Raw genomic sequence first — 72,089 nt, 5'->3', positions numbered from 1 at the left:
TCATCCCAGCAAGACAGGCAAATCATTGAGTTCAAGGACAGTAAGGTTCAGGACAGCCAAGGTTAGGAAGGAAAAGGGTCTATGTTGAGAATACAAACCGACAAAACAACAACTAGGAAAAAGAAGTGACAGTGTAACTTGGGGTAGGGTACCAACAAGAGAAAGCTTTCTGTTACCACTTACAAACACCAGTAGCCTTGCACACTTCTGCCCAGGTCCCTGCCTTCCTTTCTAGGAATTTTAAGGATGCCAGGGGGTGGGGGAATCCAGATTAACTTTTTAAAAACAAAGACTTGGTCTTTGATGTCTATAGGAAGCCCTTCTCAGTGCCTTTAACTACCACTGAACTTTCAGGGCTGTGACTCAACTGTAACAAGGAACAGGGCTAAGAACCTGCAGCCTTTGAAAACAACTATTTTTTTAAAGTGGGGGACACAAATCAGCAGTAGAACCCCTCAGGTTCAGCCATAATACTTGTTAGGGAAAGAGACTCAATGTCCGGAGCTGAGGTCTCATGGGTGAACTGCTTCAAGCTCTGAGTATCATTGAAAGAAATAAAAGATATCATGTGGTTGCTTAATTTATTTATTTTATTATTTCTATTTTTTGTTTTCTTTTGTTTTGTTTTAGAAAAGGCCTCAGTCTGTAGCTATGGCTGACCTAGGACAGACTACATGTGTTAATTAGGGTTTCACAGCTGAGAAACAGACCATACCTATGTAAGACTTAGAAAACCCAACAGTCAGTGGTGGCTCGAGCTCTTAATGAGAGCACTATGGAGGCAGAGGCAGTCAGTTTCTGAGTTCGAGGCCAGCCTGGTTAAAGACAGGGATAGGCAGGGCTAGGCAAGGCAGGGCTGGGCTAGGCTAGGCTAGGCAAGGGGCTGGGCTAGTCAAGGCAAGGGACTAGGCTCAGGCTACTCAAGGGGATAGGCAAGACAGACAGACAGAGAGAAGGACAGACAAGGATGGCAGGCCTGCCTGGTTTTTCTTTCTTTCTTATCCCTTTTAAAAAATGTTTGTTTATTTATTTATTTATTTATTTATTTATTTATTTATTAGATATACGTACACTGTAGCTGTCTTCAGACACTCCAGAAGAGGGTGTCAGATTCTGGAGAATCTATATCCCTCTTATGGTCTGCATATGATGTACATAAACACAGCCTCACATATACTACTAAAAATTTAAAAAAGGGTGGGGCCACTCTAAAAGCTCAACAATTAACAGCATTGTCTCCTCTTCCAGAGTACCTGGGATCAACTACCAGCAACTATATGGTGGCCCATCTCCAGTTCCAGGGGATCAGACAGACAGACATACAGACAGTGATAAGGATGGCAGGCCTGCCTGGTCTTTCTTTCTTTCTTATCCTTTTTAAAAAAAATGTTTGTTTATTTATTTATTTATTTATTTATGTATTTATTAGATATAAGTACACTGTAGCTGTCTTCAGACACTCCAGAAGAGGGTGTCAGATTGTGGAGAATCTAAATCCCTCTTATGGTCTTCATATGATGTACATAAACAAGGCCTCACATATACTTCTAAAAATTTAAAGATGTGTGGGGACAGTGAGAGGGCTCAACAATTAACAGCATTGTCTCCTCTACCAGAGAACCTGGGATAAACTACCAGCACCTTATGGTGGCCCATCTCCAGTTCCAGTGGATCAGACAGACAGACAGACAGAGAGACAGAGATAAGGATGGAAGGCCTGCCTGGTCTTTCTTTATTTCTTATACTTTTTAAAAAATGTTTATTTATTTATTTATTTATTTATTTATTTATTTATTTATTAGATATAAGTACACTGTAGCCGTCTTCAGACACTCCAGAAGAGGGTGTCAGATTCTGGAGAATCTAAATCCCTCTTATGATTTGAATATGATGTACATAAACACAGCCTCACATATACTTCTAAAAATTAAAAATGGGTGGGGCCACTGAAAGGGCTCAACAATTAACAGCATTGTCTCCTCTTCCAGAGAACGTGGGATCAACTACCAGCACCTACAAGGTGGCCCATCTCCAGTTCCAGGGGATCAGACAGACAGGCAGACAGAGATAAGGATGGCAGGCCTGCCTGGTCTTACTTTCTTTCTTATCCTTTTTTAAAAATATTTATTTATTTATTTATTTATTTATTTATTTATTTATTTATTTATTCATGTATTTCTTAGATATAAGTACACTGTAGCTTTCTTTAGACACTCCAGAGGAGGGTATCAGATTCTGGAGAATGTAAATCCCTCTTATGGTCTGCATATGATGTACATAAACACAGCCTCACATATACTGAGCTGAGGTGTCACAGGCCAACTTCTGGAATTTCTGAGTACCACCTAGATAGAGAAAAGCTATGCTGTGGTTGCTTAATTTATGTATTTTATTATTTCTATTTGTTGTTTTGTTTTATTTTATTTGTTTTTAGAGAAGTCCTCAGTCTGTAGCTCTGGCTGACCCAGGACTGCCTACTTGTGTTAATTAGGGTTTCACAGCTGAGAACAGACACCAAGAGCAAGGTAAGGCTTAGAAAACCCTACATTCAGTGGTGGCTCAAGCTCTTAATGAGAGCACTCTGTAGGCAGAGGCAGTCAGTTTCTGAGTTTGAGGCCACCCTGGTGAAAGACAGGGCTAGGGTAGGGGCTAGGGTGAGGAAAGAAAGAAAGGAAAGTTTATAATAAAAAGTTTTTATAAAAGTTTTATAAAAAGTGTTAAAGTTTTTAAAAATTAAAAAAAAAAATACCAGATCACCATCACACAGCATTGGCTGTCTTCAGGTGTATCCTTTCAGCCTCCAAAACAAAAAACAATGGCTGGCTGTCTTCAGGTGTATCCTATTCTCGAGTCTTATTTCCAACCTTAGAACTGGGCTGAGCTGCCTCATTATGTAATTGCAAACCTTCCTTGGTTTGTCTTTTCCATTTCTAAGACTAACAGGCCTTTTTCTATTTATTGAATATGCTCATGACTGTCCTTTAGATATAGTAAATATAACTGTTGCTTATAAAACTTGTTTTCTAGGAATTTTTAAAGGGCAATGGCAGAGTTTATTTATAAAAAAATATTTTGCATTTATTTATTTGTGTGAGTGATGAAGCTCAGGTCTTCAAACTCGTCAGGAGGTATGATTACCTCCCCTCTCTCTCAACCCCTCTCTCTCCTCTCTCAATGATTGTGTAAGAATGTTTTGCATGTGTATGCTGTGCCCACAGACTCCAGAACAGAGTATTAGATCCCCTGGAACTGGAGATGGGCCACCATATATAATATTGGTAATTGAGCCCAGGTTCTTTGGAAGAGGAGACAATGCTCTTAATTGTTGAGCCCTCTCTGTAGCCACATCTTTCTTTTTCTTTTTTTTTTTTTTGAGTATATGTGAGGCTGTGTTTATATACATCATATGCAGACAATAAGAATGATTTAGATTCTTCAGAATCTGACACCCTCTTCTGGACTGTCTGAAGATAGCTACAGCATACTTAAATATAATAAATAAATAAATCTTTAAAAAGAAAAGGAAAAGTAAAAAAGAAAGATCAGGCCTGCCATATGCATGTTCATAGAGGAAAATGGAAGAGACCCCAATCTAACCTCAGCAGGGTGCTTCCTTCTGGATGGTAGCTCACAGTTTCATCCCAGCAAGACAGGCAAATCACTGAGTTCAAGGACAGTAAGGTTCAGGACAGCCAAGGTTAGGAAGGAAAAGGGTCTATGTTGAGAATACAAACCGACAAAACAACAACTAGGAAAAAGAAGTGACAGTGTAACTTGGGGTAGGGTACCAACAAGAGAAAGCTTTCTGTTACCACTTACAAACACCAGTAGCCTTGCACCCTTCTGCCCAGGTCCCTGCCTTCCTTTCTAGGAATTCTAAGGATGCCAGGGTGTGGGGGAATCCAGATTAACTTTTTAAAAACAAAGACTTGGTCTTTGATGTCTATAGGAAGCCCTTCTCAGTGCCTTTAACTACCACTGAACTTTCAGGGCTGTGACTCAACTGTAACAAGGAACAGGGCTAAGAACCTGCAGCCTTTGAAAACAACTATTTTTTTAAAGTGGGGGACACAAATCAGCAGTTGAACCCCTCAGGTTCAGCCATAATACTTGTTAGGGAAAGAGCCTCAATGTCCGGAGCTGAGGTCTCATGGGTGAACTGCTTCAAGCTCTGAGTATCATTGAAAGAAATAAAAGATATCATGTGGTTGCTTAATTTATTTATTTTATTATTTCTATTTTTTGTTTTCTTTTGTTTTGTTTTAGAAAAGGCCTCAGTCTGTAGCTATGGCTGACCTAGGACAGACTACACGTGTTAATTAGGGTTTCACAGCTGAGAAACAGACCATACCTATGTAAGACTTAGAAAACCCAACAGTCAGTGGTGGCTTGAGCTCTTGATGAGAGCACTCTGGAGGCAGAGGCAGTCAGTTTCTGAGTTCGAGGCCAGCCTGGTTAAAGACAGGGATAGGCAGGGCTAGGCAAGGCAGGGCTGGGCTAGGCTAGGCTAGGCAAGGGGCTGGGCTAGTCAAGGCAAGGGACTAGGCTAGGCTACTCAAGGGGCTAGGCAAGACAGACAGACAGAGAGAAAGACAGACAAAGATGGCAGGCCTGCCTGGTTTTTCTTTCTTTCTTATCCCTTTTAAAAAATGTTTGTTTATTTATTTATTTATTTATTGATTTATTTATTAGATATACTTACACTGTAGCTGTCTTCAGACACTCCAGAAGAGGGTGTCAGATTCTGGAGAATCTATATCCCTCTTATGGTCTGCATATGATGTACATACACACAGCCTCACATTTGCATCTAAAAATTTAAAGATGTGTGGGTCCAATGAAAGGGATCAACAATTAACAGCATTGTCTCCTCTTATAGAGAACCTGGGATCAACTACCAGCAACTATATGGTGTCCCATCTCCAGTTCCAGGGGATCAGACAGACAGACAGACATACAGACAGATAGAGTTAAGGATGGCAGGCCTACCTTGTCTTTCCTTCTTTCTTATCCTTTTAAAAAAATGTTTATTAATTTAAGTATGTACTTATTAGATATAAGTACACTGTAGCTGTCTTCAAACACTCCCGAAGAGGGTGTCAGAATCTGGAGAATCTATATCCCTCTTATGGTCTGCATATGATGTATATGAACACAGCCTCACATATACTTCTAAAAATTTAAAGATGGGTGGGGCCACTGAAAGGGCTCAACAATTAACAGCACTGACTCCTCTTACAGAGAACCTGGGATCAACTACCAGCAATTATATGGTGGCCCATCTCCAGTTCCAGGGGATCAGACAGACAGAAAGACAGACAAGGATGGCAGGCCTGCCTGGTCTCTCTTTCTTTATTATCCTTTTTTAAAAATGTTTATTTGTTTATTTATGAATTTATTAGATATAAGTACACTGTAGCTGTCTTCAGACACTCCAAAAGAGGGTGTCAGATTCTGGAGAATCTAAATCCCTCTTATGGTCTGCATATTCGGTACATAAACACAGCCTTGCATATACTTCTAAAAATTTAAAGATGGGTGGGGCCACTGAAAGGGCTCAACAATTAACAGCATTGTCTCCTCTTCCAGAGAACCTTGGATAAACTACCAGCAACTATATGGTGGCCCATCTCCAGTTCCAGGGTATCAGACAGAGAGACAGACAGACAGAGATAAGGATGGAGGCCTGCCTGGTCTTTCTTTCTTTTTTATACTTTTAAAAAATGTTTATTTATTTATTTATTTATTTATTTATTTATTTATTTATTAGATATAAGTACATTGTAGCTGTCTTCAGACTCTCCAGAAAAGGGTGTCAGATTCTGGAGAATCTATATCCCTCTTATGGTCTGCATATGATGTACATAAACACAGCCTCACATATACTTCTAAAAATTTAAAGATGGTTGGGGCCACTGAAAGGGCTCAACAATTAACAGCATTGTCTTCTCTTCCAGAGGACCAGGGATCAACTACCAGCAACTATATTGTGGCCCATCTCCAGTTCCAGGCGATCAGACAGACATATATACACACAGACAGACAAGGATTGCAGGCCTGCCTGGTTTATCTTTCTTTCTTATACATTTTAAAAATGTTTATTTATTTATATATATATATTTATTAGATATAAGTACACTGTAGCTGTCGTCAGACACTTCAGAAGAGGGTGTCATATTCTGGAGAATCTAAATCCCTCTTATGGTCTGCATATGATGTACATAAATACAGCCTCACATATATTTCTAAAAATTTAAAGAAGGGTGGGGCCACTCTAAAAGCTCAACAATTAACAGCATTGTCTCCTCTTCCAGAGTACCTGGGATCAACTACCAGCAACTATATGGTGGCCCTTCTCCAGTTCCAGGGTATCAGACAGACAGACATACAGACAGTGATAAGGATGGCAGGCCTGCCTGGTCTTTCTTTCTTTCTTATTCTTTTTTAAAAAATGTTTATATATTTATTTATGTATTTATTAGATATATGTACACTGCAGCTGCTTTCAGACACCCCAGAAGAGGGTGTCAGATTCTGGAGAATCTAAATCCCTCTTATGGTCTGCATATGATGTACATAAACACAGCCTCACATATACTTCTAAAAATTTAAAGAAGGTTGGGGCCACTCTAAAAGCTCAACAATTAACAGCATTGTCTCCTCTTTCAGAGAACCTGGGATAAACTACCAGCACCTTATGGTGGCCCATCTCCAGTTCCAGAGGATCAGACAGACAGACAGACAGAGAGACAGAGATATGGATGGCAGGCCTGCCTGGTCTTTCTTTATTTCTTATACTTTTTTAAAAATGTTTATTTATTTATTTATTTATTTATTTATTTATTTATTTATGTATTTATTAGATATAAGTACATTGTAGCCGTCTTCAGACACTCCAGAAGAGGGTGTCAGATTCTAGAGAATCTAAATCCCTCTTATGGTCTGAATATGATGTACATAAACACAGCCTCACATATACCTCTAAATATTTAAAAATAGGTGGGGCCACTGAAAGGACTCAACAATTAACAGCATTGTCTCCTCTTCCAGAGAACCTGGGATCAACTACCAGCACCTAAAAGGTGGCCCATCACCAGTTCCAGGGGATCAGACAGACAGACAGACAGACAGAGATAAGGAGGGCAGACCTGCCTGGTTTTTCTTTCTTTCTTATCCTTTTAAAATAATGTTTATTTATTTATTTATTTATTTATTTATTTATTTATGTATTTATTAGATATAAGTACACTGTAGTTGTCTTCAGACACTCCAGAAGTGGGTGTCAGATTCTGGAGAATCTAAATCCCTCTTATGGTCTGCATATGATGTACATAAACACAGCCTAACATATACTTCTAAAAATTTAAAGATAGGTGGAGCCACTGAAAGGGCTCAACAATTAACAGCATTGTCTCTTCTTCCAGAGAACCTGGGATCAACTACCAGCACCTAAAAGGTGGCCCATCTCCAGTTCCAGGAGATCAGACAGACAGACAGACTGACAGAGGTAAGGATGGAGGCCTGCCTGGTCTTTCTTTCTTTCTTATACTTTTAAAAAAATGTTTATTTATTTATTTATTCATTAATTAATTAATTAATTAATTTATTTATTTATTTATTTATGTATTTATTAGATATAAGTACACTGTAGCTGTCTTCAGACTCTCCAGAAGAGGGTGTCAGATTCTGGAGAATCTATATCCCTCTTATGGTCTGCATATGATGTACATAAACACAGCCTCACATATACTTCTAAAAATTTAAAGATGGTTGGGGCCACTGAAAGGGCTCAACAATTAACAGCTTTGTCTCCTCTTCCAGAGGACCTGGGATCAACTACCAGCAACTATATTGTGGCCCATCTCCACTTCCAGGCGATCAGACAGACAGACATACAGACAGACAGACAAGGATTGCAGGCCTGCCTGGTTTTTCTTTCTTCTTATACATTTTAAAAATGTTTATTTATTTATATATATATTTATTAGATATAAGTACACTGTAGCTGTCTTCAGACACTTCAGAAGAGGGTGTCAGATACTAGAGAATCTAAATCCCTCTTATGATCTGAATATGATGTACATAAACACAGCCTCACATATACTTCTAAAAATTTAAAGAAGGGTGGGGCCACTCTAAAAGCTCAACAATTAACAGCATTGTCTCCTCTTCCAGAGTACCTGGGATCAACTACCAGCAACTATATGGTGGTTCATCTCCAGTTCCAGAGGATCAGACAGACAGACATACAGACAGTGATAAGGATGGCAGGCCTGCCTGGTCTTTCTTTCTTTCTTATCCTTTTTAAAAAAAATGTTTATTTATATATTTAATTATGTATTTATTAGATATAAGTACACTGTAGCTGTCTTCAGACACTCCAGAAGAGGGTGTCAGATTCTGGAGAATCTAAATCCCTCTTATGGTCTGTATATGATGTACATAAACAAAGCCTCACATATACTTCTAAAAATTTAAAGATGTGTGGGGCCACTGAGAGGGCTCAACAATTAACAGCATTGTCTCCTCTTTCAGAGAACCTGGGATAAACTACCAGCACCTTATGGTGGCCCATCTCCAGTTCCAGAGGATCAGACAGACAGACAGACAGAGAGACAGAGATATGGATGGCAGGCCTGCCTGGTCTTTCTTTATTTCTTATACTTTTTAAAAAATGTTTATTTATTTATTTATTTATTTATTTATTTATTTATTTATTTATGTATTTATTAGATATAAGTACATTGTAGCCGTCTTCAGACACTCCAGAAGAGGGTGTCAGATACTAGAGAATCTAAATCCCTCTTATGATCTGAATATGATGTACATAAACACAGCCTCACATATACCTCTAAATATTTAAAAATAGGTAGGGCCACTGAAAGGACTCAACAATTAACAGCATTGTCTCCTCTTCCAGAGAACCTGGGATCAACTACCAGCACCTAAAAGGTGGCCCATCACCAGTTCCAGGGGATCAGACAGACAGACAGACAGACAGAGATAAGGAGGGCAGACCTGCCTGGTTTTTCTGTCTTTCTTATCCTTTTAAAATAATGTTTATTTATTCATTTATTTATTTATTTATTTATTTATTTATTTACTTATGTATTTATTAGATATAAGTACACTGTAGTTGTCTTCAGACACTCCAGAAGTGGGTGTCACATTCTGGAGAATCTAAATCCCTCTTATGGTCTGCATATGATGTACGTAAACACAGCCTAACATATACTTCTAAAAATTTAGGATAGTTGGAGCCACTGAAAGGGCTCAACAATTAACAGCATTGTCTCTTCTTCCAGAGAACCTGGGATCAACTACCAGCACCTAAAAGGTGGCCCATCTCCAGTTCCAGGGGATCAGAAAGACAGACAGACTGACAGAGGTAAGGATGGAGGCCTGCCTGGTCTTTCTTTCTTTCTTATACTTTTAAAAAAATGTTTATTTATTTATTTATTTATTTATTTATTTATTTATGTATTTATTAGATATAAGTACACTGTAGCTGTCTTCAGACACTCTAGAAGAGGGTGTCATCTTCTGGAGAATCTAAATCGCTCTTATGGTCTGCATATGATGTACATAAACACAGCCTCACATATACTTCTAAATATTTAAAGATGGGTGGGCCCACTGAAAGGGCTCAACAATTAACACCATTGTCTCCTCTTCCAGAGAACGTGGGATCAGCTACCAGCAACTATGTGGTGGCCCATCTCAAGTTGCAGGGGATCAGACAGACAGACAGACAGACAGAGATAAGGATGGCAGGCCTGCCTGATTTTTCTTACTTTCTTATCCTTTTTAAAATTGTTTATTTATTTATTTATTTATTCATTTATTTATTTATTTATTTATTTATTTATTTATTTATTTATTTATTAGCTATAAGTACACTGTAGCTGTCTTCAGACTCTCCAGAAGAGGGTGTCAGATTCTGGAGAATCTATATCCCTCTTATGGTCTGCATATGATGTACATAAACACAGCCTCACATATACTTCTAAAAATTTAAAGAGGGTTGGGGCCACTGAAAGAGCTCAACAATTAACAGCATTGTCTCCTCTTCCAGAGGACCTGGGATCAACTACCAGCAACAATATTGTGGCCCATCTCCAGTTCCAGGCGATCAGACAGACAGACATACAGACAGACAGACAAGGATTGCAGGCCTGCCTGGTTTTTCTTTCTTCTTATACATTTTAAAAATGTTTATTTATTTATATATATATATTTATTAGATATAAGTACACTGTAGCTGTCTACAGACACTTCAGAAGAGGGTGTCATATTCTGGAGAATCTAAATCCCTCTTATGGACTGCATATGATGTACATAAACACAGCCTCACATATACTTCTAAAAATTTAAAGAAGGGTGGGGCCACTCTAAAAGCTCAACAATTAACAGCATTGTCTCCTCTTCCAGAGGACCTGGGATCAACTACCAGCAACAATATTGTGGCCCATCTCCAGTTCCAGGCGATCAGACAGACAGACATACAGACAGACAGACAAGGATTGCAGGCCTGCCTGGTTTTTCTTTCTTCTTATACATTTTAAAAATGTTTATTTATTTATATATATATATTTATTAGATATAAGTACACTGTAGCTGTCTACAGACACTTCAGAAGAGGGTGTCATATTCTGGAGAATCTAAATCCCTCTTATGGACTGCATATGATGTACATAAACACAGCCTCACATATACTTCTAAAAATTTAAAGAAGGGTGGGGCCACTCTAAAAGCTCAACAATTAACAGCATTGTCTCCTCTTCCAGAGTACCTGGGATCAACTACCAGCAACTATATGGTGGTTCATCTCCAGTTCCAGAGGATCAGACAGACAGACATACAGACAGTGATAAGGATGGCAGGCCTTCCTGGTCTTTCTTTCTTTCTTATCCTTTTTAAAAAAATGTTTATTTATATATTTAATTATGTATTTATTAGATATAAGTACACTGTAGCTGTCTTCAGACACTCCAGAAGAGGGTGTCAGATTCTGGAGAATCTAAATCCCTCTTATGGTCTGTATATGATGTACATAAACAAAGCCTCACATATACTTCTAAAAATTTAAAGATGTGTGGGGCCACTGAGAGGGCTCAACAATTAACAGCATTGTCTCCTCTTTCAGAGAACCTGGGATAAACTACCAGCACCTTATGGTGGCCCATCTCCAGTTCCAGTGGAATAGACAGACAGACAGACAGACAGAGAGACAGAGATAAGGATGGCAGGCCTGCCTGGTCTTTCTTTATTTCTTATACTTTTTAAAAATTGTTTATTTATTTATTTATTTATTTATTTATTTATTTATTTATTATTAGATATAAGTACACTGTAGCTGTTCAGACACTCCAGAAGAGGGTGTCAGATTCTGGAGAATCTAAATCCCTCTTATGGTCTGCATATGATGTACATAAACACAGCCTCACATATACTTCTAAAAATTTAAAGATGGGTGGGCCCACTGAAAAGGCTCAAAAATTAACACCATTGTATCCTCTTCCAGAGAACATTGGATCAACTACCAGCAACCATGTGGTGGCCCATCTCAAGTTGCAGGGGATCAGACAGACAGACAGACAGACAGAGATAGGGATGGCAGGCCTGCCTGATTTTTCTTTCTTTCTTATCCTTTTTAAAATTGTTTATTTATTTATTAATTAATTAATTAATTAATTTATTTATTTATTTATTTATTTATTTATTTATTTATTAGATATAAGTACACTGTAGCTGTCTTCAGACTCTCCAGAAGATGGTGTCAGATTCTGGATAATCTATATCCCTCTTATGGTCTGCATATGATGTACATAAACACAGCCTCACATATACTTCTAAAAATTTAAAGATGGTTGGGGCCACTGAAAGGGCTCAACAATTAACAGCATTGTCTCCTCTTCCAGAGGACCTGGGATCAACTACCAGCACCTATATTGTGGCCCATCTCCAGTTCCAGGGGATCAGACAGACATACATACAGACAGACAGACAAGGATTGCAGGCCTGCCAGGTTTTTCTTTCTTCTTATACATTTTAAAAATGTTTATTTATTTATATATATATTTATTAGATATAAGTACACTGTAGCTGTCTTCAGACACTTCAGAAGAGGGTGTCATATTCTGGAGAATCTAAATCCCTCTTATGGACTGCATATGATGTACATAAACACAGCCTCACATATACTTCTAAAAATTTAAAGAAGGGTGGGGCCACTCTAAAAGCTCAACAATTAACAGCATTGTCTCCTCTTCCAGAGTACCTGGGATCAACTACCAGCACCTAAAAGGTGGCCCATCTCCAGTTCCAGGGGATCAGACAGACAGACAGACAGACAGTGATAAGGATGGCAGGCCTGCCTGGACTATCTTTCTTTCTTATCCTTTTTTAAAAAAATGTTTGTTTATTTATTTATTTATTTATTTATTATTAGATATAAGTACACTGTAGCTGTTCAGACACTCCAGAAGAGGGTGTCACATTCTGGAGAATCTAAATCCCTCTTATGGTCTGCATATGATGTACATAAACACAGCCTCACATACACTTCTAAAAATTAAAGAAAGGTGGGGCCACTCTAAAAGCTCAACAATTAACAGCATTGTCTCCTCTTCCAGAGTACCTGGGATCAACTACCAGCAACTATATGGTGTCCCATCTCCAGTTCCAGGGGATCAGACAGACAGACATACAGACAGTGATAAGGATGGCAGGCCTGCCTGGTCTTTCTTTCTTTCTTTCTTATCCTTTTTAAAAAAATGTTTATTTATTTATTTATTTATGTATTTATTAGATATAAGTACACTGTAGCTGTCTTCAGAAACTCCAGAAGAGGGTGTCAGATTCTGGAGAATCTAAATCCCTCTTATGGTCTGCATATGATGTACATAAACAGAGCCTCACATATACTTCTAAAAATTTAAAGATGTGTGGGGCCACTGAGAGGGCTCAACAATTAACAGCATAGTCTCCTCTTTCAGAGAACATGGGATCAACTACCAGCACCTTATGGTGGCCCATCTCCAGGTCCAGTGGATCAGACAGACAGACAGACAGACAGAGAGACAGAGATAAGGATGGCAGGCCTGCCTGGTCTTTCTTTATTTCTTATACTTTTTAAAAATTGTTTATTTATTTATTTATTTATTTATTTATTTATTTATTTATGTATTTATTAGATATAAGTACACTGTAGCTGTCTTCAGACACTCTAGAAGAGGGTGTCATCTTCTGGAGAATCTAAATCGCTCTTATGGTCTGCATATGATGTACATAAACACAGCCTCACATATACTTCTAAATATTTAAAGATGGGTGGGCCCACTGAAAGGGCTCAACAATTAACACCATTGTCTCCTCTTCCAGAGAACGTGGGATCAGCTACCAGCAACTATGTGGTGGCCCATCTCAAGTTGCAGGGGATCAGACAGACAGACAGACAGACAGAGATAAGGATGGCAGGCCTGCCTGATTTTTCTTTCTTTCTTATCCTTTTTAAAATTGTTTATTTATTTATTTATTTATTCATTAATTTATTTATTTATTTATTTATTTATTTATTTATTTATTAGATATAAGTACACTGTAGCTGTCTTCAGACTCTCCAGAAGAGGGTGTCAGATTCTGGAGAATCTATATCCCTCTTATGGTCTGCATATGATGTACATAAACACAGCCTCACATATACTTCTAAAAATTTAAAGATGGTTGGGGCCACTGAAAGAGCTCAACAATTAACAGCATTGTCTCCTCTTCCAGAGGACCTGGGATCAACTACCAGCAACTATATTGTGGCCCATCTCCAGTTCCAGGCGATCAGACAGACAGACATACAGACAGACAGACAAGGATTGCAGGCCTGCCTGGTTTTTCTTTCTTCTTATACATTTTAAAAATGTTTATTTATTTATATATATATATTTATTAGATATAAGTACACTGTAGCTGTCTTCAGACACTTCAGAAGAGGGTGTCATATTCTGGAGAATCTAAATCCCTCTTATGGACTGCATATGATGTACATAAACACAGCCTCACATATACTTCTAAAAATTTAAAGAAGGGTGGGGCCACTCTAAAAGCTCAACAATTAACAGCATTGTCTCCTCTTCCAGAGTACCTGGGATCAACTACCAGCAACTATATGGTGGTTCATCTCCAGTTCCAGAGGATCAGACAGACAGACATACAGACAGTGATAAGGATGGCAGGCCTGCCTGGTCTTTCTTTCTTTCTTATCCTTTTTAAAAAAATGTTTATTTATATATTTAATTATGTATTTATTAGATATAAGTACACTGTAGCTGTCTTCAGACACTCCAGAAGAGGGTGTCAGATTCTGGAGAATCTAAATCCCTCTTATGGTCTGTATATGATGTACATAAACAAAGCCTCACATATACTTCTAAAAATTTAAAGATGTGTGGGGCCACTGAGAGGGCTCAACAATTAACAGCATTGTCTCCTCTTTCAGAGAACCTGGGATAAACTACCAGCACCTTATGGTGGCCCATCTCCAGGTCCAGTGGATCAGACAGACAGACAGACAGACAGACAGAGAGACAGAGATAAGGATGGCAGGCCTGCCTGGTCTTTCTTTATTTCTTATACTTTTTAAAAATTGTTTATTTATTTATTTATTTATTTATTTATTTATGTATTCATTAGATATAAGTACACTGTAGCCGTCTTCAGACACTCCAGAAGAGGGTGTCAGATTCTAGAGAATCTAAATCCCTCTTATGGTCTGAATATGATGTACATAAACACAGCCTCACATATACGTCTAAAAATTATAAATAGGTGGGGCCACTGAAAGGACTCAACAATTAACAGCATTGTCTCCTCTTCCAGAGAACCTGGGATCAACTACCAGCACCTAAAAGGTGGCCCATCTCCAGTTCCAGGGGATCAGACAGACAGACAGACAGACAGTGATAAGGATGGCAGGCCTGCCTGGTCTTTCTTTCTTTCTTATCCTTTTTTAAAAAAAATGTTTATTTATTTATTTATTTATTTATTTATTTATTTATTTATTTATTTATTATTAGATATAAGTACACTGTAGCTGTTCAGACACTCCAGAAGAGGGTGTCAGATTCTGGAGAATCTAAATCTCTCTTATGGTCTGCATATGATGTACATAAACACAGCCTCACATATACTTCTAAATATTTAAAGATGGGTGGGCCCACTGAAAAGGCTCAAAAATTAACACCATTGTATCCTCTTCCAGAGAACATTGGATCAACTACCAGCAACCATGTGGTGGCCCATCTCAAGTTGCAGGGGATCAGACAGACAGACAGACAGACAGAGATAAGGATGGCAGGCCTGCCTGATTTTTCTTTCTTTCTTATCCTTTTTAAAATTGTTTATTTATTTATTTATTTATTTATTTATTTATTTATTTATTTATTAGATATAAGTACACTGTAGCTGTCTTCAGACTCTCCAGAAGATGGTGTAAGATTCTGGATAATCTATATCCCTCTTATGGTCTGTATATGATGTACATAAACACAGCCTCACATATACTTCTAAAAATTTAAAGATGGTTGGGGCCACTGAAAGGGCTCAACAATTAACAGCATTGTCTCCTCTTCCAGAGGACCTGGGATCAACTACCAGCACCTATATTGTGGCCCATCTCCAGTTCCAGGGGATCAGACAGACATACATACAGACAGACAGACAAGGATTGCAGGCCTGCCAGGTTTTTCTTTCTTCTTATACATTTTAAAAATGTTTATTTATTTATATATATATTTATTAGATATAAGTACACTGTAGCTGTCTTCAGACACTTCAGAAGAGGGTGTCATATTCTGGAGAATCTAAATCCCTCTTATGGACTGCATATGATGTACATAAACACAGCCTCACATATACTTCTAAAAATTTAAAGAAGGGTGGGGCCACTCTAAAAGCTCAACAATTAACAGCATTGTCTCCTCTTCCAGAGTACCTGGGATCAACTACCAGCACCTAAAAGGTGGCCCATCTCCAGTTCCAGGGGATCAGACAGACAGACAGACAGACAGTGATAAGGATGGCAGGCCTGCCTGGTCTATCTTTCTTTCTTATCCTTTTTTAAAAAAATGTTTGTTTATTTATTTATTTATTTATTTATTTATTTATTTATTTATTTATTATTAGATATAAGTACACTGTAGCTGTTCAGACACTCCAGAAGAGGGTGTCACATTCTGGAGAATCTAAATCCCTCTTATGGTCTGCATATGATGTACATAAACACAGCCTCACATATACTTCTAAAAATTAAAGAAAGGTGGGGCCACTCTAAAAGCTCAACAATTAACAGCATTGTCTCCTCTTCCAGAGTACCTGGGATCAACTACCAGCAACTATATGGTGTCCCATCTCCAGTTCCAGGGGATCAGACAGACAGACATACAGACAGTGATAAGGATGGCAGGCCTGCCTGGTCTTTCTTTCTTTCTTATCCTTTTTAAAAAAATGTTTATTTATTTATTTATTTATGTATTTATTAGATATAAGTACACTCTAGCTGTCTTCAGAAACTCCAGAAGAGGGTGTCAGATTCTGGAGAATCTAAATCCCTCTTATGGTCTGCATATGATGTACATAAACAGAGCCTCACATATACTTCTAAAAATTTAAAGATGTGTGGGGCCACTGAGAGGGCTCAACAATTAACAGCATAGTCTCCTCTTTCAGAGAACCTGGGATCAACTACCAGCACCTTATGGTGGCCCATCTCCAGGTCCAGTGGATCAGACAGACAGACAAACAGACAGAGAGACAGAGATAAGGATGGCAGGCCTGCCTGGTCTTTCTTTATTTCTTATACTTTTTAAAAATTGTTTATTTATTTATTTATTTATTTATTTATTTATTTATTTATTTATTTATTTATTAGATATAAGTACACTGTAGCCGTCTTCAGACACTCCAGAAGAGGGTGTCAGATTCTAGAGAATCTAAATCCCTCTTATGGTCTGAATATGATGTACATAAACACAGCCTCACATATACGTCTAAAAATTATAAATAGGTGGGGCCACTGAAAGGACTCAAAAATTAACAGCATTGTCTCCTCTTCCAGAGAACCTGGGATCAACTACCAGCACCTAAAAGGTGGCCCATCTACACTTCCAGGGGATCAGACAGAAAGACAGACAGACAGTGATAAGGATGGCAGGCCTGCCTGGTCTTTCTTTCTTTCTTATCCTTTTTTTAAAAAAAATGTTCGTTTATTTATTTATTTATTTATTTATTTATTTATGTATTTATTTATTTATTAGATATAAGTACACTGTAGCTGTTCAGACACTCCAGAAGAGGGTGTCAGATTCTGGAGAATCTAAATCCCTCTTATGGTCTGCATATGATGTACATAAACACAGCCTCACATATACTTCTAAAAAATTAAAGAAGGGTGGGGCCACTCTAAAAGCTCAACAATTAACAGCATTGTCTCCTCTTCCAGAGAACCTGGGATCAACTACCAGCACCTAAAAGGTGGCCCATCTCCAGTTCCAGAGGATCAGACAGACAGACAGACAGACAGTGATAAGGATGGCAGGCCTGCCTGGTCTTTCTTATTTTCTTATCCTTTTTTAAAAAAATGTTTATTTATTTATTTATTTATTATTAGATATAAGTACACTGTAGCTGTTCAGACACTCCAGAAGAGGGTGTCAGATTCTGGAGAATCTAAATCCCTCTTATGGTCTGCATATGATGTACATAAACACAGCCTCACATATACTTCTAAAAATTTAAAGATGGGTGGGCCCACTGAAAGGGCTCAACAATTAACACCATTGTCTCCTCTTCCAGAGAACGTGGGATCAACTACCAGCAACTATGTGGTGGCCCATCTCAAGTTGCAGGGGATCAGACAGACAGACAGACAGACAGAGATAAGGATGGCAGGCCTGCCTGATTTTTCTTTCTTTCTTATCATTTTAAAATTGTTTATTTATTTATTTATTTATTTATTCATTAATTAATTAATTTATTTATGTATTTATTAGATATAAGTACACTGTAGCTGTCTTCAGACTCTCCAGAAGAGGGTGTCAGGTTCTGGATAATCTATATCCCTCTTATGGTCTGCATATGATGTACATAAACACAGCCTCACATATACTTCTAAAAATTTAAAGATGGTTGGGGCACTGAAAGGGCTCAACAATTAACAGCATTGTCTCCTCTTCCAGAGGACCTGGGATCATCTACCAGACCCTATATTGTGGCCCATCTCCAGTTCCAGGGGATCAGACAGACATACATACAGACAGACAGACAAGGATTGCAGGCCTGCCTGGTTTTTCTTTCTTCTTATACATTTTAAAAATGTTTATTTATTTATATATATATTTATTAGATATAAGTACACTGTAGCTGTCTTCAGACACTTCAGAAGAGGGGTCATATTCTGGAGAATCTAAATCCCTCTTATTTACTGCATATGATGTACATAAACACAGCCTCACATATACTTCTAAAAATTTAAAGAAGGGTGGGGCCACTCTAAAAGCTCAACAATTAACAGCATTGTCTCCTCTTCCAGAGTACCTGGGATCAACTACCAGCAACTATATGGTGGTCCATCTCCAGTTCCAAGGGATCAGACAGACAGACATACAGACAGTGATAAGGATGGCAGGCCTGCCTAGTCTTTCTTTCTTTTTTATCCTTTTTAAAAAAATGTTTATTTATTTATTTATTTATGTATTTATTAGATATTAGTACACTGTAGCTGTCTTCAGACACTCCAGAAGAGGGTGTCAGATTCTGGAGAATCTAAATCCTCTTATGGTCTGCATATGATGTACATAAACAGAGCCTCACATATACTTCTAAAAATTTAAAGATGTGTGGGGCCACTGAGAGGGCTCAACAATTAACAGCATTGTCTCCTCTTTCAGAGAACCTGGGATAAACTACCAGCACCTTATGGTGGCCCATCTCCAGTTCCAGTGGATCAGACAGACAGACAGACAGACAGAGAGACAGAGATAAGGATGGCAGGTCTGCCTGGTCTTTCTTTATTTCTTATACTTTTAAAAAAATGTTTATTTATTTATGTATTTATTTATGTATTTATTAGATATAAGTACATTGTAGCCGTCTTCAGACACTCCAGAAGAGGGTGTCAGATTCTAGAGAATCTAAATCCCTCTTATGGTCTGAATATGATGTACATAAACACAGCCTCACATATACGTCTAAAAATTATAAATAGGTGGGGCCACTGAAAGGACTCAACAATTAACAGCATTGTCTCCTCTTCCAGAGAACCTGGGATCAACTACCAGCACCTAAAAGGTGGCCCATCTACAGTTCCAGGGGATCAGACAGACAGACAGACAGACAGTGATAAGGATGGCAGGCCTGCCTGGTCTTTCTTTCTTTCTTATCCTTTTTTTAAAAAAATGTTTATTTATTTATTTATTTATTTATTTATTTATTTATTTATTTATTTATTTATTATTAGATATAAGTACACTGTAGCTGTTCAGACACTCCAGAAGAGGGTGTCAGATTCTGGAGAATCTAAATCCCTCTTATGGTCTGCATATGATGTACATAAACACAGCCTCACATATAATTCTAAAAATTTAAAGAAGGGTTGGAGCACTCTAAAAGCTCAACAATTAACAGCATTGTCTCCTCTTCCAGAGTACTTGGGATCAGCTACCAGCAACTATATGGTGGCCCATCTCCAGTTCCAGGGGATCAGACAGACAGACATACAGACAGTGATAAGGATGGCAGGCCTGCCTGGTCATTCTTTCTTTCTTATCCTTTTCAAAAAAATGTTTATTTATATATTTATTTATGTATTTATTAGATATAAGTACACTGTAGCTGTCTTCAGACACCCCAGAAGAGGGTGTCAGATTCTGGAGAATCTAAATCCCTCTTATGGTCTGCATATGATGTACATAAATACAGCCTCACATATACTTCTAAAAATTTAAAGATGTGTGGGGCCAATGAGAGGGCTCAACAAGTAACAGCATTGTCTCCTCTTTCAGAAACCTGGGATAAACTACCAGCACCTTATGGTGGCCCATCTCCAGTTCCAGTGGATCAGACAGACAGACAGACAGACAGAGAGACAGAGATAAGGATGGCAGGCCTGCCTGGTCTTTATTTCTTATACTTTTTAAAAAATGTTTATTTATTTATTTATTTATTTATTTATTTATTTATTAGACATAAGTACACTGTAGCCGTCTTCAGACACTCCAGAAGAGGGTGTCAGATTCTAGAGAATCTAAATCCCTCTTATGGTCTGAATATGATGTACATAAACACAGCCTCACATATACTTCTAAAAATTATAAATATGTGGGGCCACTGAAAGCACTCAACAATTAACAGCATTGTCTCCTCTTCCAGAGAACCTGGGATCAACTACCAGCACCTAAAAGGTGGCCCATCTCCAGTTCCAGGGGATCAGACAGACAGAGAGACAGACAGTGATAAGGATGGCAGGCCTGCCTGGTCTTTCTTTCTTATCCTTTTTTTAAAAAAATGTTTATTTATTTATTTATTTATTTATTTATTTATTTATTTATTTATTATTAAATATAAGTACAATGTAGCTGTTCAGAAACTCCAGAAGAGGGTGTCATATTCTGGAGAATCTAAATCCCACTTATGGTATGCATATGATGTACATAAACACAGCCTCACATATACTTCTAAAAATTTAAAGATATGTGGAGCCACTGAAAGGGCTCAACAATTAACAGCATTGTCTCCTCTTCCAGAGAACCTAGGATCAACTAACAGCAACTATATGGTGGCCCATCTCCAGTTCCAAGGGATCAGACAGACTGATAGACAGATAGACTGACAGAAATAAGGATGGCAGGCCTGCCTGGTCTTTCTTTCTTTCTCATCCTTTTTAAAAAATGTTTATTTATTTATTTATATGTTTATTAGATATAAGTACACTGTAGCCGTCTTCAGACACTCCAGAAGAAGGTGTCATATTCTGGAGAATCAAAATCCCTCTTATGGTCTGCATATGATGTACATAAACACAGGCTCACGTTTACTTCTTAAAATTTAAAGGTGGGGGGGGGGCACTGAATGGGCTCAGCAATTAACAGCATTGTCTCCTCTTTTAGAGAACCTTGGATCAACTACCTGCAACTATATGGTGGCCCATCTCCACTCCCAGGGGATCAGACAGACAGACAGACAGACAAGGATAAGTATGGCAGGCCTGCCTGGTCTTTCTTTCTTTCTTATCCTTTTTAAAAAAATTGTATTTATTTATGTATTTATTAGATATAAGTACACTGTAGCTGTCTTCAGACACCCCAGAAGAGGGTGTCAGATTCTGATGAATCTAAATCCCTCTTCTGGTCTGCATATGATGTACATAAACACAGCCTCACATACACTTCTAAAAATTTAAAGATGGTTACGGCCACTGATAGGGCTCAACAATTAACAGCATTGTCTCCTCTTCCAGAGAACCTGGGATCAACTACCAGCAACTATATGGTAGCCCATCTCCAGTTCCAGGGGATCAGACAGACAGACAGACAGACAGACAGAAATAAGGATGGCAGGCCTGCCTGGTCTTACTTTCTTTCTATCCTTTTTAAAAAATGTTTATTTATTTATTTATTTATTTATTTATTTATTTATTTATTTATTTATTATATATAAGTACACTGTAGCTGTCTTCAGAAACTCCAGTAGAGGGTGTCAGATACTGGAGAATCTAAATCCTCTTATAATCTGAATATGATGTACTTAAACACAGCTCACATATACTTCTAAATATTTAAAGAAGTGTGGGGCCACTGAAAGGTTTCTACAATTAAGAGCATTGTCTCCTCTTCCAGAGAACCTTGGATCAACTACCAGCAACTATATGGTGGCCCATCTCCAGTTCCAGGGGATCAGACAGACAGACAGACAGAGATAAGGATGGCAGGCCTGCCTGGTCTTACTTTCTTTCTTATCCTTTTTAAAAAATGTTTATTTATTTATTTATTTATTGCATATAAGTACACTGTAGCTGTCTTCAGACACTCCAGTAGAGGGTGTCAGATTCTGGAGAATCTAAATCCTCTTATAATCTGAATATGATGTACATAAACACAGCCTCACATATACTTCTAAATATTTAAAGAAGTGTGGGGCCACTGAAAGGGCTCAACAATTAAGAGCATTGTCTCCTCTTCCAGAGAACCTTGGATCAACTACCAGCAACTATATGGTGGCCCATCTCCAGTTCCCGGGGATCAGATAGACAGACAGACAGACAGGCAGAGATATGGATGGCAGCACTGCCTGGTCTTTCTTTCTTTCTTATCCTTTTTAAAAAATGTTTATTTATTTATTTATTTATTTATTTATTTATTTATTTATGTATTTAGTAGATATATGTACACTGTAGCTGTTCAGACACTACAGAAGAGGGTGTCAGATTCTGGAGAATCTAAATCCCTCTTATGGTCTGCATATGATGTACATAAACACAGCCTCACATATACTTCTAAAAATTTAAAGAAGGGTGGGGCCACTCTAAAAGCTCAACAATTAACAGCATTGTCTCCTCTTCCAGAGTACCTGGGATCAACTACCAGCAACTATATGGTGGCCCATCTCCAGTTCCAGGGGATCAGACAGACAGACAGACAGACAAGGATAAGGATGGCAGGCCAGCCTGGTCTTTCTTTCTTTCTTATCCTTTTTAAAAAAATGTTTATTTATTTATTTATATTTTTATTAGATATAAGTACACTGTAGCCGTCTTCAGACACTCCAGAAGAAGGTGTCAGATTCTGGAGAATCTAAATCCCTCTTATGGTCTGCATATGATGTACATAAACACAGCTTCACATTTACTTCTTAAAATATAAAGGTGGGGGTGGCCACTGAAAGGGCTCAGCAATTAACAGCATTGTCTCCTCTTACAGAGAACCTGTGATCAACTACCTGCAACTATATGGTGGCCCTTTTCCACTCCCAGGGGATCAGACAGACAGACAGACAGACAAGGATAAGGATGGCAGGCCAGCCTGGTCTTTCTTTCTTTCTTTCTTATCCTTTTTAAAAAATATTTATTTATTTATTTATTTATTTATTTATTTATTTATTTATTTATTTATTTATGTATTTATTAGATACAAGTACACTGTAGCTGTTCAGACACTCCAGAAGAGGGTGTCAGATTCTGGAGAATCTAAATCCCTCTTATGGTCTGCATATGATGTACATAAACACAGCCTCACATATACTTCTAAAAATTTAAAGACGGGTGGGGCCACTCTAAAAGCTCAACAATTAACAGCATTGTCTCCTCTTCCAGAGTACCTGGGATCAACTACCAGCAACTATATGGTGGCCCAGCTCCAGTTCCAGGGGATCAGACAGACAGACATACAGACAGTGATAAGGATGGCAGGCCTGCCTGGTCTTTCTTTCTTTCTTATCCTTTTTAAAAAATGTTTATTTATATATTTATTTATGTATTTATTAGATATAAGTACACTGTAGCTGTCTTCTGACACTTCAGAAGATGGTGTCAGATTCTGGAGAATCTAAATCCTTCTTATGGTCTGCATATGATGTACATAAACACAGCCTCACATATACTTCTAAAAATTTAAAGATGTGTGGGGCCACTGAGAGGGCTCACCAATTAACAGCATTGTCTCCTCTTTCAGAGAACCTGGGATAAACTACCAGCACCTTATCGTGGCCCATCTCCAGTTCCAGTGGATCAGACAGACAGACAGACAGAGAGACAGAGATAAGGATGGCAGGCCTGCCTGGTCTTACTTTCTTTCTTATACTTTTTAAAAAATGTTTATTTCTTTATTTATTTATTTATGTATTTATTAGATATAAGTACACTGTAGCCGTCTTCAGACACTCCATAAGAGGGTGACAGATTCTAGAGCATCTAAATCCCTCTTATGGTCTGAATATGATGTACATAAACACAGCATCACATATACTTCTAAAAATTAAAAATGGGTGGGGCCACTGAAAGGGCTCAACAATTAACAGCATTGTCTCCTCTTCCAGAGAACCTGGGATCAACTACCAGCAACTACAAGGTGGCCCATCTCCAGTTCCAGTGGATCAGACAGACAGACAGACAGACAGAGATTAGGATGGCAGGCCTGCCTGGTCTTTCTTTCTTTCTTATCCTTTTAAAATAATGTTTATGTATTTATTTATATTTATTTATATATGTATTTATTAGATATAAGTACACTATAGTTGTCTTCAGACACTCCAGAAGAGGGTGTCAGATTCTGGAGAATCTAAATCCCTCTTATGGTCTGCATATGATGTACATAAACACAGCCTAACATATACTTCTAAAAATTTAAAGATAGGTGGAGCCACTGAAAGGGATCAACAATTAACAGCATTGTCTCCTCTTCCAGAGAACCTGGGATCAACTAACAGCAAATATATGGTGGCCCATCTCCAGTTCCAAGGGATCAGACAGACTGACAGACAGACAGACTGACAGAGATAAGGATGGCAGGCCTGCCTGGTCTTTCTTTCTTTCTTATCCTTTTTAAAAAATGTTTATTTATTTATTTATATGTTTATTAGATATAAGTACACTGTAGCCGTCTTTAGACACTCCAGAAGAAGTTGTCAGATTCTGAAGAATCTAAATCCCTCTTATGGTCTGCATATGATGTACATAAACACAGCCTCACGTTTACTTCTTAAAATTTAAAGATGGGAGGGGGGCCACTGAAAGGGCTCAGCAATTAACCGCATTGTCTCCTCTTACAGAGAACCTGGGATCAACTACCTGCAACTATATGGTAGCCCATCTCCACTCCAAGGGGATCAGACAGACAGACAGACAGACAAGGATAAGTATGGCAGGCCTGCATGGTCTTTCTTTCTTTCTTATCCTTTTTAAAAAAATTGTATTTATTTATGTATTTATTAGATATAAGTACACTGTAGCTGTCTTCAGACACTCCAGAAGAGGGTGTCAGATTCTGATGAATCTAAATCCCTCTTCTGGTCTGCATATGATGTACATAAACACAGCCTCACATACACTTCTAAAAATTTAAAGATGGGTAGGGCCACTGATAGGGCTCAACAATTAACCGCATTGTCTCCTCTTCCAGAGAACCTGGGATCAACTACCAGCAACTATATGGTAGCCCATCTCCAGTTCCAGGGGATCAGACAGACAGACAGACAGACAGAGATAAGGATGGCAGGCCTGCCTGGTCTTACTTTTTTCTAATCCTTTTTAAAAAATGTTTATATATTTATTTATTTATTTATTTATTTATTTATTTATTTATTTATTATATATAAGTACACTGTAGCTGTCTTCAGACACTCCAGTAGAGGGTGTCAGATTCTGGAGAATCTAAATCCTCTTATAATCTGAATATGATGTACTTAAACACAGCTCACATATACTTCTAAATATTTAAAGAAGTGTGGGGCCACTGAAAGGGCTCGACAATTAAGAGCATTGTCTCCTCTTCCAGAGAACCTTGGATCAACTACCAGCAACTATATGGTGGCCCATCTCCAGTTCAAGGGGATCAGACAGACAGACAGACAGACAGAGATAAGGATGGCAGGCCTGCCTGGTCTTACTTTCTTTCTTATCCTTTTTAAAAAATGTTTATTTATTTATTTATTTATTACATATAAGTACACTGTAGCTGTCTTCAGACACTCCAGTAGAGGGTGTCAGATTCTGGAGAATCTAAATCCTCTTATAATCTGAATATGATGTACATAAACACAGCCTCACATATACTTCTAAATATTTAAAGAAGTGTGGGGCCACTGAAAGGGCGCAACAATTAAGAGCATTGTCTCCTCTTCCAGAGAACCTTGGATCAACTACCAGCAACTATATGGTGGCCCATCTCCAGTTCCCGGGGATCAGATAGACAGACAGACAGACAGGCAGAGATATGGATGGCAGGCCTGCCTGGTCTTTCTTTCTTTCTTATCCTTTTTAAAAAATGTTTATTTATTTATTTATTTATTTATGTATTTAGTAGAAATAAGTACACTCTAGCTGTTCAGACACTCCAGAAGAGGGTGTCAGATTCTGGAGAATCTAAATCCCTCTTATGGTCTGCATATGATGTACATAAACACAGCCTCACATATACTTCTAAAAATTTAAAGACGGGTGGGGCCACTCTAAAAGCTCAACAATTAACAGCATTGTCTCCTCTTCCAGAGTACCTGGGATCAACTACCAGCAACTATATGGTGGCCCAGCTCCAGTTCCAGGGGATCAGACAGACAGACATACAGACAGTGATAAGGATGGCAGGCCTGCCTGGTCTTTCTTTCTTTCTTATCCTTTTTAAAAAATGTTTATTTATATATTTATTTATGTATTTATTAGATATAAGTACACTGTAGCTGTCTTCTGACACTTCAGAAGATGGTGTCAGATTCTGGAGAATCTAAATCCTTCTTATGGTCTGCATATGATGTACATAAACACAGCCTCACATATACTTCTAAAAATTTAAAGATGTGTGGGGCCACTGAGAGGGCTCACCAATTAACAGCATTGTCTCCTCTTTCAGAGAACCTGGGATAAACTACCAGCACCTTATCGTGGCCCATCTCCAGTTCCAGTGGATCAGACAGACAGACAGACAGAGAGACAGAGATAAGGATGGCAGGCCTGCCTGGTCTTACTTTCTTTCTTATACTTTTTAAAAAATGTTTATTTCTTTATTTATTTATTTATGTATTTATTAGATATAAGTACACTGTAGCCGTCTTCAGACACTCCATAAGAGGGTGACAGATTCTAGAGCATCTAAATCCCTCTTATGGTCTGAATATGATGTACATAAACACAGCATCACATATACTTCTAAAAATTAAAAATGGGTGGGGCCACTGAAAGGGCTCAACAATTAACAGCATTGTCTCCTCTTCCAGAGAACCTGGGATCAACTACCAGCAACTACAAGGTGGCCCATCTCCAGTTCCAGTGGATCAGACAGACAGACAGACAGACAGAGATTAGGATGGCAGGCCTGCCTGGTCTTTCTTTCTTTCTTATCCTTTTAAAATAATGTTTATGTATTTATTTATATTTATTTATATATGTATTTATTAGATATAAGTACACTATAGTTGTCTTCAGACACTCCAGAAGAGGGTGTCAGATTCTGGAGAATCTAAATCCCTCTTATGGTCTGCATATGATGTACATAAACACAGCCTAACATATACTTCTAAAAATTTAAAGATAGGTGGAGCCACTGAAAGGGATCAACAATTAACAGCATTGTCTCCTCTTCCAGAGAACCTGGGATCAACTAACAGCAAATATATGGTGGCCCATCTCCAGTTCCAAGGGATCAGACAGACTGACAGACAGACATACTGACAGAGATAAGGATGGCAGGCCTGCCTGGTCTTTCTTTCTTTCTTATCCTTTTTAAAAAATGTTTATTTATTTATTTATATGTTTATTAGATATAAGTACACTGTAGCCGTCTTTAGACACTCCAGAAGAAGTTGTCAGATTCTGAAGAATCTAAATCCCTCTTATGGTCTGCATATGATGTACATAAACACAGCCTCACGTTTACTTCTTAAAATTTAAAGATGGGAGGGGGGCCACTGAAAGGGCTCAGCAATTAACCGCATTGTCTCCTCTTACAGAGAACCTGGGATCAACTACCTGCAACTATATGGTAGCCCATCTCCACTCCAAGGGGATCAGACAGACAGACAGACAGACAAGGATAAGTATGGCAGGCCTGCATGGTCTTTCTTTCTTTCTTATCCTTTTTAAAAAAATTGTATTTATTTATGTATTTATTAGATATAAGTACACTGTAGCTGTCTTCAGACACTCCAGAAGAGGGTGTCAGATTCTGATGAATCTAAATCCCTCTTCTGGTCTGCATATGATGTACATAAACACAGCCTAACATATACTTCTAAAAATTTAAAGATAGGTGGAGCCACTGAAAGGGATCAACAATTAACAGCATTGTCTCCTCTTCCAGAGAACCTGGGATCAACTAACAGCAAATATATGGTGGCCCATCTCCAGTTCCAGGGGATCAGACAGACAGACATACAGACAGTGATAAAAATGGCAGGCATGCCTGGTCTTTCTTTCTTTCTTATCCTTTTTAAAAAATGTTTATTTATATATTTATTTATGTATTTATTAGATATAAGTACACTGTAGCTGTCTTCAGACACTCCAGAAGAGGGTGTCAGATTCTGGAGAATCTAAATCCCTCTTATGGTCTGCATATGATGTACATAAACACAGCCTCACATATACTTCTAAAAATTTAAAGATGTGTGGGGCCACTGAGAGGGCTCAACAATTAACAGCATTGTCTCCTCTTTCAGAGAACCTGGGATCAACTACCAGCAACTTTATGGTAGCCCATCTCCAGTTCCAGGGGATCAGACAGACAGACAGACAGAGAGACAGAGATAAGGATGGCAGGCCTGCCTGGTCTTACTTTCTTTCTTATACTTTTTAAAAAATGTTTATTTCTTTATTTATTTATTTATGTATTTATTAGATATAAGTACACTGTAGCCGTCTTCAGACACTCCATAAGAGGGTGAGAGATTCTAGAGCATCTAAATCCCTCTTATGGTCTGAATATGATGTACATAAACACAGCATCACATATACTTCTAAAAATTAAAAATGGGTGGGGCCACTGAAAGGGCTCAACAATTAACAGCATTGTCTCCTCTTCCAGAGAACCTGGGATCAACTACCAGCAACTACAAGGTGGCCCATCTCCAGTTCCAGTGGATCAGACAGACAGACAGACAGACAGAGATTAGGATGGCAGGCCTGCCTGGTCTTTCTTTCTTTCTTATCCTTTTAAAATAATGTTTATGTATTTATTTATATTTATTTATATATGTATTTATTAGATATAAGTACACTATAGTTGTCTTCAGACACTCCAGAAGAGGGTGTCAGATTCTGGAGAATCTAAATCCCTCTTATGGTCTGCATATGATGTACATAAACACAGCCTAACATATACTTCTAAAAATTTAAAGATAGGTGGAGCCACTGAAAGGGATCAACAATTAACAGCATTGTCTCCTCTTCCAGAGAACCTGGGATCAACTAACAGCAAATATATGGTGGCCCATCTCCAGTTCCAAGGGATCAGACAGACTGACAGACAGACAGACTGACAGAGATAAGGATGGCAGGCCTGCCTGGTCTTTCTTTCTTTCTTATCCTTTTTAAAAAATGTTTATTTATTTATTTATATGTTTATTAGATATAAGTACACTGTAGCCGTCTTTAGACACTCCAGAAGAAGTTGTCAGATTCTGAAGAATCTAAATCCCTCTTATGGTCTGCATATGATGTACATAAACACAGCCTCACGTTTACTTCTTAAAATTTAAAGATGGGAGGGGGGCCACTGAAAGGGCTCAGCAATTAACCGCATTGTCTCCTCTTACAGAGAACCTGGGATCAACTACCTGCAACTATATGGTAGCCCATCTCCACTCCAAGGGGATCAGACAGACAGACAGACAGACAAGGATAAGTATGGCAGGCCTGCATGGTCTTTCTTTCTTTCTTATCCTTTTTAAAAAAATTGTATTTATTTATGTATTTATTAGATATAAGTACACTGTAGCTGTCTTCAGACACTCCAGAAGAGGGTGTCAGATTCTGATGAATCTAAATCCCTCTTCTGGTCTGCATATGATGTACATAAACACAGCCTAACATATACTTCTAAAAATTTAAAGATAGGTGGAGCCACTGAAAGGGATCAACAATTAACAGCATTGTCTCCTCTTCCAGAGAACCTGGGATCAACTAACAGCAAATATATGGTGGCCCATCTCCAGTTCCAGGGGATCAGACAGACAGACATACAGACAGTGATAAAAATGGCAGGCATGCCTGGTCTTTCTTTCTTTCTTATCCTTTTTAAAAAATGTTTATTTATATATTTATTTATGTATTTATTAGATATAAGTACACTGTAGCTGTCTTCAGACACTCCAGAAGAGGGTGTCAGATTCTGGAGAATCTAAATCCCTCTTATGGTCTGCATATGATGTACATAAACACAGCCTCACATATACTTCTAAAAATTTAAAGATGTGTGGGGCCACTGAGAGGGCTCAACAATTAACAGCATTGTCTCCTCTTTCAGAGAACCTGGGATCAACTACCAGCAACTTTATGGTAGCCCATCTCCAGTTCCAGGGGATCAGACAGACAGACAGACAGACAGACAGAGATAAGGATGGCAGGCCTGCCTGGTCTTACTTTCTATCTTATCCTTTTTAAAAAATGTTTATTTATTTATTTATTTACTTATGTATTTATTATATATAAGTACACTGTAGCTGTCTTCAGTCACTCCAGTAGAGGGTGTCAGATTCTGGAGAATCTAAATCCTCTTATAATCTGAATATGATGTACATAAACACAGCCTCACTTATACTTCTAAATATTTAAAGAAGTGTGGGGCCATTGAAAGGGCTCAACAATTAACAGCATTGTCTCCTCTTCCAGAGTACATGGGATCAACTAACAGCAACTATATGGTGGCCCATCTCCAGTTCCAGGGGATCAGACAGACAGACATACAGACAGTGCTAAAGATGGCAGGCCTGCCTGGTCTTTCTTTCTTTCTTATCCTTTTTAAAAAATGTTTATTTATATATTTATTTATGTATTTATTAGATATAAGTACACTGTAGCTTTCTTCAGACACTCCAGAAGAGGGTGTCAGATTCTGGAGAATCAAAATCCCTCTTATGGTCTGCATATGATGTACATAAACACAGCCTCACATATACTTCTAAAAATTTAAAGATGTGTGGGGCCACTGAGAGGGCTCAACAATTAACAGCATTGTCTCCTCTTTCAGAGAACCTGGGATAAACTACCAGCACCTTATGGTGGCCCATCTCCAGTTCCAGGGGATCAGACAGACAGACAGACAGAGAGGCCTGCCTGGTCTTTCTTTATTTCTTATACTTAAAAAATCTTTATTTATTTATTTATTTATGTATTTGTTAGATATATGTACACTGTAGCCGTCTTCAGACACTCCAGAAGAGGGTGTCAGATTCTGGAGAATCTAAATCCCTCTTATGGTCTGCATATGATGTACATAACCACAGCCTCACATATACTTCTAAAAATTAAAAATGGATGGGGCCACTGAAATGGTTCAACAATTAACAGCATTGTCTCCTCTTCCAGAGAAGCTGGGATCAACTACCAGCACCTACAAGGTGGCCCATCTCCAGTTCCAGGGGATCAGACAGACAGACAGACAGACAGACAGAGATAAGGATGGCAGGCCTGCCTGGTCTTTCTTTCTTTCTTATCCTTTTTAAAAAAATATTTATTTATTTATTTATTTTTTATGTATTTCTTAGATATAAGTACACTGTAGCTTTCTTTAGACACTCCAGAGGAGGGTGTCAGATTCTGGAGAATGTAAATCCCTCTTATGGTCTGCATAGGATGTACATAAACACAGCCTCACATATACTGAGCTGAGGTGTCACAGGCCAACTGCTGGAATTTCTGAGTACCACCTAGAGAGAGAAAAGCTATGCTGTGTTTGCTTAATTTTTGTATTTTATTATTTCTATTTGTTGTTTTGTTTTGTTTTATTTGTTTTTAGAGAAGTCCTCAGTCTGTAGCTCTGGCTGACCCAGGACTGCCTACTTGTGTTAATTAGGGTTTCACAGCTGAGAATAGACACCAAGAGCAAGGTAAGGCTTAGAAATCCCTACATTCAGTGGTGGCTCAAGCTCTTAATGAGAGCACTCTGTAGATAGAGGCAGTCAGTTTCTGAGTTCGAGGCCACCCTGGTGAAAGACAGGGCTAGGGTAGGGGCTAGGGTGAGGAAAGGAAGAAAGGAAAGAAGAAAGGAAGAAAGAAAGAAAAAGTTTTTATAAAAGTTTTATAAAAAGTGTTAACGTTTTTAAAAATTAAAAAAAAATACCAGATCACCATCACACAGCATTGGCTGTCTTCAGGTGTATCCTTTCAGCCTCCAAAACAAAAAACAATGGCTGGCTGTCTTCAGGTGTATCCTATTCTCGAGTCTTATTTCCAACCTTAGAGCTGGGCTGAGCTGCCTCATTATGTAATTGCAAACCTTCCTTGGTTTGTCTTTTCCATTTCTAAGACTAGCAGGCCTTTTTCTATTTATTGAATATGCTCATGACTGTCCTTTAGATATAGTAAATATAACTGTTGCTTATAAAACTTGTTTTCTAGGAATTTTTAAAGGGCAATGGCAGAGTTTATTTATAAAAAAATATTTTGCATTTATTTATTTCTGTGAGTGATGAAGCTCAGGTCTTCAAACTCGTCAGGAGGTATGATTACCTACCCTCTCTCTCAACCCCTCTCTCTCCTCTCTCAATGATTGTGTAAGAATGTTTTGCATGTGTATGCTGTGCCCACAGACTCCAGAACAGAGTATTAGATCCCCTGGAACTGGAGATGGGCCACCATATATAATACTGGTAATTGAGCCCAGGTTCTCTGGAAGAGGAGACAATGCTCTTAATTGTTGAGCCCTCTCTGTAGCCACATCTTTCTTTCTTTCTTTTTTTTTTTTGAGTTTATGTGAGGCTGTGTTTATATACATCATATGCAGACAATAAGAATGATTTAGATTCTTCAGAATCTGACACCCTCTTCTGGACTGTCTGAAGATAGCTACAGCATACTTAAATATAATAAATAAATAAATCTTTAAAAAGAAAAGGAAAAGTAAAAAAGAAAGAACAGGCCTGCCATATGCATGTTCATAGAGGAAAATGGAAGAGACCCCAATCTAACCTCAGCAGGGTGCTTCCTTCTGGATGGTAGCTCACAGTTTCATCCCAGCAAGACAGGCAAATCACTGAGTTCAAGGACAGTAAGGTTCAGGACAGCCAAGGTTAGGAAGGGAAAGGGTCTATGTTGAGAATACAAACCGACAAAACAACAACTAGGAAAAAGAAGTGACAGTGTAACTTGGGGTAGGGTACCAACAAGAGAAAGCTTTCTGTTACCACTTACAAACACCAGTAGCCTTGCACCCTTCTGCCCAGGTCCCTGCCTTCCTTTCTAGGCATTCTAAGGATGCCAGGGGGTGGGGGAATCCAGATTAACTTTTTAAAAACAAAGACTTGGTCTTTGATGTCTATAGGAAGCCCTTCTCAGTGCCTTTAACTACCACTGAACTTTCAGGGCTGTGACTCAACTGTAACAAGGAACAGGGCTAAGAACCTGCAGCCTTTGAAAACAACTATTTTTTTAAAGTGGGGGACCCAAATCAGCAGTAGAACCCCTCAGGTTCAGCCATAATACTTGTTAGGGAAAGAGCCTCAATGTCCGGAGCTGAGGTCTCATGGGTGAACTGCTTCAAGCTCTGAGTATCATTGAAAGAAAGGAAAGATATCATGTGGTTGCTTAATTTATTTATTTTATTATTTCTATTTTTTGTTTTCTTTTGTTTTGTTTTAGAAAAGGCCTCAGTCTGTAGCTATGGCTGACCTAGGACAGACTACATGTGTTAATTAGGGTTTCACAGCTGAGAAACAGACCATACCTATGTAAGACTTAGAAAACCCAACAGTCAGTGGTGGCTCGAGCTCTTAATGAGAGCACTCTGGAGGCAGAGGCAGTCAGTTTCTGATTTCGAGGCCAGCCTGGTTAAAGACAGGGATAGGCAGGGCTAGGCAAGGCAGGGCTGGGCTAGGCTAGGCTAGGCAAGGGGCTGGGCTAGTCAAGGCAAGGGACTAGGCTAGGCTACTCAAGGGGCTAGGCAAGACAGACAGACAGAGAGAAAGACAGACAAGGATGGCAGGCCTGCCTGGTTTTTCTTTCTTTCTTATCCCTTTTAAAAAATGTTTATTTATTTATTTATTTATTTATTTATTTATTTATTTATGTATTTATTAGATATAGGTACACTGTAGCTGTCTTCAGACACTCCAGAAGAGGGTGTCAGATTCTGGAGAATCTATATCCCTCTTATGGTCTGCATATGATGTACATAAACACAGCCTCACATTTACTTCTAAAAATTTAAAGATGTGTGGGGCCAATGAAAGGGATCAACAATTAACAACATTGTCTCCTCTTATAGAGAACCTGGGATCAACTACCAGCAACTATATGGTGGCCCATCTCCAGTTCCAGGGGATCAGACAGACAGACAGACATACAGACAGATAGAGTTAAGAATGGCAGGCCTACCTGGTCTTTCATTCTTTCTTATCCTTTTTAAAAATGTTTATTAATTTAAGTATGTATTTATTAGATTTAAGTACATTGTAGCTGTCTTCAAACACTCCCGAAGAGGGTGTCAGATTCTGGAGAATCTATATCCCTCTTATCGTCTGCATATGATGTACATGAACACAGCCTCACATATACTTCTAAAAATTTAAAGATGGGTGGGGCCACTGAAAGGGCTCAACAATTAACAGCACTGACTCATCTTCCAGAGAACCTGGGATTGAAAGAAGAAAAGCTGAACTCTCCATGAACTCTCCAACTCAGAGTTCTCTTACCCCTCCCATCTAGAGGTTGTTCCCGGAACACACCTGAACTTTTTACCTCAGAGTACATTCTTGAACTCTTCACCCCAGAGTCCGACCCCTCCCAAGTGAGAACGGTTCCAGGAGCATTTCTGAGATAAGGGTCTCCTGGAGCGAACTCAGTCCAACCCCTCCTAACTGAAGACTGTTCCAAGAACATTTTTGAGATAGGGGCCTCCTGGTACTACCCCAGAATGTTCCAATAGATCGAGTACATTGCCAAAATATAGGACACGACCCCTTGGTTATGTAAAGCTCCTTGGCAGAACACCTTGGTGACGTAAAACTTGTACTTTTCTCCTTACCCTTCTCCTATAAAAGCCTGTGACAAGTCTGGGCCAATTGCCGAATCTCCTCTGCACCTTGCTGGCTGCATGAGTTTCGACCCCAGATATCTGGTATTTGTGATTTTTGTGTGCTTTCTTGTCGTTGCTGTATTAAATCTTACTCTCTATACATCTTAAGTTCGGTCTCAGTGTCTTCTTGGGTGCGCGGCTGACCCGAGGCTTGAGTAAGTGCCTCCCTTTGGGAGTCCTGGAGTCTTTCATTTGGTGCATTGGCCGGGAATCAGCGCGACCACCAGAAGTCCTGGACCCACTCAGAAGTAAGATATACTGTTCTGTTTGGTCTGGTGTCTGTGTTCTGTTTCTGGAGACCAGGAGAGTCTCAATCTGTGGGCCTTGGAGAGGCCATCTGAATCTGTATCTGGTGCGATCGCAGTTCTGGTTTTGCGTGACGCTCTGTGCTCAGTACGAGCACCAGAGACCGTGCTCCGGGAGCTGGAGACCAGGCAGGTCTCAATAGAGAGCGCGGGGTGGGTAGAGATAGACGTGTCTGGTGCCCCCCATCCGATCGCCCTGGGGGACGCCCCAGGAAGACAAGGGGAGGGCCAAGGACGCTTGGCGGACCCCTCTGAAGGCCGAGAGACCATCACTTTGGTGGAAGGTCTAAGCCGGCCGACCTTGGAAAGGCCATCTGATTCTGTAAGTTGCCTGTGGGCGACGCGAGGTCGCCGCCGTTTTTGGTTTTTTCTTTTTGTCTCAAGTCTTGTGTCTGCTCTTGTTGTGTTTGCTATTATTCTAGAAATGGGACAATCTGCTGGGTGTGTAAGTGTGGAACTGCTGCATTTGTGTATTCTGAGATTGTGGGTTTATTCTGGCAGTGGCTGTGAGAGGACGGCTGTCTATGGCCTCACAGTCTGCACCCCAAAAAGATGTTTCAAGGGAGACCCTGGAAGGAGTGCCCAGGGTACAGAACAGTCAAAAAGACCTGGCTGTTGCCTGGCAGAGTGAAGGAGAGAGAGAGAGTGTTCTCTCTGCCAGAGCGGGAGTGGATGTGGAATCCCACCCCTATCAGGAAAAAGAGTCAATGTGGAATCCGACCCCGTCAGAAAGTGGCGTTTGGCTGGTTGTGTTTTGGTCACGTGACAGACTGTGTGTGTGTGTGTGTGTGTGTGTTAACCCTTTGCCGACTGTAGACTTGGACTGACGTCAGGACAGAATTTGTCAGCAATGGTTTTAAAAAAAGGAAAAAAAGAGAAAAAAAAACCACCAGGCCGGTCCTCCCCAGGCTGCTCAAAAGAGCTCTGAAATCCAGAGCTGCAGCAGTGGTGCTGAGGTTCTGAGTTCTGCAGACACAGCAGCAACGGAGGCTGTCTGTGCCCTGCGAGTGAGTTGTAAAATGCTGATAGTAAGTGTGGCGGCCTGTCAGACCCGCCTGGCGCCCCGGAATAGCCGTGAAGCCTGCCACAGCTGGGGAGGGGCCAACTGTGGCCGCCGTCCCTCCTTTGGCTTCCCCCTGGAGTCTGCCCGCACTCCCTTGTGTCTGTGCGCCCGCCGTGGGGCACACAGAGAAGTTCCCCCGCCCTGCCGCGCAGGCGCCTTGCGTTTCCAAAGCTCGGGAGGCCGCCGTTGCCTCTGGCCAAGAGAGCTCCGTGGATGCCTGTGTGTGGGGTGGCGGACGCCGCCGCCTCCGGGGGCTCAAGCCATGCCGGAAAACAAGTGGTTAAATTCCCCCTCCCTGCCAGTGTTTGTTTGCCACTCCCACATTTCGCCGTGGCGCGGCGGAGACTCGGCGCTTGGCTCCTCCCTGTCCATTCGCCGTTACTGAGAAAATCCTGGTTAGTTTCTTTCCCTCCGCTGACTAGTATGCTTGAGTTCAGCGGGTTGCCGCGTCTGATCTGAGGACGCCACAAGGTTCCCTGGTTGCTTCTCATTTCCCTGTCCCCTGTATCCTGTCTCTTGTTAACTGTTAACAGAAAAAATTGTGTTCATTTTGAGATATCAGTGTGCAGCCAGATGTAAGAGCTGCACCCCCTTCTCTGCCCCGTGTGTTTTCTCTTCTCAGGCATCGCCCTGAGCTGCTAGCAGTGAATCTGTTTTAAGCTCCGGTGAGGGAGATATACAAGGTAAGGAGCACCTACGAGTCTAACTGCCAGGCTCTGATGAAGGATAGAGGTCTGCAAAGAAGAACTGAGAGCAAAGCTTCAGCAGACTCAAAAGAAATAGGTTAACAGTAAAAAGAGGTAAACTATGAAAAAAGTTAAGTGACAGAATATAGATGTAATAATTAGATAACATTCAAAGTAAGCAAAGACAAGAAAGAGATATATATAGATAGAAAGAGAGACATTATATGAGATCTCCATTGCAGTTAAGAAATAGGAGCAAAGAGAGATAAATGACAAAGACTAGAACCTAGCAAAGTGACACTTGCTAATAATACTAGCACTTAGAGATGATCTGTAAGAAATAAGGAGCCAGAAAATTTTCTAAAAAAGATAAGAGAAATGAAATGCTGGTCACAAACGTCAGGGAAACTAGAAAACTTAGTACCTGGCAACAAGAAAAAAGAAAGCTTTTGGCTAAAGATCAGAGTGTTTGCTGTTGAAAAAGAAGAGCACTGGGTGAGAGACTGTCCTAACAAAAAGAAGAGGAGCCCCCCCCCCTCAAGACAAAACCCTTCACCTGTTCGTGGCTATAAGTAAAGAGACTGGTGGCCTACCTGTTGATGCAGCTAAAAAGAGACTGTGTTTTCATATTCCTCCACTGACCAATGCAAAGCAAGTTTAAAAGGTCCCTGGACACTACAGGTCTTTGCAAACTGTGGATTCCAGGTTTTGCTGCATTAAAAAGATAAACAGCCCTTCGTATAAGAAATAAAGAACAACCTTGGATGGCCTTAGATGCTATTGAGACTGCCCTAATGTTGTCCCCAACTTTGGGACTCCTAAATGTGACTGAGAACAAAAGTATTGCCAAAGAGGTTCTTACTCAGAAATTGGGACCCTAAAAGACCAGTGGCACTTGGAAAAATTAGACCTGGTGACTGAGGGATGGCCTGCTTGTCTGCACATAATGGCTTTTGGTCAGGGACACATGATCCAATTGTTTCCCTGACTGATGGACACATTATTAGAGCTTTTTGTTGACAGAACAAGTGACCTTCACTTCCCCTGCTAACCTGCTGAGTCTTCACCTACTCATCACTGCTCTGACATTCTAGCAGAAGGAACTTTGGCTCAGAAGGCTGAACTCCTGGCGCTAACCCAAGCCCTGCGGTTGGCTGAAGGCAGAGACATCAAAGACAAAGAAGAAATTCTGGCCCTCCTAGAAGCTCCTGAATGAACTGGGTGAGTTGGGGTATCGGGTATCGGCTAAGAAAGCTCAGTTACCGAGGTGCCAAAACGACGGAAAGCGGTGGCTCACCGAAGCCAAGAAAAAAGACTGTGATGCTGATCCCAACCCCCACCACCCCGCGCCAAGTACGTGAGTTTCTGGGGACGGTGGGCTTTTGCAGACTCTGGACTAAAGAAAAAGTCCCATTCACCTGGACTGAGAAACACCAAAAAGCCTTTGACAGCATAAAGGCAGCCCTGCTTGCAGCCCCCGCTCTGGCTTTGCCAGATTTGACTAAGCCTTTTACCTTATATGTTGATGAGCTGCAATGGCCCTGCTTGTTAAAGACCCTGACAAGCTTACCCTGGGTCAGCATGTGACTATACCCACTACCAGAATTTGTTGCTGAATGATTGAGTAACTTTTGCTCCACCTGCCATCCTCAATCCTGCCACCTCCCCTTGGCGGATGACTCCACTCCTGTACATCAATGTGCTGATGAAACTGGAACAAGGAGAGATCTGACTGATCAGCCTTGGTGTGCCTGCCTGGTACACGGATGGCAGCAGCTTTGTCACAGGAGCAGCAGTAGCAGATGGAAAGCAGCTCATATCCATGGGGCCACCTACCAACAGAGGGGGCTACTTACCTCAGCAGGTAAAGATCAAATCAGCCTTGGCCTGAAAGTTTAAACTGGTACACGGATGGCAGTGGCCTCATGGTTAAAGGTAAGCGGAAGGCGGGGACAGCAGTGCAGCAGTGGACAAAAAGCAGGTGATCTAGGCCAGCAGCCTCCCTAAAGGGACTTCAGCCCAGAAAGCTGAACTTGTGGTTTTGATACAAGCTTTATAAATGACACTGACAGCAGGTATGCTTTTGCCACTGTATGGAACAATACAAACAAAGAAAGCTGTTGACATTTGCAGAAGACGTTCTCAATATGGATAAATGAGACTGCTCACATAGTCATCAAGAAGATTATTAAAGAAAATTTTTCCAAGGTTCAGAGTGCCAAAGGCAATAGTGTCAGATAATGGCCCTGCTTTGTTGCCCAGGTAAGTCAGGGTGTGGCCAAGCATTTAGAGGTCAAATAAAAATTACATTGTGTGTATAGACCTCAGAGCTCAGGATAGATAAAAATTAGTCTAAAACTCTAAGACAGACCTTGATAAAATTAATCGTGGAGACTGGCATGGACTTGGTGTTCCTTCCCTATGCCCTATTTCTTGATTCAGTTTTACTCTGTTTAAGATCCTTTATGAGACTCCTATGCCCATCACTGTCTTAACCTATGTTGTTAAACTAGCTATTGAGACTGACGGTAAAGACTGGGTGACCCTCCTTCCCTTTGTGCTTCTCAGAGTCCGAAACACACCTGGACGTTTCGGTCTTACTTCTTATGAAATTCTACATGGGGGACCGCCCCCCCTTGACTAAGTCTAGCAGGATATTGGATCCCTGTGTTGACTCTTTCTACACCCTGCTCTGTTGCCCAGCTCCAGCAAACAGACCCAACGACTAAAAAGAAAAAGATGGGGAGCCCCGAGGATGACCTAATTGGAATCCCATTCCCAGATCACAGCAGCGAGCTCCTGAGCTGCCTAAACGAGCAGCGCCAGCTGGGTCATCTGTGCGACCTCACCATCAGGACACAGGGTTTTGAGTACCAAACCCACAGGGCTGTGCTGGCTGCCTGTAGCCACTACTTCAAGAGGCTCTTTACAGAAGAGAGAGAGAGAACAGTAATAAAAACAGAGAGTGTTGAAACGGCTTCTGGGGGAGCAAAAGCCAGTGTGTGTGAGCTGAACTTTGTAGGGCCGGAGGCCCTAAGTGCCCTGCTCGAGTTTGCTTACACAGCCACACTGACCACCAGCAACGCCAATGTGCCGGCTGTACTCCAAGCTGCTCGGCTACTGGAAATCCCATGTGTCGTCACTACTTGCTTGGAGATTTTGCAAGGCAGTGGACTGGAAGCCCCCAGCCCAGATAAAGATGACTGTGAGCGAGCCCGACAGTACCTGGAGGCTTTTGCCACTGCCACCCCCACAGCCTCAACCTCAAAAATGCTCAACCCACCAGGCTACGGGCTGGCCCAGAGTAACGAACCTCCACTATCATCAGAAGAGCTGGGCTCAGATGAAGATCTCATTGACCCTGACCTGAGGGCTTACCTAAGTTCGCTGCACCAGGATGCCCTGACACCAGGCCTAAATGACCAAAACAAGCTAGTGCCTAAACGCCTTTCACAGATGCCCCAAGAGTGCCCAGTCTGTCACAAGATAATCCACGGGGCAAGCAAACTGCCTCGGCACATAAGGACCCACAATGGTGAAAAGCCTTTTGCCTGTGAGGTCTGCGGTATCCGCTTCACCAGGAATGATAAGCTGAAGATCCACATGCGAGAGCACACAGGAGAGCGACCCTACTCATGCCCCCACTGTCCAGCCCGCTTCCTGCATAACTACGACCTCAAAAACCATATGCATCTGCACACAGGGGGCCGGCTCTATGAATGCCACCTGTGCCACAAGGCCTACGCTAAGGAAGGCCATCTACAGCGCCATCTAAAAAATCAGAACTACCACAAAAATAATGTGGCCATCTCATCCCCTGCTGGCCACGACCTCCCCAATGGCCACATAGACTAAGAGCTTTCTTAAGTTTTAGAACTAATCCTAATATGACTCAATCCTGTTGGTTATGTACAGCTATGGATGTTGATCTTAGAACTATAAAACGGTCTATTTTTGACTTCCCTGTCCAAAGTGATGTTACAAAACAGAAAGAGATTGGACTCTGTGGAGGGGGATAAATGCAGGACTCGCTCTAAGACTAGAGCTATTCACTAAAAGAAGGGGGGAATGAAAGAAGAAAAGCTGAACTCTCCATGAACTCTCCAACTCAGAGTTCTCTTACCCCTCCCATCTAGAGGTTGTTCCCGGAACACACCTGAACTTTTTACCTCAGAGTACATTCTTGAACTCTTCACCCCAGAGTCCGACCCCTCCCAAGTGAGAACGGTTCCAGGAGCATTTCTGAGATAAGGGTCTCCTGGAGCGAACTCAGTCCAACCCCTCCTAACTGAAGACTGTTCCAAGAACATTTTTGAGATAGGGGCCTCCTGGTACTACCCCAGAATGTTCCAATAGATCGAGTACATTGCCAAAATATAGGACACGACCACTTGGTTATGTAAAGCTCCTTGGCAGAACACCTTGGTGACGTAAAACTTGTACTTTTCTCCTTACCCTTCTCCTATAAAAGCCTGTGACAAGTCTGGGCCAATTGCCGAATCTCCTCTGCACCTTGCTGGCTGCATGAGTTTCGACCCCAGATATCTGGTATATGTGCTTTTTGTGTGCTTTCTTGTCGTTGCTGTATTAAATCTTACTCTCTATACATCTTAAGTTCGGTCTCAGTGTCTTCTTGGGTGCGCGGCTGACCCGAGGCTTGAGTAAGTGCCTCCCTTTGGGAGTCCTGGAGTCTTTCACTACCAGCAACAAAATGGTGGCCCATCTCCAGTTCCAGGAGATCAGACAGACAGACAAACAGAGAGACAGACAGACAGACAAAGATAAGGATGGCAGCCCTGCCTGGTCTTTCTTTCTTTCTTATCCTTTTTAAAAAATGTTTATTTATTTATTTATTTATTTATTCATTTATTTATTTATTTATTTATTTATTAGATATAAGTACACTGTAGCTATCTTCAGATACTCCAAAAGAGGGTGTCAGATTCTGGAGAATCTAAATCCCTCTTATGGTCTGCATATGATGTACATAAACACAGCCTCACATATACTTCTAAAAATTTAAAGATGGGTGGGGCCACAGAAAGAGATCAACAATTAACAGCATTGTCTCCTCTTCGAGAGAACCTTGGATAAACTACCAGCAACTATATGGTGGCCCATCTCCAGTTCCAGGGTATCAGACAGACAGACAGACAGACAGAGATAAGAATGGAGGCCTGCCTGGTCTTTCTTTCTTTCTTATACTTTTTAAAAAAATGTTTATTTATTTATTTATTTATTTATTTATTACATATAAGTACACTGTAGCTGTCTTCAGACACTCCAGAAGAGGGTGCCAGATTCTGGAGAATCTAAATCCCTCTTATGGTCTGCATATGATGTACATAAACACAGCCTCACATATACTTCTAAAAATTTAAAGATGTGTGGGGGCACTGAAAGGGCTCAAAAATTAACAGCATTGTCTCCTATAACAGAGAACCTGGGATCAACTACCAGCAATTATATGGTGGCCCATCTCCAGTTCCAGGGGATCAGGCAGACAAAGAGACAGACAGACAAGGGTGGCAGTCCTACCTGGTTTTTCTTTCTTTCTTATCCTTTTTAAAAAATGTTTATTTATTTATTTATATATTTATAAAATATAAGTACACTGTAGCTGTCTTCAGACACTCCAGAAGAGGGTGTCAGATTCTGGAGAATATAAATCCCTCTTAAGGTCTGCATATGATGGACATAAACACAGATTCACATACACTTCTAAAAATTTAAGATGGGTGGGGCCACTGAAAGGGCTCAACAATTAACAGCATTGTCTCTTCTTCCAGAAAACCTGGGATCAACTACCAGCAACTATATGGTGGCCCATCTCCAGTTCCAGGGGATCAGACAGACAGACAGACAGACAGAGATAAGGAGGGCAGGCCTGCATGGTTTTTCTTTCTTTCTTATCCTTTTAAAATAATGTTTATTTATTTATTTATTTATTTATTTATTTATTTATTTATTTATTAGATATAAGTACACTGTATTGTCTTCAGACACTCCAGAAGAGGGTGTCAGATTCTGGAGAATCTAAATCCCTCTTATGGTCTGCATATGATGTACATAAACACAGCCTAACATATACTTCTAAAAATTTAAAGATAGGTGGAGCCACTGAAAGGGCTCAACAATTAACAGCATTGTCTCTTTTTCCAGAGAACCTGGGATCAACTAACAGCAACTATATAGTGGCCCATCTCCAGTTCCAATGGATCAGACAGACAGACAGACTGACAGAGATAAGGATGGAGGCCTGCCTGGTCTTTCTTTCTTTCTTATACTTTTAAAAAATGTTTATTAATTTAAGTATGTATTTATTAGATATAAGTACACTTTAGCTGTCTTCAGACACTCTAGAAGAGGGTTTCATCTTCTGGGTAATCTAAATCCCTCTTATGGTCTGCATATGATGTACATAAACACAGCCTCACATATACTTCTAAAAATTTAAAGAAGTGTGGGCCCACTGAAAGGGCTCAACAATTAACAGCATTGTCTCCTCTTCCAGAGATCCTTGGATGAACTACAAGCAACTATATGGTGGCCCATCTCAAGTTCCAGGGGATAAGACAGACAGACAGACAGACAGAGATAAGGATGGCAGGCCTGCCTGATTTTTCTTTATTTCTTATCCTTTTTAAAAAATGTTTATTTATTTATTTATTTATGTATTTATTAGATATAAGTACACTGTACCCGTCTTCAGACACTCCAGAAGAGGATGACAGATTCTAGAGAATCTAAATCCCTCTTATGGTCTGAATATGATGTACATAAACACAGCCTCACATATACTTCTAAATATTTAAAGATGTGTGGCGCCACTGAAAGGGCTCAACAATTAACAGCATTGTCTCCTCTTCCAGAGAACCTGGGATCAACTACCAGCAACTATTCCTGGCCCATCTCCAGTTCCCAGGGATCAGATAGACAGACAGACAAACAGACAGAGATATGGATGGCAGGCCTGCCTGGTCTTTCTTTCTTTCTTATCCTTTAAAAAAATGTTTATTTATATATTTATTTATGTATTTATTAGATATAAGTACACTGTAGCTGTCTTCAGACACTCCAGAAGAGGGTGTCATATTCTTGAGAATCTAAATCCCTCTTATGGTCTGCATATGATGTACATAAACACAGCCTCACATATACTTCTAAAAATTAAAAGATGTGTGGGGCCACTGAGAGGGCTCAACAATTAACAGCATTGTCTCCTCAGAGAACCTGGCATAAACTACCAGCACCTTATGGTGGCCCACCTCCAGTTCCAGTGGATCAGACAGACAGACAGACAGACAGAGAGACAGAGATAAAGATGGCAGGCCTGCCTGGTCTTTCTTTCTTTCTTTCTTATCCTTTTTAAAAAATATTTATTTATTTATTTATTTATTTATTTATTTATTTATTTATTTATGTAATTATTACATATAAGTACACTGTAGCTGTTCAGACACTCCAGTAGAGGGTGTCAGATTCTGGAGAATCTAACTCCCTCTTATGGTCTCCATATGATGTACATAAACACAGCCTAACATATACTTCTAAAAATTAAAAGATCTGTGGGGACACTGAAAGGGCTCAACAATTAACAGCATTGTCTCGTCTTATAGAGAACCTGGGATCAACTACCAGCAACTATATGGTGGTCCATCTCCAGTTCCAGGGGATCAGACAGACAGACAGACAGACAGACAGTGATAAGGATGGCAGGCCTGCCTGGTCTTTCTTTCTTTCTTATCCTTTTTTTAAAAAAAATATTTGTTTATTTATTTATTTATTTATTCATTTATTTATTTATTTATTTATTTATTTATTTATTTATTTATTTATTAGATATAAGTACACTGTAGCTGTTCAGACACTCCAGAAGAGGGTGTCAGATTCTGGAGAAACTAAATCCCTCTTATGGTCTGCATATGATGTACATAAACACAGCCTCACATATACTTCTAAAAATTTAAAGATGGGTAGGGCCACTGAAAGGGCTCAACAATTAACAGCACTGACTCCTCTTCCAGAGAACATGGGATCAACTACCAGCAACTATTCGTGGCCCATCTCCAGTTCCCAGAGATCAGATAGACAGACAGACAGACAGACAGACAGAGATATGGATGGCAGGCGTGCCAGGTCTTTCTTTCTGTCTTATCTTTTTTAAAAAAATGTTTGTTTATTTATTTATTTATTTATTTATTTATTTATTTATTTATTTACGTATTTAGTAGAAATAAGTACACTCTAGCTGTTCAGACACTCCAGAAGAGGGTGTCAGATTCTGGAGAATCTAAATCCCTCTTATGGTCTGCATATGATGTACATAAACACAGCCTCACATATACTTCTAAAAATTTAAAGAAGGGTGGGGCCACTCTAAAACCTCAACAATTAATAGCATTGTCTCCTCTTCCAGAGTACCTGGGATCAACTACCAGCAACTATATGGTGGTCCATCTCCAGTTCCAGGGGATCAGACAGACAGACATAGAGACAGTGATAAGGATGGCAGGCCTGCCTGGTCTTTATTTCTTTCTTATCCTTTTTAAAAAAATGTTTATTTATATTTTTATTTATGTATTTATTAGATATAAGTACACTGTAGCTGTCTTCAGACACTCCAGAAGATGGTGTCAGATTCTGGAGAATCTAAATCCCTCTTATGGTCTGCATATGATGTACATAAACACAGCCTCACATATACTTCTAAAAATTTAAAGATGGGTGGGGCCAATGAGAGGCCTCAACAATTAACAGCATAGTCTCCTCTTTCAGAGAACCTGGGATAAACTACCAGCAACTTATGGTGGCCCATCTCCAGTTCCAGTGGATCAGACAGACAGACAGACAGAGAGACAGAGATAAGGATGGCAGGCCTGTCTGGTCTCTATTTCTTATACTTTTTAAAAAATGTTTATTTATTTATTTATTTATTTATTTATTTATTTATTAGATAAAAGTACACTCTAGCTGTTCAGACACTCCAGAAGAGGGTGTCAGATTCTGGAGAATCTAAATCCCTCTTATGGTCTGCATATGATGTACATAAACACAGCCTAACATATACTTCTAAAAATTATAAGATGTGTGCGGCCACTGAAAGGGCTCAACAATTAACAGCATTGTCTCCTCTTATAGAGAACCTGGGATCAACTACCAGCAACTATATGGTGGTCCATCTCCATTTCCAGGGATCAGACAGACAGACAGACAGACAGTGATAAGGATGGCAGGCCTGCCTGGTCTTTCTTTCTTCTTATCCTTTTTTTAAAAAAAATGTTTGTTTATTTATTTATTTATTTATTTATTAGATATAAGTACACTATAGCTGTACAGACACTCCAAAAGAGGGTGTCAGATTCTGGAGAATCTAAATCCCTCTTATGGTCTGCATATGATGTACATAAACACAGCCTCACATATACTTCTAAAAATTTAAAGATGTGTGGGGCCACTGAGAGGGCTCAACAATTAACAGCATTGTCTCCTCTTTCAGAGAACCTGGGATAAACTACCAGCACCTTATGGTGGCCCATCTCCAGTTCCAGTGGATCAGACAGACAGACAGACAGAGAGACAGAGATAAGGATGGCAGGCCTGCCTGGTCTTTCTTTATTTCTTATACTTTTTAAAAATTGTTTATTTATTTATTTATTTATTTATTTATTTATTTATTTATGTATGTATTTATTAGATATAAGTACACTGTAGCCGTCTTCAGACACTCCAGAAGAGGGTGACAGATTCTAGAGAATCTAAATCCCTCTTATGGTCTGAATATGATGTACATAAACACAGCATCACATATACTTCTAAAAATTAAAAATGGGTGGGGCCACTGAAAGGGCTCAACAATTAGCAGCATTGTCTCATCTTCCAGAGAACCTGGGATCAACTACCAGCAACTATATGGTGGCCCATCTCCAGTTCCAGAGGATCAGACAGACAGAGAGATAGACAGACATAGATAAGGATGGCAGGCCTGCCTGGCCTTACTTTCCTTCTTATCCTTTTTAAAAAATGTTTATTTATTTATTTATTTATTTATTTATTTATTTATTTATTTATTTATTTATTTATTAGATATAAATACACTGTAGCTGTCTTCAGACACTCCAGAAGAGGGTGTCAGATTCTGGAGAATCAAAATCCCTCTTATGGTCTGCATATGATGTACATAAACACAGCCTCACATATACTTCTAAATATTTAAAGATGGGTAGGGCCACTGATAGGGCTCAAAAATTAACAGCATTGTCTCCTCTTCCAGAGAACCTGGGATCAACTACCAGCAAATTTATGGTAGCCCATCTCCAGTTCCAGGGGATCAGAAAGACAGACAGACAGACAGAGATAAGGATGGCAGGCCTGCCTGTTCTTTCTTTCTTATCCTTTTTAAAAAATGTTTATTTATTTATTTATTTACTTATGTATTTATTATATATAAGTACACTGTAGCTGTCTTCAGTCACTCCAGTAGAGGGTGTCAGATTCTGGAGAATCTAAATCCTCTTATAATCTGAATATGATGTACATAAACACAGCCTCACATATACTACTAAATATTTAAAGAAGTGTGGGGCCACTGAAAGGGATCAACAATTAAAAGCATTGTCTCCTCTTCCAGAGAACCTTGGATCAACTACCAGCAACTATATGGTTGCCCATCTCCAGTTCCCGGGGATCAGACAGACAGACAGACAGACAGAGATAAGGATGGCAGGCCTGCCTGGTCTTACTTTCTTTCTTATCCTTTTTCAAAAATGTTTATTTATTTATTTATTTATTTATTTATTTATTTATTTATTTATGTATCAGATATAAGTACACTGTAGCTGTCTTCAGACACTCCCGTATAGGGTGTCAGATTCTGGAGAATCTAAATCCTCTTATAATCTGAATATGATGTACATAAACACAGCCTCACATATACTTCTAAATATTTAAAGAAGTGTGGGGCCACCGAAAGGGCTCAACAATTAACAGCATTGTCTCCTCTTCCAGAGAACCTTGGATCAACTACCAGCAACTATATGGTGGCCCATCTCTAGTTCCCGGGGATCAGATAGACAGACAGACAGACAGACAGAGAATGGATGGCAGGCCTGCCTGGTCTTTCTTTCTGTCTTATCCTTTTTGAAAAATGTTTATTTATTTATTTATTTATTTATTTATTTATTTATTTATTTATTTATGTATTTAGTAGATATAAGTACACTGTAGCTGTTCAGACACTCCAGAAGAGGGTGTCAGATTCTGGAGAATCTAAATCCCTCTTATGGTCTGCATATGATGTACATAAACACAGCCTCACATATACTTATAAAAATTATAAATAGGTGGGGTCACTGAAAGGTCTCAACAATTAACAGCATTGTCTCCTCTTCCAGAGAACCTGGGATCAACTACCAGCACCTAAAAGGTGGCCCATCTCCAGTTCCAGGGGATCAGACAGACAGACATACAGACAGTGATAAGGATGGCAGGCCTGCCTGGTCTTTCTTTATTTCTTATACATTTTAAAAAATGTTTATTTATTTATTTATTTATTTATTTATTCATTTATTTATTTATGTAATTATTAGATATAAGTACACTGTAGCCGTTTTCAGACACTCCAGAGGAGGGTGACAGATTCTAGAGAATCTAAATCCCTCTTATGGTCTGAATATGATGTACATAAACACAGCATCACATATATATCTAAAAATTAAAAATGGGTGGGGACACTGAAAGGGCTCAACAATTAACAGCATTGTCTCCTCTTCCAGAGAACCTGGGATCAACTACCAGCAACTATATGGTGGCCCATCTCAAGTTCCAGGGGATCAGACAGACAGACAGACAGACAGATAGAGATAAGGATGGCAGGCCTGCTTGGTCTTACTTTCTTTCTTATCCTTTTTAAAAAATGTTTATTTATTTATTTATTTATTTATTTATTTATTTATTAGATATAAGTACACTGTAGCTGTCTTCAGACACTCCAGAAGAGGGTGTCAGATTCTCGAGAATCTAAATCCCTCTTATGGTCTGCATATGATATACATAAACACAGCCTCACATATACTTCTAAATATTTAAAGATGGGTAGGGCCACTGATATGGCTCAACAATTAACAGCATTGTCTCCTCTTCTAGAGAACCTGGGATCAACTAACTGCAACTATATGGTGGCCCATCTCCAGTTCCAAGGGATCAGACAGACTGACAGACAGACAGACTGACAGAGATAAGGATGGCAGGCCTGCCTGGTCTTTCTTTCTTTCTTATCCTTTTTAAAAAATTTTTATTTATTTATGTATTTATTAGATATAAGTACACTGTAGCTGTCTTCAGACACTCCAGAAGAGGGTGTCAGATTCTGATGAATCTAAATCCCTCTTATGGTCTGCATATGATGTACATAAACACAGCCTCACATACACTTCTAAAAATTTAAAGATGGGTAGGGCCACTGATAGGGCTCAACAATTAACAGCATTGTCTCCTCTTCCAGAGAACCTGGGATCAACTACCAGAAACTATACGGTAGCCCATCTCCAGTTCCAGGGGATCAGACAGACAGACAGACAGACAGACAGAGATAAGGATGGCAGGCCTGCCTGGTCTTACTTTCTTTCTTATCCTTTTTAAAAAATGTTTATATATTTATTTATTTATTTATTTATTTATTTATTTATTTATTTATTATATATGAGTACACTGTAGCTGTCTTCAGACACTCCAGTAGAGGGTGTGTAATTCTGGAGAATCTAAATCCTCTTATAATCTGAATATGATGTACATAAACACAGCCTCACATATACTTCTAAATATTTAAAGAAGTGTGGGGCCACTGAAAGGGCTCAACAATTAAGAGCATTGTCTCCTCTCCCAGAGAACCTTGGATCAACTACCAGCAACTATATGGTGGCCCATCTCCAGTTCCAGGGGATCAGACAGACAGACAGACAGACAGACAGAGATAAGGTTGGCAGGCCTGCCTGGTCTTACTTTCTTTCTTATCCTTTTTAAAAAATGTTTATTTATTTATTTATTTATTTATTTATTTATTTATTTATTTATTTATTATATATAAGTACACTGTAGCTGTCTTCAGACACTCCAGAAGAGGGTGTCAGATTCTGGAGAATCTAAGTCCTCTTATAATCTGAATATGATGTACATAAACACAGCCTCACATATACTTCTAAATGTTTAAAGAAGTGTGGGGCCACTGAAAGGGCTCAACAATTAAAAGCATTGTCTCCTCTTCCAGAGAACCTTGGATCAACTACCAGCAACTATATGGTGTCCCATCTCCAGTTCCCGGGGATCAGATAGACAGACAGACAGACAGGCAGAGATATGGATGCCAGGCCTGCCTGGTCTTTCTTTCTTTCTTATCCTTTTAAAAAAATATTTACTTATTTATTTATTTATTTATTTATCTATTTATTTATGTTTTTAGTAGATATAAGTACACTGTAGCTGTTCAGACACTCCAGAAGAGGGTGTCAGATTCTGGAGAATCTAAATCCCTCTTATGGCCTGCATATGATGTACATAAACACAGCCTCACATATACTTCTAAAAATTTAAAGAAGGGTGGGGCCACTCTAAAAGCTCAACAATTAACAGCATTGTCTCCTCTTCCAGAGTACCTGGGATCAACTACCTGCAACTATATGGTGGCCCATCTCCAGTTCCAGGGGTTCAGACAGACAGACATACAGACAGTGCTAAGTATGGCAGGCCTGCCTGGTATTTCTTTCTTTCTTATCCTTTTTAAAAAAATGTTTATTTATATTTTCATTTATGTATTTATTAGATATAAGTACACTGTAGCTGTCTTCAGACACTTCAGAAGAGGGTGTCAGATTCTGGAGAATCTAAATCCCTCTTATGGTCTGCATATGATGTACATAAACACAGCCTCACATATACTTCTAAAAATTTAAAGATGTGTGGGGCCAATGAGAGGGCTCAACAATTAACAGCATTGTCTCCTCTTTCAGAGAACCTGGAATAAACTACCAGCACCTTATGGTGGCCCATCTCCAGTTCCAGTGGATCAGACAGACAGACAGACAGAGAGACAGAGATAAGGATGGCAACCCTGCCTGGTCTTTCTTTCTTTCTTATCCGGTTTAAAAAATGTTTATTTATTTATTTATTTATTTATTTATGTATTAGATATAAGAACACTGTAGCCGTCTTCAGACACTCCAGAAGAGGGTGTCAGATTCTGGAGAATCTAAATCCCTCTTATGGTCTGAATATGATGTACATAAACACAGCCTCACATATACTTCTAAAAATTAAAAATGGGTGGGGCCACTGAAATGGCTCAACAATTAACAGCATTGTCTCCTCTTCCAGAGAACCTGGGATTAACTACCAGCACCTACAAAGTGGCCCATCTCCAGTTCCAGGGGATCAGACAGACAGACAGACAGACAGAGATAAGGATGTCAGGCCTGCCTGGACTTTCTTTCTTTCTTAACCTTTTTAAAAAATATTTATTTATTTATTTATGTATTTCTTAGATATAAGTACACTGTAGCATTCTTTAGACACTCCAGAGGAGGGTGTCAGATTCTGGAGAATGTAAATCCCTCTTATGGTATGCATATGATGTACATAAACACAGCCTCACATTTACTTCTAAAAATTTAAAGATGTGTGGGGCCAATGAAAGGGATCAACAATTAACAGCATTGTCTCCTCTTATAGAGAACCTGGGATCAACTACCAGCAACTATATGGTGGCCCATCTCCAGTTCCAGGGGTTCAGACAGACAGACAGACATACAGACAGATAGAGTTAAGGATGGCAGGCCTACCTGGTCTTTCATTCTTTCTTATCCTTTTTAAAAAATGTTTATTAATTTAAGTATGTATTTATTAGATTTAAGTACACTGTAGCTGTCTTCAAACAATCCCGAAGAGGGTGTCAGATTCTGGAGAATCTATATCCCTCTTATGGTCTGCATATGATGTACATGAACACAGCCTCACATATACTTCTAAAAATTTAAAGATGGGTGGGCCCACTAAAAGGGCTCAACAATTAACACCATTGTCTCCTCTTCCAGACAACGTGGGATCAACTACCAGCAACTATATGGTGGCCCATCTCAAGTTGCAGGGGATCAGACAGACAGATAGACAGACAGAGATAAGGATGGCAGGCCTGCCTGATTTTTTTTTTCTTTCTTATCCTTTTTAAAAATGTTTATTTATTTATTTATTCATTCATTTATTTATTTATTTATTTATTTATTTATTAGATATAAGTACACTGTGCTGTCTTCAGACTCTCCAGAAGAGGGTGTCAGATTCTGGAGAATCTATATCCCTCTTATGGTCTGCATATGATGTACATAAACACAGCCTCACATATACTTCTAAAAATTTAAAGATGGGTGGGGCCACTGAATGGGCTCAACAATTAACAGCATTGTCTCCTCTTCCACGGGACCTGGGATCAACTACCAGCAACTATATTGTGGCCCATCTCCAGTTCCAGGGGATAAGACAGACATACAGACAGACAGACAGACAAGGATTGCAGGCCTGCCTGGTTTTTCTTTCTTCTCTTATACATTTTAAAAATGTTTATTTATTTATATATGTATTTATTAGATATAAGTACACTGTAGCTATCTTCAGACACTTCAGAAGTGGGTGTCATATCTGGAGAATCTAAATCCCTCTTATGGTCTGTATATGATGTACATAAACACAGCCTCACATATACTTCTAAAAATTTAAAGATGTGTGGGTCCACTGAAACGGCTCAATAATTAACAGCATTGTCTCCTCTACCAGAGAACCTGGGATCAACTATCAGCAACTATATGGTGGCCCATCTCCAGTTCCAGGGGATCAGACAGACAGACAGACAGACAAGGATTGCAGGCCTGCCTGGTTTTACTTTCTTTCTTATCCTTTTTAAAAAATGTTTATTTATTTATTTATTCATTTATTCATTTATTTATTTATGTATTTATATATATAAGTACACTGTAGCTGTCTTTAGACACTCCAGTAGAGGGTGTCAGATTCTGGAGAATCTAAATCCTCTTATAATCTGAATATGATGTACATAAACACAGCCTCACATATACTTCTAAATATTTAAAGAAGTGTGGGGCCACTGAAAGTGCTAAACAATTAACAGCATTGTCTCATCTTCCAGAGAACCTTGGATCAACTACCAGCAACTATATGGTGGCCCATCTCCAGTTCCCGGAGATCAGATAGACAGACAAACAGACAGACAGAGTTATGGATGGCAGGCCTGCCTGGTCTTTCTTTCTTTCTTATCCTTTTTAAAAAATGTTTATTTATTTATTTATTTATTTATTTATTTATTTATTTATTTATTTTTTATTTTTTTATTTATCTATTTATTTATTAGATATAAGTACACTGTAGCTGTCTTCAGACATTCCAGGAGAGGGTGTCAGATTCTGGAGAATCTAAATCCCTCTTATGGTCTGCATGTGATGTACATAAACACAGCCTCACATATACTTCTAAATATTTAAAGATGGGTGGCGCCATTGAAAGGGCTCAACAATTAACAGCATTGTCTCCTCTTCTAGAGAACCAGGGATCAACTACCAGCAACTATTCGTGGGCCATCTCAAGTTCCCAGGTATCAGATTGACAGACAGACAGACAGACAGAGATATGGATGGCAGACCTGCCTGGTCTTTCTTTCTTCTTATCCTTTTAAAAATGTTTATTTATTTATTCATTTATTTATTTATTTATTTATTTATTTATTTATTTATTTATTAGATATAAGTACACTGTAGCTGTTCAGACACTCCAGAAGAGGGTGTCAGATTCTGGAGAATCTAAATCCCTCTTATGGTCTGCATATGATGTACATAAAGACAGCCTCACATATACTTCTAAAAATTTAAAGAAGTGTGGGGCCACTCTAAACGCTCAACAATTAACAGCATTGTCTCCTCTTCCAGAGTACCTGGGATCAACTACCAGCAACTATATGGTGGCCCATTTCCAGTTCCAGGGGATCAGACAGACAGACATACAGACAGTGATAAGGATGGCAGGCCTGCCTGGTCTTTCTTTCTTTATTATCCTTTTTAAAAAAATGTTTATTTATATATTTATTTATGTATTTATTAGATATAAGTACACTGTAGCTGTCTTCAGACACTCCAGAAGATTGTGTCAGATTCTGGAGAATCTAAATCCCTTTTATTGTCTGCATATGATGTACATAAACACAGCCTCACATATACTTCTAAAAATTTAAAGATGTGTGGGGCAACTGAGAGGGCTCAACAATTAACAGCATTGTCTCCTCTACCAGAGAACCTGGGATCAACTACCAGCACCTTATGTTGGCCCATCTCCAGGCCAGTGGATCAGACAGACAGACAGACAGAGAGACAGAGATAAGGATGGCAGGCCTGCCTGGTCTTTCTTTATTTCTTATACTTTTTATTTTTTTTTTTTTTAGATTTATTTATTTATTATATGTAAGTACACTGTAGCTGTCTTCAGACACTCCAGAAGAAAGCGCCAGATCTCGTTACGGATGGTTGTGAGCCACCATGTGGTTGCTGGGATTTGAACTCTGGACCTTCGGAAGAGCAGTAGGGTGCTCTTACCCACTGAGCCATCTCACCAGCACATACTTTTAAAAAAATGTTTATTTATTTATTTATTTATTTATTTATTTATTTATTTATTTATGTATTTATTAGATATAAGTACACTGTAGCTGTCTTCAGACACTCTAGAAGAGGGTGTCATCTAATGGAGATTCTAAATCCCTCTTATGGTCTGCATATGATGTTCATAAACACAGCCTCACATATACTTGTAAAAATTTAAAGATGTGTTGGCCCACTGAAAGGGCTCAACAATTAACACCATTGTCTCCTCTTCCAGAGAACGTGAGATCAAATACCAGCAACTATATGGTGGCCCATCTCAAGTTGCAGGGGATGAGACAGACAGACAGACAGACAGACAGAGATAAGAATGGCAGGACTGCCCGATTTTTCTTTCTTTCTTATCCTTTTAAAAAATGTTTATTTATTTATTTATTCATTTATTTATTTATTTATTTATTTATTTATTTATTTATTATATATAAGTACACAGTAGCTGTCTTCAGACGCTTCAGAAGAGGGTGTCAGATTCTGGAGAATATAAATCCCTCTTATGGTCTGCATATGATGGACATAAACACAGATTCACATACACTTCTAAAAATTTAAGATGGGTGGGGCCACTGAAAGGGCTCAGCAATTAACAGCATTGTCTCTTCTTCCAGAGAACCTGGGATCAACTACCAGCAACTATATGGTGGCCCATCTCCAGTTCCAGGGGATCAGACAGACAGAGAGACAGTCAGACAGACAGAGATAAGGAGGGCAGGCCTGCCTGGTCTTTCTTTCTTTCTTATCCTTTTAAAATAATGTTTATTTATTTATTTATTTATTTATTTATTTATTTATTTATTTATTTATGTATTTATTAGATATAAGTACACTGTAGTTGTCTTCAGACACTCCAGAAGAGGGTGTCAAATTCTGGCGAATCTAAATCCCTCTTATGATCTGCATATGATGTACATAAACACAGCCTCACATATACTTCTAAAAATTTAAGATGTGTGGGGTCACTGAGAGGGCTCAACAATTAACAGCATTGTCTCCTCTTTCAGAGAACCTGGGATAAACTACCAGCACCTTATGGTGGCCCATCTCCAGTTCCAGTGGATCAGACAGACAGACAGACAGAGAGACAGAGATAAGGATGGAGGCCTGCCTGGTCTTTCTTTCTTTCTTATACTTAATAAAAATATTTATTTATTTATTTATTTATTTATTTATTTATTTATTTATTTATTTATTAGATATAAGTACACTGTAGCTGTCTTCAGACACTCTAGAAGAGGGTGTCATCTTCTGGAGAATCTAAATCCCTCTTATGGTCTGCATATGATGTACATAAACACAGCCTCACATATACTTCTAAAAATTAAAAGATGGTTGGGCCCACTGAAAGGGCTCAACAATTAACACCATTGTCTCTTCTTCCAGAGAACGTGGGATCAACTACCAGCAACTATATGGTGGCCCATCTCAAGTTCCAGGGGATAAGACAGACAGACAGACAGACAGACAGAGATAAGGATGGCAGGCCTGCCTGATTTTTCTTTCTTTCTTATCCTTTTTAAAAAATGTTTATTTATTTATTTATTTATTTATTTATTTATTTATGTATTTATTAGATATAAGTACACTGTAGCTGTCTTCAGACTCTCCAGAAGAGGGTGTCAGATTCTGGAGAATCTATATCCCTCTTATGGTCCGCATATGATGTACAAGAACACAGCCTCACATATACTTCTAAAAATTTAAAGATGGGTGGGCCTACTGAAAGGGCTCAATAATTAACACCATTGTCTCCTCTTCCAGAGAACGTGGGATCAAATACCAGCAACTATATGGTGGCCCATCTCAAGTTGCAGGGGATCAGACAGACAGACAGACAGACAGAGATGAGGATGGCAGGCCTGCCTGATTTTTCTTTCTTTCTTATCCTTTTTAAAAATGTTTATTTATTTATTTATTTATTTATTTATTTATTTATTTATGTATTTATTAGATATAAGTACACTGTAGCTATCTTCAGACTCTCCAGAAGAGGGTGTCAGATTCTGGAGAATCTATATCCCTCTTATGGTCTGCATATGATGTACATAAACACAGCCTCACATATACTTCTAAAAATTTAAATATGTGTGGGGCAACTGAGAGGGCTCAACAATTAACAGCATTGTCTCCTCTACCAGAGAACCTGGGATCAACTACCAGCACCTTATGTTGGCCCATCTCCAGGCCAGTGGATCAGACAGACAGACAGACAGAGAGACAGAGATAAGGATGGCAGGCCTGCCTGGTCTTTCTTTATTTCTTATACTTTTTATTTTTTTTTTTTTTAGATTTATTTATTTATTATATGTAAGTACACTGTAGCTGTCTTCAGACACTCCAGAAGAAAGCGCCAGATCTCGTTACGGATGGTTGTGAGCCACCATGTGGTTGCTGGGATTTGAACTCTGGACCTTCGGAAGAGCAGTAGGGTGCTCTTACACACTGAGCCATCTCACCAGCCCATACTTTTAAAAAAAATGTTTATTTATTTATTTATTTATTTATTTATTTATGTATTTATTAGATATAAGTACACTGTAGCTGTCTTCAGACACTCTAGAAGAGGGTGTCATCTAATGGAGATTCTAAATCCCTCTTATGGTCTGCATATGATGTTCATAAACACAGCCTCATATATACTTGTAAAAATTTAAAGATGTGTGGGCCCACTGAAAGGGCTCAACAATTAACACCATTGTCTCCTCTTCCAGAGAACGTGGGATCAAATACCAGCAACTATATGGTGGCCCATCTCAAGTTGCAGGGGATGAGACAGACAGACAGACAGACAGAGATAAGAATGGCAGGACTGCCTGATTTTTCTTTCTTTCTTATCCTTTTAAAAAATGTTTATTTATTTATTTATTCATTCATTTATTTATTTATTTATTTATTTATTTATTTATTATATATAAGTACACAGTAGCTGTCTTCAGACGCTCCAGAAGAGGGTGTCAGATTCTGGAGAATATAAATCCCTCTTATGGTCTGCATATGATGGACATAAACACAGATTCACATACACTTCTAAAAATTTAAGATGGGTGGGGCCACTGAAAGGGCTCAGCAATTAACAGCATTGTCTCTTCTTCCAGAGAACCTGGGATCGACTACCAGCAACTATATGGTGGCCCATCTCCAGTTCCAGGGGATCAGACAGACAGAAAGACAGTCAGAGAGACAGAGATAAGGAGGGCAGGCCTGCCTGGTCTTTCTTTCTTTCTTATCCTTTTTCAAAAATGTTTATTTATTTATTTATTTATTTATTTATTAGATATAAGTACACTGTAGTTGTCTTCAGACACTCCAGAAGAGGGTGTCAAATTCTGGCGAATCTAAATCCCTCTTATGATCTGCATATGATGTACATAAACACAGCCTCACATATACTTCTAAAAATTTAAAGATGTGTGGGGTCACTGAGAGGGCTCAACAATTAACAGCATTGTCTCCTCTTTCAGAGAACCTGGGATAAACTACCAGCACCTTATGGTGGCCCATCTCCTGTTCCAGTGGATCAGACAGACAGACAGACAGAGAGACAGAGATAAGGATGGAGGCCTGCCTGGTCTTTCTTTCTTTCTTATACTTAATAAAAATATTTATTTATTTATTTATTTCTTTATTTATTTCTTTATTTATTAGATATAAGTACACTGTAGCTGTCTTCAGACACTCTAGAAGAGGGTGTCATCTTCTGGAGAATCTAAATCCCTCTTATGGTCTGCATATGATGTACATAAACACAGCCTCACATATACTTCTAAAAATTAAAAGATGGTTGGGCCCACTGAAAGGGCTCAACAATTAACACCATTGTCTCTTCTTCCAGAGAACGTGGGATCAACTACCAGCAACTATATGGTGGCCCATCTCAAGTTCCAGGGGATAAGACAGACAGACAGACAGACAGACAGAGATAAGGATGGCAGGCCTGCCTGATTTTTCTTCCTTTCTTATCCTTTTTAAAAAATGTTTATTTATTTATTTATTCATTTATTTATTTATTTATGTATTTATTAGATATAAGTACACTGTAGCTGTCTTCAGACTCTCAGGAAGAGGGTGTCAGATTCTGGAGAATCTATATCCCTCTTATGGTCCGCATATGATGTACAAGAACACAGCCTCACATATACTTCTAAAAATTTAAAGATGGGTGGGCCCACTGAAAGGGCTCAACAATTAACAGCATTGTCTCCTCTTCCAGAGAACCTGGGATCAACTACCAGCAACTATATGGTGGCCCATCTCCAGTTCCAGGGTATCTGACAGATAGACAGACAGACAGACAGACAGACAAGGTGGCAGCTGTGCCTGGTCTTTCTTTCTTTCTTATCCTTTTTAAAAATGTTTATTTATTTATTTATGTATTTATTAGATATAAGTACACTGTAGCTGTCTTCAGACACTCTAGAAGAGGGTATCATATTCTGGAGAATCTAAATCCCTCTTATGGTCTGCATATGATGTTCATAAACACAGCCTCACATATACTTCTAAAAATTTAAAGATGGGTGGGCCTACTGAAAGGGCTCAATAATTAACACCATTGTCTCCTCTACCAGAGAACGTGGGATCAAATACCAGCAACTATATGGTGGCCCATCTCAAGTTGCAGGGGATCAGACAGACAGACAGACAGACAGAGATGAGGATGGCAGGCCTGCCTGATTTTTCTTTCTTTCTTATCCTTTTTAAAAATGTTTATTTATTTATTTATTTATTTATTTATTTATGTATTTATTAGATATAAGTACACTGTAGCTATCTTCAGACTCTCCAGAAGAGGGTGTCAGATTCTGGAGAATCTATATCCCTCTTATGGTCTGCATATGATGTACATAAACACAGCCTCACATATACTTCTAAAAATTTAAAGATAGTTGGGGCCACTGAAAGGGCTCAACAATTAACAGCATTGTCTCCTCTTCCAGAGGACCTGGGATCAACTACCAGCAACTATATTTTGGTCCAATTCCAGTTCCTGGGGATCAGACAGACATACATACAGACAGACAGACAAGGATTGCAGGCCTGCCTGGTTTTTCTTTTTTTCTTATACATTTTAAAAAGGTTTATTTATTTATATATGTATTTATTAGATATAAGTACACTGTAGCTGTCTTCAGGCACTTCAGAAGAGGGTGTCATATTCTGGAGAATCTAAATCCCTCTTATGGTCTGCATATGATGTACATAAACACAGCCTCACATATACTTCTAAAAATTTAAAGATGTGTGGGGCCACTGAAACGGCTCAACAATTAACAGCTTTGTCTCCTCTACCAGAGAACCTGGGATCAACTAGCAGAAACTATATGGTGGCCCATCTCCAGTTCCAGGGGATCAGACAGACAGACAGACAGACAGACAGAGATAAGGATGGCAGGCCTGCCTGGTCTTACATTCTTTCTTATCCTTTTTCAAAAATGTTTATTTATTTATTTATTTATTTATTTATTTATTTATTTATTATATATAAGTACACTGTAGCTGTCTTCAGACACTCCAGAAGAGGGTGTCAGATTCTGGAGAATATAAATCCCTCTTATGATCTGCATATGATGGACATAAACACAGATTCACATACACTTCTAAAAATTTAAGATGGGTGGGGCCACTGAAAGGGCTCAGCAATTAACAGCATTGTTTCTTCTTCCAGAGAACCTGGGATCAACTACCAGCAATTATATGGTGGCCCATCTCCAGTTCCAGGGGATCAGACAGACAGACAGACAGACAGACAGAGATAAGGAGGGCAGGCCTGCCTGGTCTTTCTTTCTTTCTTATCCTTTTCAAATAATGTTTATTTATTTATTTATTTATTTATGTATTTATTAGATATAAGTACACTGTAGTTGTCTTCAGACACTCCAGAAGAGGGTGTCAAATTCTGGCGAATCTAAATCCCTCTTATGGTCTGCATATGATGTACATAATCACAGCCTAACATATACTTCTAAAAATTTAAAGATAGGTGGAGCCACTGAAAGGGCTCAACAATTAACAGCATTGTCTCCTCTTCCAGAGAACCTGGGATCAACTAACGGCAACTATATGGTGGCCCATCTCCAGTTCCAAGGGATCAGACAGACAGACAGACAGACTGACAGAGATAAGGATGGAGGCCTGCCTGGTCTTTCTTTCTTTCTTATACTTTTTAAAAAATATTTATTTATTTATTTATTTATTTATTTATTTATTTATTTATTTATTTATTACATATAAGTACACTGTAGCTGTCTTCAGACACTCTAGAAGAGGGTGTCATCTTCTGGAGAATCTAAATCCCACTTATGGTCTGCATATGATGTACATAAACACAGCCTCACATATACTTTTAGAAATTAAAAGATGGGTTGGCCCACTGAAAGGGCTCAACAATTAACAGCATTGTCTCTTCTTCCAGAGAACGTGGGATCAACTACCAGCAACTATATGGTGGCCCATCTCAAGTTCCAGGGGATAAGACAGACAGAGAGACAGACAGAGATAAGGAGGGCAGGCCTGCCTGATTTTTCTTTCTTTCTTATCCTTTTTAAAAAATGTTTATGTATTTATTTATGTATTTATTCGATATAAGTACACTGTAGCTGTCTTCAGACACTCTAGAAGAGGGTGTCATATTCTGGAGAATCTAAATCCCTCTTATGGTCTGCATAAGATGGACATATACACAGATTCACATACACTTCTAAAAATTTAAGATGGGTGGGGCCACTGAAAGGGCTCAACAATTAACAGCATAGTCTCTTCTTCCAGAGAACCTGGGATCAACTACCAGCAACTATATGGTGGCCCATCTCCAGTTCCAGGGGATCAGACATACAAACAGACAGACAGACAGACAGACAGAAATAAGGACGGCAGGCCTGCCTGGTCTTTCTTTCTTTCTTATCCTTTCAAAATAATGTTTGTTTATTTATTTATTTATTTATTCATTTATTTATTTATTTATTTATTTATTTATTTATGTATTTATTAGATATAAGTACACTCTAGTTGTCTTCAGACACTCCAGAAGAGGGTGTCAAATTCTGGAGAATCTAAATCCCTCTTATGGTCTGCATATGATGTACATAAACAGAGCCTAACATATACTTCTAAAAATTTAAGATAGGTGGAGCCACTGAAAGGGCTCAACAATTAACAGCATTGTCTCCTCTTCCAGAGAACCTGGGATCAACTAACAGCAACTATATGGTGGCCCATCTCCAGTTCCAAGGGATCAGACAGACAGACAGACAGACTGACAGAGATAAGGATGGAGGCCTGCCTGGTCTTTCTTTCTTTCTTATACTTTTTAAAAAATATTTTTTTATTCATTTATTTATTTATTTATTTATGTATTTATTAGATATAAGTACACTGTAGCTGTCTTCAGACACTCTAGAAGAGGGTGTCATCTTCTGGATATTCTAAATCCCTCTTATGGTCTGCATATGATGTACATAAACACAGCCTCACATATACTTCTAAAAATTAAAAGATGGGTGGGCCCACTGAAAGGGCTCAACAATTAACACCATTGTCTCTTCTTCCAGAGAACGTGGGATCAACTACCAGCAACTATATGGTGGCCCATCTCAAGTTCCAGGGGATAAGACAGACAGACAGACAGACAGAGATAAGGATGGCAGGCCTGCCTGATTTTTCTTTCTTTCTTATCCTTTTTAAAAAATGTTTATTTATTTATTTATTCATTTATTCATTTATTTATTTATTTATGTATTTATTAGATATAAGTACACTGTAGCTGTCTTCAGACTCTGCAGAAGAGGTTGTCAGATTCTGGAGAATCTATATCCCTCTTATGGTCTGCATATGATGTACATGAACACAGCCTCACATATACTTCTAAAAATTTAAAGATGTGTGGGGCCACTGAAAGGGCTCAACAATTCACAGCATTGTCCCCTCTTCCAGAGAACCTGGGATCAACTACCAGCAACTATATGGTGGCCCATCTCCAGTTCCAGGGGATCTGACAGATAGACAGACAGACAGACAGAAAGACAAGGTGGCAGGGCTGCCTGGTCTTTCTTTCTTTCTTATACTTTTTAAAAATGTTTATTTATTTATTTATTTATTTATGTATTTATTAGATATAAGTACACTGTAGCTATCTTCAGACTCTCCAGAAGAGGGTGTCAGATTCTGGAGAATCTATATCCCTCTTATGGTCTGCATATGATGTACATAAACACAGCCTCACATATACTTCTAAAAATTTAAAGATGTGTGGGGCCACTGAAAGGGCTCAACAATTAACAGCATTGTCTCCTCTACCAGAGGACCTGGGATCAACTACCAGCAACTATATTTTGGCCAAATTCCAGTTCCAGGGATCAGACAGACATACATACAGACAGACAGAGAAGGATTGCAGGCCTGCCTGGTTTTTCTTTTTTTCTTATACATTTTAAAAATGTTTATTTATTTATATATGTATTTATTAGATAAAAGTACACTGTAGCTGTCTTCAGGCACTTCAGAAGTGGGTGTCATATTCTGGAGAATCTAAATCCCTCTTATGGTCTGCATATGATGTACATAAACACAGCCTCACATATACTTCTAAAAATTTAAAGATGTGTGGGGCCACTGAAACGGCTCAACAATTAACAGCATTGTCTCCTCTACCAGAGAACCTGGGATCAACTAGCAGCAACTATATGGTGGCCCATCTCAAGTTCCAGGGGATCAGACAGACAGACAGACAGACAGACAAGGATTGCAGGCCTGCCTGGTTTTACTTCCTTTCTTATCCTTTTTAAAAATGTTTATTTATTTATTTATTTATTTATTTATTTATTTATTTATTTATTATATATAGGTACACTCTAGCTGTCTTCAGACACTCCAGAAGAGGGTGTCAGATTCTGGAGAATCTAAATCCCTCTTATGGTCTGCATATGATGTACATAAACACAGCCTCACATATACTTCTAAAAATTTAAAGATGTGTGGGGCCACTGAAGGGGCTCAAAAATTAACAGCATTGTCTCCTCTACCAGAGAACCTGGGATCAACTACCAGCAACTATATGGTGGCCCATCTCCAGTTCCAGGGGATCAGGCAGACAAAGAGACAGACACACAAGGGTGGCAGGCCTCCCTGGTTTTTCTTTCTTTCTTATCCTTTTTAAAAAATGTTTATTTATTTATTTATGTATTTATTAGATATAAATACACTGTAGCTGTCTTCAGACACTCTAGAAGAGGGTGTCAGATTCTGGAGAATATAAATCCCTCTTATGGTCTGCATATGATGGACATAAACACAGATTCACATACACTTCTAAAAATTTAAGATGGGTGGGGCCACTGAAAGGGCTCACAATTAACAGCATTGTCTCTTCTTCCAGAGAACCTGGGATCAACTACCAGGAACTATATGGTGGCCCATCTCCAGTTCCAGGGGATCAGAGAGACAGACAGACAGATAGACCGAGATAAGGATGGCAGGCCTGCCTGGTCTTTCTTTCTTTCTTATCCTTTTAAAATAATTTTTGTTTATTTATTTATTTATTTATTTATTTATGTATTTATTAGATATAAGTACACTGTAGTTGTCTTCAGACACTCCAGAAGAGGGTGTCAAATTCTGGAGAATCTAAATCCCTCTTATGGTCTGCATATGATGTACATAAACACAGCCTAAAATATACTTCTAAAAATTTAAAGATAGGTGGAGCCACTGAAAGGGCTCAACAATTAACAGCAATGTCTCCTCCTCCAGAGAACCTGGGATCAACTAACAGAAACTATATGGTGGCCCATCTCCAGTTCCAAGGGATCAGAGAGACAGACAGACAGACTGACAGAGATAAGGATGGAGGCCTGCCTGGTCATTCTTTCTTTCTTATACTTTTAAAAAAATATTTATTTATTTATTTATTTATTTATTTATTTATTTATTTATTTATGTATTTATTAGATATAAGTACACTGTAGCTGTCTTCAGACTCTCTAGAAGAGGGTCTCATCTTCTGGAGAATCTAAATCCCTCTTATGGTCTGCATATGATGTACATAAACAGAGCCTCACATATACTTCTAAAAATTTAAAGATGGGTGGGGCCACTGAAAGGGCTCAACAATTAACAGCATTGTCTCCTCTTCCAGAGGACCTGGGATCAACTACCAGCAACTATATTGTGGCCCAATTCCAGTTCCAGGGGATCAGAGAGACATACATAGAGACAGACAGACAAGGATTGCAGGCCTGCCTGGTTTTTCCTTCTTTCTTATACATTTTAAAAATGTTTATTTATTTATATATTTATTTATTAGATATAAGTACACTGTAGCTGTCTTCAGGCACTTCAGAAGAGGGTGTCATATTCTGGAGAATCTAAATCCCTCTTATGGTCTGCATATGATGTACATAAACACAGCCTCACATATACTTCTAAAAATTTAAAGATGTGTGGGGCCACTGAAACGGCTCAACAATTAACAGCATTGTCTCCTATACCAGAGAACCTGGATCAACTAGCAGCAACTATATGGTGGCCCATCTCCAGTTCCAGGGGATCAGACAGACAGACAGACAGACAGACAAGGATTGCAGGCCTGCCTGTTTTTACTTTCTTTCTTATCCTTTTTAAAAAATGTTTATTTATTTATTTATTTATTTATTTATTTATTTATTTATTTATTATATATTAGTACACTGTAGCTGTCTTCAGACACTCCAGAAGAGGGTGTCAGATTCTGGAGAATATAAATCCCTCTTATGGTCTGCATATGATGTACATAAACACAGCCTCACATATACTTCTAAAAATTTAAAGATGTGGGGGGCCACTGAAAGGGCTCAACAATTAACAGCATTGTCTCCTCTTCCAGAGAACCTGGGATCAACTACCAGCAACTATATGGTGGCCCATCTCCAGTTCCAGGGGATCAGGCAGACAAAGAGACAGACAGACAAGGGTAGCAGGCCTCCCTGGTTTTTCTTTCTTTCTTATCCTTTTTAAAAAATGTTTATTTATTTATTTATTTATGTATTTATTAGATATAAGTACACTGTAGTTGTCTTCAGACACTCTAGAAGAGGGTGTCAGATTCTGCAGAATATAAATCCCTCTTATGGTCTGCATATGATGGACATAAACACAGATTCACATACACTTCTAAAAATTTAAGATGGGTGGGGCCACTGAAAGGGCTCACAATTAACAGCATTGTCTCTTCTTCCAGAGAACCTGGGATCAACTACCAGCAACTATATGGTGGCCCATCTCCAGTTCCAGGGGTTCAGACAGACAGACAGACAGACAGACAGAGATAAGGATGGCAGGCCTGCCTGGTCTTTCTTTATTTCTTTTCGTTTTAAAATAATGTTTATTTATTTATTTATTTATTTATTTATTTATTTATTTATGTATTTATTAGATATAAGTACACTGTAGTTGTCTTCAGACACTCCAGAAGAGGGTGTCAAATTCTGGAGAATCTAAATCCCTCTTATGGTCTGCATATGATGTACATAAACACAGCCTAAAATATACTTCTAAAAATTTAAAGATAGGTGGAGCCACTGATAGGGCTCAACAATTAACAGCAATGTCTCCTCTTCCAGAGAACCTGGGATCAACTAACAGAAACTATATGATGGCCCATCTCCAGTTCCAAGGGTTCAGAGAGACAGACAGACAGACTGACAGAGATAAGGATGGAGGCCTGCCTGGTCATTCTTTCTTTCTTATACTTTAAAAAAAAATATTTATTTATTTATTTATTTATGTATTTATTAGATATAAGTACACTGTAGCTGTCTTCAGACACTCTAGAAGAGGGTGTCATCTTCTGGAGAATCTAAATCCCTCTTATGGTCTGCATATGATGTACATAAACAGAGCCTCACATATACTTCTAAAAATTTAAAGATGGGTGGGGCCACTGAAAGGACTCAACAATTAACAGCATTGTCTCTTCTTCCAGAGAACATGGGATCAACTACCATCAACTATATGGTGGCCCATCTCCAGTTCCAGGGGATCAGACAGACAGACAGACAGAGATAAGGAGGGCAGGCCTGCCTGGTCTTTCTTTCTTTCTTATCCTTTTAAAATAATGTTTATTCATTTATTTATTTATTTATTTATTTATTTATTTATTTATTTATTAGATATAAGTACACTCTAGTTGTCTTCAGACACTCCAGAAGAGGGTGTCAGATCCTGGAGAATCTAAATCCCTCTTATGGTCTGCATATGATGTACATAAACACAGCCTAACATATACTTCTAAAAATTTAAAGATAGGTGGAGCCACTGAAAGGGCTCAACAATTAACAGCATTGTCTCCTCTTCCAGAGAACCTGGGATCAACTACCAGCAACTATATGGTGGCCCATCTACAGTTCCAGGGGATCAGACACACAGAGAGACAGACAGACACTGTAGGACCCAGAATATGGCAAGAAACCCTGAGAAAGGTGGAAAATTAATAATACACTCTGTAGTACCCAGAATATGGCAAGAAACCCTCATAAAAGTAGAAAATTAAAAACTCACACTTAAGGACCTCAAATATGGCAAGAAAACCTGAAAAATGTGGAAAATGAGAATAATCACAGTGTAGGAACCAGAATTCCGAAAATACTTGAAAAATGTCGTAAATGAGAAAATCACATTTTAGGACCCAGAATATGGGGAGAAACCCTGAGAAACGTGGAAAATTAAAAATACACTCTGTAGCACTGAGAATATGGCAAGAAACCCTCAACAAAGTAGAAAATTAAAAACTCACACTGAAGGATCCCGAATATGGCGCGAAAACATGAAAAAGGTAGAAAATGAGAATAATCACACTGTATTACCCAGAATTACAAAAACATGAAAAACATCGAAAATGAGAAAATCACACTTGTAGGACCCAAAATACGGAAAAACTTGAAAAACGTGGAAAATGAGAAAATCACACTGGAGAAACCAGAATATGCCGAACAACCATGAAAAACCTGAAAATTAAAAATTCACACTATTGGACACAGAATATGGTGAGAAACCATGAAAAGACTGGACAATTAAAAATTCACACTTCATTACCCAGATATGGAGAGAAATACTGAAAACCGTGGGAAAAAATTCACACTGAAGGACCTGGAATACGGCAAGAGACCCTGAAAAAACATGGAAATGAGAAAATCACACAGTACGACCCAGAATATGACGAAAAAACCTGAAAAAGATAAAATATTAAAATATCACACGGAAGGACCCGGAATATGGCGAAAAACCTGAAAAATGAGGAAGATAAAAAACTCACACTGAAGGACACAGAATATGGCGAGAAAACCTGAAAAAAGTAGAAAATTAAAAATTCACACTGAAAGACCCCGAATATGGTTTGAAAACCTGAAAAAGGTGGAAAATGAGAATAATCACACTGTAGGACCCAGATTATGCCCAGAAACCCTGAAAACGTGTTAAATTAAAAACTCACGCTGAAGGGCACAGATTATGGCGAGAAAACCTGAAAAGAGTAGAAAATTAAAAATTCACACTGAAGGACCCCGAATATGGTGAGAAAACCTGAAAAAGGTGGAAAATGAGAATAATCACACTGTAGGACCCAGATTTTGCCCAGAAACCCTGAAAACGTGGAAAATTAAAAATACATGCTGTAGGACCCAGAATATGGCGAGAAACCCTGAAAAAAGTTCAAAATTACAAACTCACACTGTAGGACCCCAAATATGGCGAGAAATCCAGAAAAAGGTGCAAGAATATGCCGAGAAAATGTGAAAAACGTGAAAATTAAAAATTCACACTAACGGACCCAGAATATGGCGAGAAAAAGTTAATAAAAAAGTAGAAAATTAAAATCTCACAGTGAAGGAGCCCAAACATGGCGAGAAAACCTGAAAAAGGTGGAAAATGAGAAAATCACACTGTAGGATCCAGAATATGGTGAGAAACCCTGAAGAAAGTAGAAAAATACAAACTGACACTGAAGGACCCCAAATATGGGGAGAAAACCTGAAAAAGGTGGAAAATAAGAAAATCACACTGCAGGACCCAGAATATTTCAAGAAACACTGAAAAACGTGAAAATTAAAAACTCACACTGTTGGACACAGAATATGGCGAGAAACCATGAAAAAAAGTGGATAATTAAAATTCACACTGTATTACCCATAATATGGGGAGAAATACTGAAAAACGTGGAAAATTAAAAATCCACACTGAAGGACCTGGAATATGGCAAGAAAACCTGAAAACGTGGAAATGAGAAAATCACAGTGTAGGACCCAGAATATGAAGAAAAAAACCTGAAAAACGTGGAAAATGAAAAATACATACTATAGGACACAGTTTATGGCGAGAAACCCTGAAAGAGTAGAAAATTAAAAACTCACACTGAAGGACCCCAAATATGGCAAGAAACCCTGAAAAAAGTAGAAAATTACAAACTGACACTGAAGAACCCCAATTATGGCCAGAAAACCTGAAAAAGTTGGAAAATGAGAAAATCACACTGTAGGACCCAGAATTACGAAAAAACTTGAAAAACGTCCAAAATAATAAAATCACACTGCAGGACCCAGAATATGCCGAGAAACATTGAAAAACATGAAAATTAAAAATTGACACTGTCAGACACAGAATAAGGGAGAAACCATGAAAAAAGTGGAAAATTAAATATTCACACTGCATTACCCAGAATATGGCGAGAAATACTAAAAAACGTGGAAAATTAAAAATTCACACTGAAGGACATGGAATATGGCAAGAAAACCTGAAAAAGTGGAAATGAGAAAATCACACTGTAGGACCCAGAATATGAGAAAAAATCTGAAAAAGGTGGAAAATTAAAAATTCACACTGAAGGATCCGGAATATGGTGAAAAAACCTGAAAAACGAGGAAAATTAAAAACTCACACTGAAGGACCCAGAATATGGCGAGAAACCCTGAAAGAGTAGAAATTTAAAAACTCACACTGAAGGACCCCAAATATGGCAAGAAAACCTGAAAAATGGGGAAAATGAGAATAATCACATTGAGGGACCCAGAATTGGGAAAAAACTTGAAAAACCTCAAAAATGAGAAAATCACACTGCAGGACCCAGAATATGCCTAGATTCCCTGAAAACCTGGAAAATTAAAAATACAAGCTGTAGGACCAAGAATATGGAGAGAAGCCCTGAAAAAGTAGAAAATTAAAAACTCACACTGAAGGACCCCAAATATGTCGAGAAAACCTGAAAAATTTGGAAAATGAGAAAGTCACACTGTAAGACCCAGAATATGACGAAAAAACCTGAAAAATGTGGAAAATTAAAAATTCACACAGAAGGACCTGGAATATGTCAAGAAAACCTGAAAAATTGGAAATGAGAAAATCACACTGTAGGACCCAGAATATGACGAAAAAACCTGAAAAACGTGGAAAAATAAAAATTCACACTGAAGGACCCAGAATATGGTGAGAATACCTGAAAAACGAGGAAAATTAAAAACTCACACTGACTGACCCAGAATACGGCGAGAAACCATGAAAGAGTAGAAAATTAAAAATTCACACTGACGGACCCCAAATATGGCGAAAAAACCTGAAAAATGAGGAAAATGAGAAAATCACATTGTAAGACCCAGAATATGACGAAAAAACCTGAATAATGTGGAAAATTAAAAAATTCACAGTGAAGGACACGGAATATGGCGAGAATACCTGAAAAACGAGGAAAATTAAAAACTCATACTGAAGGACACAGAATATGGCGAGAAACCTTGAAAAAAGTAGAAAATTAAAAATTCACACTGAAAGACCCCAAATATGTCGAGAAAACCTGATAAAGGTGGAAAATGAGAATAATCACACTGTAGGACCCAGAATTGCCAAAAAACTTGAAAAACCATAAAAATGAGAAAATCACACTGCAGGACACAGAATATGCCGAGAAACCCTGAAAACGTGGAAAATTAAAAATTAACACTGAAGGACCTGGAATATGGCAAGAAAACCTGAAAAACGTGGAAATGAGAAAAATCACAGTGTAGGACCCAGAATATGAAGAAAAAACCTGTAAAACTTGAAAAATTAATAATTCACACTGAAGAACCCAGAATATTGTGAGAAAATCTGAAAAACGTCGAAAATGAAAAATACACACTGTAGGACCCAGAACATGGCAAGAAACCCTGAAAGAGTAGAAAATTAAAAACTCACACTGAAGGACCCCAAATATGGCAAGAAACCCTGAAAAAAGTAGAAAATTACAAACTGACACTGAAGAACCCCAATTATGGCGAGAAAACATGAAAAAGGTGGAAAATGAGAAAATCACACTGTAGGACCCAGAATTACGAAAAAACTTGAAAATATCGAAAATGAGAAAATCACACTGTAGGACCCAGAATATGCCAAGAAACCCTGAAAACGTGAAAAATTAAAAATACAACGTTTAGGACCCAGAATACGGCGAGAAACCCTGAAAAACTTAGAAAATTACAAACTCACACTGAAGGACCCGAAAAATGGCTAGAAAGGCTGAAAAAGGTGGAAAATGAGAAAATCACACTGTAGGACCCAGAATTACGAAAAAACTTGAAAAATGTGGAAAATGAGAAAATCACACTGTAGGACCCAGAATATGCCGAGAAACGCTGAAAAAAGTGAAACATTAAATATTCACACTGTCGGACCAAGAATATTACCAAAAAAAAAACCTTAAAAACGTGGAAAATTAAAAATTTACACTGTGGGACCCAGAATATGGCGAGAAACACTGAAAAATGTGGAAAATTAAATTCACACTGTAGGAACCAGAATATGCCGAGAAAACCTGAAAAAGTTTGAAAATGAAAAAATCACACTGTGGGACTGAGAATATGATGAAAAAAAAAACTTAAAAACATGGAAAATTAAAAACTCCCACTGAAAAACCTAGAATATGGCAAGAAACCCTGAAAAAGGTGGAAAATGAGAAATTCACACTGTAGGACCCAGAATATGATGATAAACACTGAAAAATATTGAAAAATAAAAATTCACACTATAGGACCAGAATATAGAAAAAAACCTTGAAAAACGTGGAAAATTAAAAATTCACACTGCAGGACCCAGAATATGCTGAGAAAACCTGAAAAAGGTGGAAAATGAGAAAATCACACTGTAGGACGGAGAATTGGGGAAAAAAACTTGAAAAAAGTCAAAAATTGGAAAATCGCACAGTAGGAGCCAGAATATGCCAGAAACCCTGAAAACGTGGAAAATTAAAAATACACGCTGTAGGATTCAGAATATGGCAATAAACCCTGAAAGAAGTAGAAAATTAAAAACTCACACTGAAGGACCCGGAATATGGCGAGAAAACCTGAAAAATGTGGAAA

This window comes from Mus caroli, unplaced genomic scaffold (genome assembly GCF_978045245.1).
Source record: "Mus caroli unplaced genomic scaffold, Mus_caroli_1 scaffold_77, whole genome shotgun sequence".
NCBI lineage: Eukaryota > Metazoa > Chordata > Mammalia > Rodentia > Muridae > Mus > Mus caroli.
This window is presented reverse-complemented; position numbering follows the sequence as displayed.